This window comes from Mustela nigripes, chromosome 16 (assembly GCF_022355385.1).
Source record: "Mustela nigripes isolate SB6536 chromosome 16, MUSNIG.SB6536, whole genome shotgun sequence".
NCBI classification, from domain to species: domain Eukaryota; kingdom Metazoa; phylum Chordata; class Mammalia; order Carnivora; family Mustelidae; genus Mustela; species Mustela nigripes.
In genome coordinates this window covers 51,494,273-51,566,361 of record NC_081572.1, presented here as the reverse complement: position 1 = coordinate 51,566,361, position 72,089 = coordinate 51,494,273, and the positions used below count along the sequence as shown (strand labels likewise).

General features: G+C 45.6%; 1 protein-coding gene across 3 annotated transcripts; it reads right to left on the bottom strand.

Annotated features, from left to right (window-relative positions):
• Window positions 1–27,119: 27,119 nt before the first annotated feature.
• Window positions 27,120–67,518, bottom strand: CDRT4 (CMT1A duplicated region transcript 4). Of its 3 annotated transcripts, none has more exons than XM_059378456.1 (4): window positions 67,350–67,486; window positions 43,702–43,783; window positions 30,952–31,026; window positions 27,120–29,235 (listed from the first exon to the last, which is right to left on the bottom strand). In XM_059378456.1, the coding sequence occupies exons 2-4, from the start codon at window positions 43,769–43,771 to the stop codon at window positions 28,793–28,795; spliced, it is 588 nt and encodes a 195-aa protein (XP_059234439.1). In that variant the 5' UTR covers window positions 43,772–43,783; window positions 67,350–67,486; the 3' UTR covers window positions 27,120–28,792. The 3 variants fall into 3 exon arrangements, with proteins under 3 accessions (XP_059234439.1, XP_059234440.1, XP_059234441.1); XM_059378457.1 differs by lacking the exon at window positions 67,350–67,486 and adding an exon at window positions 47,932–48,058; XM_059378458.1 differs by lacking the exon at window positions 43,702–43,783 and having other exon boundaries at window positions 67,462–67,518.
• Window positions 67,519–72,089: the final 4,571 nt, after the last annotated feature.

Below are 72,089 nucleotides of genomic sequence, written 5' to 3'. Positions count from 1 at the left end.
TGAGCAAAAAGATGGCACGCGTTCTCCGGCACAAGGATGACCACTTGGTTACCTTGGCTTTAAGGTCTGGACTTGCCCAGAAATGGGTACATTCCTCTAAAAGTGCTGAGCTGGGTTTAGCATGGAGAAGGACACAGGGCTTACAAGGACACAGTCTCCGTTAGCCAGGAGGGACAACGGGCACTCACCTACGTTACTACAGTATCAAGCTGACCGTGATCGGTGCTGCTATGGGCTGAATTGTGTCTCACGGAATTCACATATTGAAGTCCTAACCCCCCAGCACCTAAAAAGGTGAGTCCATTTCAGGATAAGGTTTTTTAAAAGTAATTAAGTCAATAAGATCACGAGGGCAGGCCACGAGTATGACTGGGATCCTTCTAAGAAGAGATTAGGTTACTGACACACACAGAGGGCACAGAAGGAAGACCCCAGGAGGACACAGGGTGAAGACCACCATCTACAACTCAAGGAGAGAGGCCTTGGGAGAAACCAACCCCTTCTGGGACATGCAGCCTCCAGAAATGGGAGACAATAAATCTCTGTTCTTCTAGCCCCCAACTCGGTGGTACTTTCTTAAGGTCACCTGAGCAAACTCCCAGAAGTGCCATAATAGAGGAAAACCAAAAGTGCTACCAGCATGCAAAGGAGACAGAAATCGAGGCTTACAAAGAAGGAAGTCAGTGGAGGAGTTATTTGTGGGGGTTCCAGGATAGACTGGCTGGACTCAGGCACCCCTGACCTGCCAGTCGCCTCAGCGACTGTCCCCACCAGGTGTGGTCACAGAGAGGATCAACTGAGATGAACGGGTCTGTAGAGTAAGCCCACAGGAAAGAGTAGGTATTGCTTTATTAATTATTGTAGAGGAATCGTTCCTCACATAAGCAGAGAACACAAGAAGAGAGCACCCAGGAAGCCAGGGCTTGAGCAGGGGAAAGGGGAGTCACCTGCGAGAGCCAGGAGAAGAAAGATAGGACGGTGGAATGCAGGGCAGGCAGGAAAGCCAGGGAATGCTGGATTCCCCTGCTGGACTTTTTCTCCCGTAGAGAAAAAAGAACTGTTCAGGTTTCCTAAAGCAAGTCGGAAGCAGGGCAGGGAATGCTGACCAGCTAGTGGAAGAGGAATCTGAGAGAAAGGCAAAAACCCAGGCAGACCAGATGCAGGTTTCTCTGATGCAAAGAGGAGCCCAGGGAGTAACTGAGGCCCTTCTATTCATTGGCCTTAAATATTTATTTTAATGTTTGCATGCATAAACAATGCAAAGAGCCCAGATGCAGTCACTCCCTCCAGCTCTTAAAAGATTTCTGCAAAAGTGTTCCTGGAAGAGACAGTTAATGCCTTTGCTCCTTTGCCCTGAAATTGATTTCTGAGCAGCGGGGCCCTGCACTTGCGAGCTGGCTGTAAGTGGGGTTCCTTGAGCCCCTCACACCTTCTGGGTGGGGATGTGATGAAACTTTGGGAGCTTGGGTTTCCAGAGAGAGAACAGTCCCTAGAGAATTCGGCGGGGAGGTGCCTGATGAATAAAGAAGTGGGTGCTCCCAGGGTCCCGTCCATTCACCAATACTCTGCCCTTTAACCCTATATCAGAATGATTCAAGCATGAGCCCTGCCACCTCTTGGCATGAATGGAGCCTGCCTGTGCCCACCATCCCTCCTTTCCTGTCTACCTTGTGTTACTTGGGTAGCAGAGAGGTTGAAAGTTGTAGGTGGCTAGAGTATGATCTAGTTCAATGCTCCCATTTTGCAGATGAAGAAACCGAGGCCCAGAGAAGGGATCTGCTCAGTCTTTCAGTCCATCATTGCCCGCAGATGACACGGGAAATCAGACACCATGACTCCCAGCCCAGGGGGTTGTCCTGTCTGGCGCCCACCTGAGAAGCGTTGACCCACAGAAACATAACGCAAGCCAGAGACGTTGCTTCAGCCTTTCAAGTCGCCACATTTAAAAAGTGAAAAGAAACAGATGAAATTCACCTCCGTCGTGTAACAGCCGATGTGTGCAAAATGCACAAACTCCCTCAGTCCACACCTCTCATGCCACAATCTCGAAGCACGCTGTGCGTCTGCTTGGGCTTGGCAGGGAGGAGGGCAGGGAAGGGGGGTGGGGGTCAGACTCTGAATAGCAGCCTTTCCAAGAAAAGCAATCAATGTGCAAGCCCACTACGCCATACATTTTGCAGAAAGTCTGCACTTCTCTCGGGAGCATTAAACATATAGAGAAATATCCTCATAATGAATGTGTAGGCCGTGGTCGACATTGTCCCAGCCTACAACACACAGAGGACTTTTCATCCAGGCACCCATTTCCAGTGTGCTTTTAGCTGACAAAGGACTCCTGTGGGCTGCTGGCATTCCAGTTATCTCCTGAGGTGGCTGGAAGTGGGTGGCAATGCCAACTTCTGGGAAGAATGTTGGAACAGAAGGGCCTGGGGAGAGAAAGGGACTGCCTCTCATACTAGAGCCCATGTTAGGTCAGCCCAGATGACTAAAGTGGCATTCCCTCACTTTTTGGGTGCAGGGAACTATACCAACTTGCAGAGCTTCCAGAGTTCTATCTGAAACTGTAGCCAATGTCAGAGCTCCACTCATTTCCAACAGTCTGGAATTCCATTTCAATTCCTTTAAAAAGCAGTGGCCAACTGGCTTGGCCTTCACCTTGTCCAAAGGCGTCAATGTGCATCTCAGGACTAAGAGCTTCTCTGCCCCTCTAGATGAGTTCTCTTGTTAGGGCCACTGAACAGATAGACCAACCAGGGCTGATGATAAATAACAGATTCCCAAAGGAACAGAACTCTCAGAGCAAGCCTGGTATACTCTCCACAACCAGCTGGCCCAAGGCATGGCTTACCTGACAGCCATCAAGGCCAATGCTCAGGTCAATGGAATTCACAAGCTCCTCTGACAATTGGTGGTCTCAGAGTGTGGTTGCAGAATTTGCTTCTAGAGTTAATACACACACATGGCCAGTGAGTCCTTGAAATGTGGCTGGTCCAAACTGAGAAGCCCTCTAAGTGCAAAATACATACCAGATAGCAAGGGCTTCAGATGAAAAAAAAAAAAAAAAAAGATGTCAAATATCTCATCAAAAATGTTTATATTGATTCCATGTTGCAATTATTCCATCTTGCATATATTAGATATGTATTATTAAAAATAATTTTTTTAAATGAGACATGTGGCTCACATTGTATTCCTACTGGACAGCAATGTTCTAGTAGAGGCATTTGCTCTGAAAAGCCACTTCCTGGGATTTAATTCCAGTGACACTGTATGGGATTTGACTAGCGGTGTGGGGATTGATGGCGTAAGCTTGGTGGCTGGTGACCAGGACAAGGATGTGAAATGGAAGGGCTGGTTGAAAGCACTAGAGCAACTGGGGCCCCCCTCTGCAAACCCTCCCCTGATTCATGGCCCTGGAGGCCATGGCTTAAATTCAAGTGAGGCACCATCACCTGGAGGCAGGTCTCTCTGTTGGAAACCTGCAGCAGGACATCTCCAGATGAGACCTGAGTTACGTGATTGCTTCTCACCCTTTGGAATTGGAACATGAACTCTAGAGCTGAACCTTGTTGACACAAAGCATCCTTATAATGATGCAACTGATCTGTATCTTGCTTTTGGTGGTAAATGCACAAAGCTATGCAAGGATGGAAAGAGTTCCGTGGACATGTGGTGATGAGGACAGCACAACCATGGGAGTGTACTAAATGTTGCTGCATGGTATACTTAAAAGTGGTGAAGATGGTAAATATAGTTAAGTGTATTTTCCCACAATTTTTTCAAAGTCAGGGACTTTGGCCTAAAGATCTAAAGATCAATGACTTTCCTTCCTGATTTACTCTGTTCAAGAAGGTAGAACCAATAAGCCGTAGAGCTTGTTAGCAAGACCCGGGGTCCCAGCTTCCGGGTGATTGACCTTAAGAGAAGCAGAAGAAGGGTGTGTCCCTGGCACACCTGTTGGGAGAAGGCATGGACCGCCCTGTTGTTCCAGTGCCCAGGTCTCCCCTCAAACATGCTCCATACCCAGATGAGTCCTTTATGCCACCCACAGGTGGACCCCCAACCTATTAGTACGGAGGTAGCCTTGATCAAAAATGCTCATCATTGTGGGTGTCAGAGAGCCAAACGTCTAGGTGGAAGTATCAGTGCCTAGAGCTCCAAAGGCACTGGGAAGTCAAAGATTATTCCTGGTAGAGTAAATCGAATCTACTTTACCATGTGAGAAGGGATTGGCATTTGGAGAGGTATTTCTCAATATCATCTCACTCAACTTGCAAGGTTTTTCTTAAATAAACTCAGGAGGCTTGACTTCATGGGGCCCACCCAACAGTTATAGTCAAAGCAGCCCCGAGTTTCCTCGTTCACAGGAAATATGTAAAAGAGTCCACTGAGGGGCACCTGGGGGGCTCAGTCAGGTAAGAGTCTGCCTTCGGCTCAGGTCATGATCCCGGGGTCCTAGAATTGAGCCCCAAGTGGGCACCTTGCACAGCAGAGAGACTGCTTCTCCCTCTGTCCCTTCCCCACCTCACGTTCTCTCTCTTTCTCTCTCTCTCAAATAAATAATTAAATAAAATCTTTAACAACAACAACAACAACGAAAAGAGAAGGGCAGGGAGTCTATCTGTACCCCAAGAAATAGACCACCCAGAGATCTGCTGCTGAATCACCAGGAGACACCAGTCAGCAGGGAGGAGGGAGCTGCCAGGCTGGGAGTGTCTCTCTTATCCCATCATAAGAGAGCACAAGATAACAAGGGTCCAATTTTGGTAATGGGATCAATCCAGAAAATAATGACTTCTTTCCCCTTAAATTCACGTTAGGCTGGCCAGAGCCCCTAGACTGCCCAGACTGTGTATTAAGAATGCCAGACAGCTCGGCCATAAATTTCAGCCACAAGCGCATGTATTTAGACCCAAAGTTCTTCATCCCCTCTGGTCTTGACCTCCACCATGGCCGTCACCCAGAACCTGTGCCAAAAAGCAGTATCAGTGGTTCTGCATCTGACCTGGACAAAAACATGTGGACATCTATAAGATTCTGCTCCGTTTACGATGTCTCCTTGGCCACTTTACCATGAGCCAAGAGATTCAACTGTTTATGAAAAACAGTATTGTATTCCCTCTTGGTCATCTAAGTCATGGGAAATTTTTGTGCGGTGATGCATAAATCCCAGAAAGTTTGGTTTAAAAAGTCCTCTAAAGTGTGGGTGGTTCCTCAAGTTTGTCCAGATTTACTGAATATCCTGTGTCCATAAAACAGGCCTGAAGGCTTCACCCGAACATCCACCCCCAAGAGGCCCTTTGGAATCATGGGCTCCCCCATTACGGAGTTTGGACAGCTGACTGTTACATGGAGTACTTTCAAAGTGAGCCTACAAAGCCCAAGTCAGCAGAATGGCTGGAGAATATGATGTTTTGATTCCGTTAAGGACGACCCTCCCATGATCCAAAATCCCTCTAATAAAGTCATTGTAGTAAGTCCCACAATGAGTTAACTGTTCTCTTTGAGAAATCCGTCTTTGGGTTTTTTGTTCAGTCTGTTCTTGGTGTCTTATTCAATCCATCAACAAGTATTTCATGAGCACCTGTGTATCGAAGTGTGACAAGGCCCCTGACTTCTCGTCCCTTCTTCCAACCCTCCTCCCCTTCCTCAGGGAGTTTCTCCCCTGGTCTTCTTCCATGACCAAGTGACCGTTGAAAAGCATTCAAATAAAAGCTCCCAAGTACTGAGACGGAAAGAGGGAGAGCTGTACTCAGCAAAATTGGTCTTAATCGGTTTCTGTAAATACACAAACAGTGTGTGTTTAACCCCACCTTTGTAAGTATATATTTAGAGATGGATAAATAGGTAGATAGACAGATATTCATGTATATATTTCAACACAATAAATCTGAAAGCAGGTATACAAAACTGGCCACCGCATTACCCGACAGCATTTATTTTCTTTTCTTGTAGCTTCTTCTCGTATTTTTTCTAGGGTAAACACATATTGCATGTGAAATGAAAAAATACAAGTGGGTTTTCAAGGAAACACTAGCATGAGAGGAGATGGTAAGTCGGTGTGATAACCACTGAAAGAGGTTTATGTGTGTGTATAGTTTGGAGGGGTGTTCTGAGTTCTGGCTGAGATCATAGACACTCCGCACATTTTAGGGAAAAGTAAATTTTGTTGTTTTTCCTGTGTGACTGGGATTAAAATTATATATGTGTACCTGTACATTATATCACTATATTTAGTTATCAAAGAGCCTTGACAACCATTAGCATCATCAATGCCTAGACCAATCTTACCCACTACACTAACTGATCTTGACAATAGGAACTCTATTACCCACACCAGACCCACTAATCAACAAATTTCTGTGTGTTATTTCTATTCACCACGTGAAGCTTAGGTGTTTCTATTCCCTGATCAGGATAGGCTTCCAACGCAAAATGAGTCTTGGCTGGTGCCCTTATGAAGTCTTTTCAGCAATTAGTCTATTATCAATCCTTTTAATAATCCACATAGCAAATGATATCCTTGCAATTATATGGTATCTTTGCAACTTCCTTGGAAAATGAGGAAAGAGTCTTTCTGGCCCTGCCTTTGTTGTTCTGCTTGGGCGGGAGCCCAGAGGAGACTTATGAACAAGCTGTAGGAATTGAAATTGATCTACATAAGAAAGAGCACAACAGGAAGGAAAGGGTGGAAAGGCCCAGAATGAGGAAGGAAGTGGAAGAGTTTGAAGAGGGGAGGGAGGGGAAAGCAGGGAAGATCCAGTGCAGCTGGAATTCTTCTAAAAAAAAAAAAAAAAAAAAAAAGTGGGAGGAGGGAGAGGAGAGGCCAAGAGGGTAGACAGCGTGAGTTATAAGAACGCCACAATGTGACACACATTTGGCTTCCCTCCTCCCACCCAAGAAAACCTTCAGCAAATTTGCATTACTCCTCAAAATTTGTGTCTCTTTGGCATCTATTAGTTGTCAGATCAGGAATCATTTTGTTTTGCTAGATGGGGAAGTGAGTGGGTAAAGAAGGTCGGGGGAGATCCCCTGGGAAGCATCAGGAACAGCCAGGTTCTGCCTTTGCTGAGTGGCCCTGCCCCCATGGTGCCACCACCCCCGGCATGAGCCATGGCATCACCCTTTCCAAGTGGCTGCATGGAGGCCAGCTGGAACCAAGTCCCACAGACTGGGGGGCTCCAACAACAGAGATCTTCTGTCTCACAGTTTGGGAGGCTAGAAGTCCAAGGTCAAAGTGTCACGGCAGTTGGTTTCTGCAGAGAGCTATGAGGCTAGGAGCGGCTCATGCCCCTCTCCTTAGCCTGGAGATGGCCCCAAGGAAGAAACCATGGCCTCCCCATGGTTTCTTCCTCAGTGAGTGTCTCTGTGTCCAAATTTCCCCCTTTTTATAAAGACATAAGTCACACTGGATTAGACCCCACCCTAGGGACCTGATTTTAACTTGCTTACCTCTTCAATGACTCTATTTCCAAATAAGGTCACATTCTGAGGTACCAGGGCTTAGGACTTCAATACATAAATTTAGGGGTGGGAGAGACACAATTCAACCTCCAACACCCACTGGCAAACCCTTGACCTCTTGCTGCAGCTTCTACCTTGGAGGTCACACAGGGGAGTCCCTCCCCTTTTCCTTCACAGGTGCTCATCCCCAAGTCCAGGCCTCCCTGTCCTCATGAGGTATTGCACAAATTCCTCTGAATTCTGGCTTGGTGACCTAGCCCTTCCCCATTTTCAGCCAGGACATGGGGTTTTATCAGATGCTTCCATTTCTCTGGGAAATTCTGTAGGGATTGAGAAGAGAGGAGACTCTCCCAGGTGGGCTCAGATCCCGTTGAAGCTGAAGCTATTCTTTGTTTTGATGCCCCTGACTCCAGCTTCATCCCTGGGGGGTTGGGAGGGCTCCAGTGGAATGGACAGGAGGCTCCCTACTCCTATCCCCTTCGCTGCTCTGGGGTAGACCTGGGCTTTGGCCTCATCTCTCAGGGAACTCCCTGGTCCTTGTGGGGGCTGAGTCCACTCCCCACAGCCCAGCATCTTCACCCTAGATGCCTGGGAGGATCTGCAACTGGAGAGACGGGTGAGCGGAGTGTACATCCAGGCGGGGCAGAGTCCCTGGAGTAAAGGCCAGGATGGGGATGGACAACCCGACAACTGATGGAAGTTGGAGGAGGGGCCAGCTGGTCACCAGGTGTAGCAAAAGGTTTGCATCAAAACCCAAATTTCCTGCATGCAGTACCGGGGAGAACACAGCTCACAAGAGTAAGAATTTACATTTGAAAATGTCTTCAATTGTGTCTTAGGGGATTCGTAATCATAGGGCTTCTTGAGACAAGTGTTTTTCCCATGGGGGTCCCAGGGTGTGATAAGGCTTCCTGTGCAGTCCTGTGGCCTTCTCCAGGGACCAGGGAGAGAGATAGACAAAGGGGTTCCAGTGCCCCTCCCCTGCTGCACCCCAGCCTCCCCCCTGGCTCCTAGCAGATGCCCCCCCCTCACCCGCCTGATACACCCTGCCCCCCCAAAACAAATCATAACAAAAAAAAAAAAAAAAAAAAAGTAAAAACCATATATTATATGCAATATAAATAGATATTATTATATTTTAGATAATATATATTAATTATATGTTATGCCTTTATATATAAAATATACATTGTTCTACATATATATATAAATATACATATATATATGCATCAGTTATTTACCTAATGAGATCTCCATGCATATAAAATCATTCAATATATAACTATTTGGCTTACTTGTGATTTCATCTCAGGATCGCATCTGCTACATGACGTCAGCGTGGAGGGCTGTAATTCATTCCTGATGAGAAAGATCCTCTTCCACATCACAGGGAGCGGACTAATTTGAAAGGACCGCTGTCTCCAGGGGAGATGCTCCAGCCGTCAAAAACAAGAAATATTCGGAGGCAGATCAACCTTGGCCTCGGATGCTTCTTGTGGTTCCTACTGCACCAAATCAGCTTTTCAAAACTAAGCGCACTGATCTGGCTGCCGCCAAGGGACACCCCCTTCCGGGAAAAGAAGATCCGACGTGGCAGGGCTGCTCACCTTCTGCGAAGTTGCAAGCTCCTGCTTCAAAGGCTATGCCTCCTAAGGAAGGAAGAGCATGGCGGTGGCGGGGGTGGGGGGCATTTTCCTGACACCCTGGTCCTGGATCACTATCTGGGGATAGGGCGCTCTAAGCAGAGTGGCTCGAAGGAGAGACACCAGGACCTGGCCTGCTCTACAGCCCATGTTAATTCTGTTCCCCAGCCTTTCGCGGGGTGCCTCCTGTACTCAGCAATGTGCAAAGTATTGAGGTTGAAAGGGGAGAAAGGGGCAGTCCTTGCCCTTAGGGGGCTTCCGGTGTCGTTGGAGGGATGGAGCTTTATGCACAGACGATAAAATCCCGCGCAAGGTACTAGCTGGAAGGTGCGCTCTTCTAGCCCAGGGAGCACCAAGGTGAGGCAGGGCCCAGTCTGGAAGCCCTGGGAGGCTTTCTGGAGCAAGTTCGTGTGCATTGCCTTGCAGGACTTGCTTTATTGAGCCTTGGTTTATAAATATCTCCGCCCAACACAAATGCACTTCCACAAAAGGATAGAATTTCAGCATTAGAAGAAACCTTCATGTTCATTAACCCCACGGCTGGTCTGATGCTCGAAGCCCTTCTAGGATACATGCACGGAATCGTGGGTTGTTCTTTTGTGTGTGTGTGTGTGTGTGTGTGTGTGTGTGTTTACTCTCAAGACAGCATGCTTACTACCACCTGCGGAGGGGTTTGAACCACCCTAGGGCACTCATGCAGAGGCCCCAGTTTGCAGAGCCTGCTTCCAGCTTCGGGGAGTATGAAGGCTGAGGAATGTCCCCCATGTGTCTGGCTTGTTCTGCCTGCCCGGGGCCCCAAGCTCAGGGATTCCGGGCTCTCAGGTTGCATCTCGGGTGTTGGAATGGAGCGGCCAGCTGCCCGCGGTCACTCTGAATGCACGCAGCAACTCAGGGCATGGCATGTGCCCTTCAGGACAAGCAGCACAGCCTGGCACCCGGGGGCCCTCCCCAGGCTGTGCCCCTCCTCTGCCCTGGGGCCCATGGTAACTGCAGCCGTGGAGGGGCCTCGCCTGGTAGCTCGGCTCACCCCAATTAGACCTGCTGTTCACCCTGCTTGCAGCATTCTCATCTCACATCGTTTTATGTCTGCCGTGGCCCCAGAATCCCCGGTCACTCTTCCGAGTGCATCGAATACTCCTGGTCATGAGAGCACAGGGGCTGGGTCCCTACTGAGCTGCTCCCCGTAAAGCCAAATTATCCTCATTAATCCCACCTCCGGTCCCCAGTCAGACCCTCTGTGTCTTTCAGTGCCCTGCCCTCTCTTCCGACCCCTTCCTCTCTTGGCATCCCTCCCTGCCGTCCTCCCCGCACGGACCCCCAGCAGAGAAGAATTTTGTTCCATTGTCTCCGATAACCTATGAAGCACATAGTAGGTTTCAGCACGCGTTTGTCAAATGAAGACGTGAATACAATGTGAACCCGGCCCTCCCCACTAAATCTCACAATTACCCAGGGACCGGGAAATGACAACGCATCGTTGCAAACGAGCAGGAGGAGTATTTGCAAGGGTTGGAGGCTCAGAGCCCATAACCATGAGTCCTCCCGAAACATTTGATTGCTTGATAAACAAGATGTAAACACAAGATGCGTTTCTTCTTCCTCTGTTCCTTAGCCCTGCCATTAAACATGGAGTCAGCTGCCTTTCTTAGAACACGTCTTGGGGGCGCCTGGTTGGCTCAGTGGGTTAAAGCCTCTGCCTTCAGCTCAGGTCATGATCCCAGGGTCCTAGGATCAAACCCAGAGTCGGGCTCTCTGCTCAGCGGGGAGCCCACTTCCCCCTCTCTCTCTGTCTGCCTCTCAGCCTACTTGTAATCTCGGCCTGTCAAATAAATAAATAAATAAATCTTTAAAAAAAAAAAAGAATACACGTCTTGGTTTGTCTGGGCTTAAATCAGTAGAAATGAAAACCGTGACCATTGCATTTGTGCAGCGATGTATAATCTTCAGGGAATTCTGTGAACAAGGCCATTGTGTGTGCCAGTGATAGACTAGATGGCTTCTGGAGCTTTTTCTAGATCAATCCCCTTGTTTTATGGAAAAGAGCAGAGATTCCAAGTGACTTCCCCAAGTTCCTGCAGAGAGATGGACACAGGGCTGGAGCTGCAGGTTACCCCATTATCCCATGTTCAACCTGCTCTGCCCAGCCAGCTGCCTCTCCTCCAGCCTCTCCAGGAAAGACTCCCTCTTTCTACAGCTCCCCTCCAGGGATCTTCTAGACAACATCTTTTCTTTCCGGGGCTTATTCAGAAAAGATACGTGACGATGACAAACCATCTGTGGCTTTCCAACCTGTACCTGGAGTTTCTCCAAACCATTTGCTCCTGATCATAGGCGCCTGGTACAGCTTTCTCCTGCTCCCATGGTGGAAGCCCGCAGAAGTGGAGCTCTTCCCTGGTGGGATTGTCTGATGAAGATCTAGCCTCCATTTAAGAAATTTGGGAGGGTCGGGGTACCTGGGTGGCTCAGTGGGTTAAAGCCTCTGCCTTCAGCTTGGGTCATGATCTCAGGGTCCTGAGATCAAGCCCTGAATCGGGCTCTCTGCTCAGCGGGGAGCCTGCTTCCTCCTCTCTCTCTCTCTCTCCCTGCCTCTTTGCCTACTTGTAGATCTCTGTCTGTCAAATAAATAAATAAAATCTTTAAAAAAAGAAAGAAAGAAATGTGGGAGGGTGCCTTCTTGGAGCATATTAATTTTAGTAAGAACCAATTCTAACATGATTTCTATGCAAATAGAAATATAGTATTAGTGGCCATGGAGGTAAAGTGGGTTTCTTTTTTTTTTTTTTTTTTAAGATTTTATTTATTTATTAGTCAGAAAGAGAGAGAGAGAAAGCACACAAGCAGGCAGAGAGGCAGGATCCCCACCGAGCAAGGAAACTTGATGCAGGGCTCAATCCCAGGACCCTGAGATCCTGACCTGAGCCAAAGGCAGCGGCTTAACCCACTGAGCCACCCAGGCGTCCCGTCAAGTGGGTTTCTTAATGAAAAAAAAGGAAGAAAAAAAAACCACCCTGATTTATAGTGTTTGCTTATTTCTGGGTCTTATCTCTGCTTGCTCTAGCCACCACGTTTCCTGAGATTTTTTTTTTTTCTATGAGCCAGTGCCTTTTTAAGCTCACCTCACTGTAATCTATCTCTTAAAAACACTGGAGTAAGGAAAAGACCTTCCTGACGGGTTTTGGGAGGACTGAATGAATACACACAAAGTTGACTCACAGCAGTACCTGGCCCACAGGAAGCACTCGAGAGACAAACACAACCATAATGACCACCATTGCAGCACACGTGATCTCCTGTAATCTCTTCAACAGCACAGGAAGCAGATGCCCATCAGACAGCTGGCAGGAGCCTCTCCTTGGTGAGCAGGTGTGTAGGTAGAGCTAAGAATATTGGGTAGTGTCTACTGCTCCCCTGGGGAAAGCAAGGCGACACAGTCATCTCTTGACACCAGCAACCCAACTTCCCAGACCTCCTGAGGATGGGTGTGATGGTTCCTCTCTTGTGTCAATTTCACTAGGCAAAAGGATGCCTGAATAGCTTACAACATGTGATTTCTGAGTGTGTCAGAATGGGTGGACGGAGGGAAGGTCCATCCTCACCAATGCAGGTGGACCTCCTCAATGTACTGGGGGCCTGAAGAGAACACAACAGTGAAGGGAGGGGGAGTTCTCACCCTCTGCTTGAGCTGAGACCGATTGGCGCCCTTGGTTCTCTGGCTTTCAGACTCAGACCAGGACTTACATCATCGATCTCCCCAAGAGAATTAATCAGTGTTCTTGAGAGGAGCAGAACCAGTAGGATATATAGAGAGATGTACAAGAGGACATTTATTATAGGGATTGGCTTATGTGCTTATGAAGCCTGAGAAATCCCATCATCTTCCCCCTGCAAGCTGAAAAATCAGGTATAATTCAGCCTGAGAAGTGAAGGTTCGAGAATGGGGAGACCCCCGAGAATCAAGTAGGTGGTCAGTTGGAGCCCTGGGGCATTTCAGCATCAGCACCCAGGAGGAGGTCCCACAGGCCTGCCCACTTACAGGTGCATCGGACCCCTCTTGCCACTCCCCCAACCCAACACCTATTGGTTGAGCTTGACACTGAGTTGCTGGGGAGGGCTCTGAGGTTTCCCTGGGCTGAACACAGGCAACTTCCTTATCCTGCCCACCCCCAGCAGTATTCACAGCCCAATCACTCCTCACCTGCCTTTGTCCATTTCAAACACATCTCAACGTGGTCTTTGAAAAAGAGAGGTAAGAGTGCCCGGGGCTGAATAGTGTTCACTGGCATGTGTGTGTAAATGAGGTGGGCTCATCTTGACTTATTAGTGTCAGCTCTGGGCACCTTTATTCCCTGATCATGAGGTTTGGATGGTTCTGTGGCACTAGATGCTTGGGGGAGGGGGGCAGAAGGCAGCCAGCTGCTGACTCGTGACTGCTCAGAGTGGGACTGGTTGAGGGTGAGTCTGAGGATGTCTTGTGGCTGCTTCTCCGAGGAGCTGAGTTCTGCTCCCCAAGGTCCTCACACACTCTCAAAGACGGTCTCTCCTGAAGGCTGCAGACAGCACCTTTGCCAAGTTGCCCAGGGCAGGGGTGCACAATGGAGGCCTGTTCCTGTGGAAGCCAGGAATATTCTATGAGAAGAAAGCAAAAGGAAAAAAATGTCTAAATATCTGTTTGTGCGTCCTACACCTCACCCACTCCAAACATTAACTTCATACCAAGCTCCCACTGAATCGGTGTCCAGGGACTTCAGGCAGCCCTCGGGCAGGTCAGGAAGGAGCCGAGGAAAGTCAGCCATTTCTATACTAGTTCTGGTGAATGTCAGCCCCACAGCAGCCCATGCTTCATGCTTCAGGGGTTTTTTTTTTGGGGGGGGGGGCAGTGGGGGGCTTGTGGGGGAGGTTCCTTTCTCTGTTTTGTTTTTTGTTTTTTTGTCTTAGTTTTTGATGAAATTATTTGCCACCGCTATATTCCAAGGGTAACAAGGGTGGAATTATTTTTTTTTTTCTGATTTGCATTCTTCTCCTATTTTTGATATTATTTTTTTTTCCTAGGTGAAAAGGGCATAACTTCAGCCAGCTCCATGAACTGGTAAATTTACATTTTGACCCTCCCTATCACACCTGTTAAGGATCACCTAAGCCATGGCCTGACTTCAACAAGTTTGGTTGCAAGCAGGGTTATGGCTTCAAGGGAGGTGAAGGAATACAGCTTTTATCTTACAATCACCTTGTTATGAGATTTAACCTTTGAGAAGGAAGATAGGCTGTCAGCTGACAGGATCAAGAAGCCCACATTCCACGCACCATTCTGGTCACCCAAGAGAAAAGAGGGCAGTTTCACAATCTAAAAATCACTTTCAGACTTACCCAAAGGCTCAGTGACCATCGGGAAAAAATTACAGAAAGGTCCTCAGAGCTTACTCTTATCAGAAGGAAAGACGGATTTTAAAGCTGCATTAGTGAAAATAATTTGATTCTGGTGCATAGACAGGCAGACAGATCAATGAGCCAAAATGAAGAGTCCCAAAAGATACTGGAAAACAGGTTAATTTAATGTGTAAAAAAAGGGCAAACATCCCATCATTGAGGGGAAAATGGATTATTCCACAAATGGTCTTCTTTCATGTCCTTAAAAAAAATGTCCTCATACTGTGTGCTTAAAAAAGAGCAAAGTCACGAAAATACCAGAAAAGAACACAAGATCATTTTTTATGTCATCTTGGAAGAGGAGACAGTCTTTATCTTAAGACAAACTCAGAAGCCGTAAGTACAAATATCGATGAGGTAGATTGTATACATATTTAAAGTTTCGTTCATACCAAAAACACTAAAATGACGTCAAAATACAAATGAAAAGATGAAAGAAATATTTGGAAGATAGCTCATGGTTAAAGGACAGATATATCAAGAGCTTAATATGAAAACAGGACTCCTGAACCAAGCCAAAGGCCAACAACTCAAGTTTTTGTTTTTGTTTTTTTTAATGTATTTATTTGACAGAGAGAAATCACAAGTAGATGGAGAGGCAGGCAGAGAGAGAGAGGGAAGCAGGCTCCCTGCCGAGCAGAGAGCCGGATGCGGGACTCAATCCCAGGACCCTGAGATCATGACCTGAGCCGAAGGCAGCGGCTTAACCCACTGAGCCACCCAGGCGCCCCAACAACTCGTTTTTGAATAAGCAAAATATATAAACAAGAACTTCACACACAGAGGGAAAGAGAAATCGCATATTTAAAAAGGCAGATTATAATCTATAAAATTTGTTACTACACTGTCAAAAACTTTTTTTTTGTTAGTAATTAGGGTGACAAAGATCAGAACTTTGATAATACGCAGTGTTGCCTAAGATGTGCGGAAACCAGTATTCTCCTGGACTGTGGAGGGAAACATAGACAGGTGCGACCTTTTCCGAATATCTGTCCAAGTAAAAATGCACACACCCAGCATCCGACTTGCAGGAACTCATCCTGGAGGTCTTTGCCTACACTCCTCACCTTTGTCAGAGCCAGAGAACTGAGCCCACCTAGACATTCACCGAGATATTAAATTGGTTAAATGTTGGTTGCATGCACTATGAACATTCACACAACAGTAAACTCTGCAGCCGTGTAAATGAAGGTGGTGGCTCTGTGTGTTAGAAGAGAAACAAGCTCCAAGGTTGCCACGTGAAAACCAGGGGGCGGAACATGTGTGCCTGCGCATGCGCGTTTGGGTACGCGGTTGCGCATTTGCGCAACAAAGCTTTACTGAGCCTCCTCCACATGCAAGAAGCTTTTCTACACAGTGAACAAAATAGAGGAAATCCTCTTTTCACATATATAACGTTTGTGGAATTCACAGCCTTACTATATTATATTTTAGCTTTTTAAATCAACGGGGAGAAGAAAAGGTGGACAGGGTGGAAAGTCATGTAGACAATCAAGAGATGAGGGGTCCAGGGACAGAGATGTCACCGTAAGTCAGGTTCTCAGAGGAAAGCTGAGAAAAGCCAAGGTTTGGGGATGGTGAGGGAGAGGCTTCACACCTGGATGAGGAAGAGCTGTCCTCCCAGAAGAGACAGCGAGTGCAAAGGCCCCAGAAGCAAGCCTGGTGGTAGGATAGAGGAAGAGCCAGGAGCCAGGGAGGCTGAAGCAGTGGGTGCCAAAGAGAGCAGGAGGGAGGCATTCCAGAAGAGAGAGGGCATTGAAGAGCATCGGATATTTGAGGGACTCTGGCTTAACACCCAGAGATGTGACATGATCTGACCCCGGGCTTTAAGAAAATACAGAGAAAATTTCCAAACAGATACACACCAACCCGTAATGGTGGTGGCTTCCAGGAAGGGGAAGAAGAGTATGGGGCAGGCAGGGAAGTGTGTGAGAGAATTAGTTTGCCTTATATTCTGCGACCTGTTTCGTTTCTTAGTTTTACTACACACAAACTGCTTTTTCCAGTAAGAGCTCCTTTGCCCTGTGTAAAATGCAAAATAGAAGAACATCCCTCAGAAAGGGGCCCCTTTATTCCTGGATGGCTCAATAATCTAGAGGTTGCCTGGGTGATAGCTCAGGTTAGGTTCCACTCCCTCACATGGGGAAAAAGCTTCAAGAGTTGCAGGTGCCTGGGGTGGGATGCCAGGAATTGGAGGAGATATGAGTTGTCCTTCAAAGCACTGTGCACAAAAATAGAATAAATAGATGGGAACAGGTTGGGCTAAGAGATGAGCTCAGGAAGTTGCACAAAACCCAAGTCTGACCTCTCTTGGTGTCCACACAAAACCAAGAACATCCTGGCAGGAGGACATAGATGCAAACACCGTCTACCTAGTGTGTTCTGTGGGGAGGAGGGAAAAATTTTATTTTTAATTAAAAAAATTTTTTTTTTAGGAAAATCTATGGCTCACCAATTTGTTTCTTGTTTTTTGTTTAGGAAAGAAATTGTAAAGGGGCACCTGAGTGGTTCAGTTCATTAAGCATCCAACTCTTGATTTTGGCTCAGGTCATGATCTTGAGATTGTGAGATCAAGCCCTGAGTTGGGGGCGGGGGTGTGTCCCTGCTCAGCAGAGGGTCTGCTTGAGATTCTCTCTCTCCCTCTCCCCCTGCTTATGCTCACTCTAAAATAAGTAAACAAATCAAAGAAAAGAAAGAAAGAGAGAGAGAGAGAGAGAGAAGGAAGGAAAAAAGGAAAGGAGTTGTAAACAGCAATCCACTTTTGAATATACCTGGGATGCCCCCACCTTGTCCTCCACACCCATTCATATCATTCTCTCTCTTTAAGCCTGGCTCTAAAATCTTCACCTCTTCCAGAAAGCTCTCTCCAAGGAATTCCACCTACCTCATCCAGTCTACCAGGAGCTCTTCAGCACTCAAGCCACCAGGCCCCCACTTACCTGGTCCATGGCAAATGTCAGCAGCAGACCTGGAAGACTTGAATGTACTGAAGTCAGATACTTGACCAAATCAATGGGCCTCTCTGACCCTCTGTCTCATCTTCAGAATAATCGCATGAGATTAAAGGATCTCTATAAAATGATCTCGAACAAATCTACTCAATCATTCATTCTATGGTTCTAAAGCAACTGTTTGTTGGGATAGCCCATGACCCAACTCAGAGAATGAGTTGCTGAAAATGGAGCTCAAAGTCTCTGAGCAAGCCCAGCTTTCTTGTTAATAAGGACACAGCCTTTCACATCAATGACTTCGAAGGTGACAGTTCTGATTTGGTATGAAAGTTCTCATATGTACTTTTTAAAATTATTTATGAGTTCCTCAAAGGCAAGCCTCATATCCTACTTTCCCTCATCTGCTCCATCTTCAAGGTTCAGCACTGAGTTATTGATGAGCCAGGTCAGTGAGAGAGGAAAGCCAAACTGGTTTTGGCCTCTGCTTATAGATTGAGCTGTTGCTTTGCCTCAAACCCTGCTATGGCTGTCCATTGCTCTTAGGGAACAGGTTTGTCTTCTGGTTCTCATTTTTCAAGGTGACCCACCTTCACCCTCTACCTATGCCCCAGCCTCAATATGGGTCACTCAGTCACCACCCTTCCCAACTGGAACACCTCAAAGTGATCAGGAAGGGCTGATAGATGCCTATGTGGAGTGGCCATGCTGTCTGGTGAGGAAAACAGTTCTGGGAGTCAGATATAATTTCTCTGCTTGTGTGAGCCTAGGACCTTCTCTTAACCTGGGTCTTCCCCATCTTAGGGTGGTTGAAGCATTAAGTAAGGTGCAAGAACACCCTGAAAATCTGTCTGTTTCATACAAACATAAGGCATTACTCCACCAAGCCAAATCTGAGGGCAGACTGGGGAGAAAGGAACCCTAGAGCTCTAAGATTTTGTGGAAATCAAACAAGCAAATCAAATCAGGAGGCACTGATTACAACGAAGTGTCATTCAGCTATTGAGAACAGTGAGTTAAATCTCTACCTGTTGACTTCAAGGACATCCATGAGGTATTGTTAAGTGAGAAAAGCTGAAGAAATGCTTTCGCAGGACACATGGCTGGCTTGGTTGGTAGAGCATGGACTCGATCTCAGGGTTATAAATTCAAACCCCACCTTGGGTGTAGAGATTACTTAAAAATAACATCTTGGGGGAAAAAAGAAATGTATTTTGTAAAATCCCATCTTTGTAAAAACAGCGATTTTTTTTTTTAAAGAAACATTAATTTAGCCATTTCTACCAATAAGGCCAGCATTGTCATGTTATGCTACTCAGGGAGTTTCATTCTCATGAGAGTCTATGTGAAAATGTGTCCCTACCCCCATCATTTGTGCCATTCTCAGCCTATGCAACTGTGCAAGGAATCCTGAATGAGACACTATGCAGGGACCTAGAGGACATTAAAAGAAGGATAAAGTGGTCACTACCCCTGCTCTGCTTCACAGTTATCCTGCTTTGAGATCACTTGAACACCAGGATCTCTGATCATCCTGTTCGAGCATTTCAGAGGCCAGAACTCTTCCGCCCATAGGCAAGTAAGTATCTTGAAAGCCTACTGGAAAAGAAGTTCAAATATGGGGCTCCCATACATGATAGCCCACTCACCCCAATTTCCTCAGGAACAGGTCCTCAAAAGTGACTGATACACTCAAGGACATAGACATGAGAAGATGAGGGGAGGGGGTTCCCTCAGGAAAGACATCAAGACCAACTGCACCAATACTAGGTTTCCGGAATAGTGGAAAACCTGGAATCAACCTTCGTATCCATCAGGAATGGATAAAGAACGCTGGCACCTCAAAGTGATCCAAAAGGATGGGGGCAATTTATGCACCACAACAAGGAGAGATGTCAAGTGAAAAAAGCAGGATATGTATAGTGATTGCATTAAAAATAGCTTATGAATTATGATACGCATATATTATGTATATGCATATACTAATTGTATCTGCTTTGAAAAAGAGTCTTCATGGTTATATGCCAGCTGTAAATAATGGTTACTTGCTGGAGTAGACAAGGAGGGAGACAGACTTCTACTATTTACATTAGATGCTCAATAAAAGCAAACTCTGAACTTATGTCAGGGGTTCTTAACATCTTTTAAATAAAATGTATAGGATGAAAAAAGGAAAATAATTATTTTAAAACTAAATAAAGTATTTTTAAAAAACAGATCTTTTGGGGCCTCCTGGGTGGCTCAGTGGGTTAAGCCTCTGCCTTCTGCTCAGGTCATAATCTCAGGGTCCTGGGATCGAGCCTTGCATCAGGCTCTCTGTTCAGCAGAGAGCATTCTTCCCCCTCCCTCTTTCTCTCTGCCTGTCTCTCTGCCTACTTGTGATCTCTGTCAAATAAATAAAATCTTTAAAAAACATATCTTTTTTAATTAGACTGTGGATTTTATTAATGCACTACATAATGTAATGTAATGCATTAATTGATGTAGCAGCAAGATGTAGCAGCAAGTCTAATGCCTACTACCATTTCAAAAAGGCAAGGACCATACATAATACCTCAAGATGTCTATGACCATCATGTGGCATGAAAATGTCTGTGCTTCCTACTGGTGACAAAGTCACAGGTACTATGAACCCCAATGTGCCAAAACTCACTGAGAGGTCAGTGAAAATAAAAATACAATTTTTTTGCTGTTCAAGTTCATGGACTCCTGAATTCTATTTGCGAACCTCAACTGAAGAACTCTGATTGTTTCTGCCATCTAGAACATCAGCACTTCTATCTTGGTCAATTCTTCCTTCTCTTCTCAAGGGACCACCTTGGAGAATTTGATCCATGCAGATATAGGGGATGTTCTTGAGGTGTCCAGTGTCAGTGAAATAACTCAAATTCAGATACTTCTCATGGTCTTCCCCTCCCCCCCACTTTCTTGAGATATAATTGATATTTAAGGTACACAGTGTATTGATTTGATACATTTATGTATTGCAAAATTATTACTACCATAGCATTAGTTAACACCTCCCTCTGTCACGTAATTACTTTTTTATTGTATTGAGAAAATTTTAAATCTTCTCTCTTAGTAACTTTAAATAATAATACAATACCATTAGTTATAATCACCATGCTGTACATTAGATCCCTAGAACTCATTACCTTATAACTGGCAATTTGTACCCTTTGATCAACATCTCTCCACTTCCCACCCCTGGACCCCTGGTGACCACCCTACTTCTATTTCTCAGAGTTCAGCTTTTTTAGATTCCATATAAGTGATATCCTACACTATTTGTCTCTCTCTGATTTATAAAATAGGTCTTTGAGACTGTGCCTTCCCTGGTTAGTGATGGTGGTGGGGATGATGGTGTAGGTGGTAACTGTGGTGATGGTGGTAAAGGTGATGGTCATGGTGGTGATAGTATTAGTGATGGTAATGGTCATAGTGGTGATAGTGGTGCTGTTGATGACAATAGTGGTGGTGGTGAAGGTGATGGTCATTGTGGTGATGGTGGTGATAGTAATGGTCATGATGGTGATGGTTGTGGTGATGGCAAAGGTGATGGTCATGATGGTGGTGGTGATGATGGGATGGTGGTGGTGGTGAAGGTGATGGTCATGGTGGTGATGATTGTGATGGTAATGGTCAAGGTGGTGGTGGTAGTGGTAGTGGTAGTGATGGTGATGGTTGCGGTGGTGATGCTGGTAGTGGTAGTAATGGTGGTGAAGGTGATGGTCATGGGAGTGGAGTGGCTGCTATTGTATGTGTTCTGTCCAAGAGCTATTCACTCATGGACATCAAAGTGTATAATTTCCCCACACTCTGGAAGCAGGAACATAAAGAGGGTGAGATAAAAGCCTTCTGTTCTGCTGAAGAGTTCTGAAGCTCCAAATGCACTATGTTCTGTTGAATATTGTGATTGTCTTTTCCAGGCCAGGGAAACTAAACTGAATCTTATGAATGAGGCAGTTGGTATTCCCCGTGACAATTTTGTTTGCTATCAAAAACAGGGATGTTATCGACAGGAGGGATGTAGGGTAGAGGTGGCTCTTATATCTCCAGGGATAAGGTGGAATTGACCTGGATTGTGAGTTAATGAAGATGCACTGAAATCCATATTGGAGGCCAAACTGGCCCTCACCAGGGAACAGAAATCAGACTGAGACTGGTAGGCCTTCCAAAATAGATGCTTCTGGTAGCAATTGCTATTTACTCTGTCATGCTTCTATGATCCCGAGTCTTCAGAGAAGATTTGTTGACTGTTACCATCTGGGCAGAGCTGTGCTTCAGCCGGCTTCAGGGACCCCCCCACCCCAAGGCTAGGTTGGGAAGAAGCCAGATGGTACTGACCTAGAACCTTGAGGCAATGCTTCAGGGTGAGATGGGTGGCCAGACTGACAGGTGGCCATGGTGCATGGAATATCCAAGCACTCATCAGAGCCCCCCACAAAGTACCTGGAGACTTCCTGTTGTCCTCAGGTTGGAGGCTCAGACTTCCAGTATCTGAACATTAGGGGTCATGCTTCTCCCAAAGTTTGTGAATTCAAGGTCATCCTAGTCACTTATGCTTTGTGGAGACTGAGTCACTTAAAACAAGTATCATTTAACTTCAAAATGACTAAATAGGGGCGCCTGGGTGGCTCAGAGGACTAAGCCTCTGCCTTCAGCTCAGGTCCTGGGATTGAGCCCTGCATCAGGCTCTCTGCTCAGCAGGGAGCCTGCTTCCCCATCTCTCTCTGACTGCCTCTCTGCCTACTTGTGATCTCTGTGTGTGTGTTAAATAAATAAAAATCTTTTAAAAAATAAAAATTTTTTTTTAATTTTTTAGGACTAAATAAATAAATATGAAGATGACATGGAAGGGAAGAAAGGGGGTTGAGGAAGAGATGGGAGCAGGACAGGAGCTCCATTGGTACAACCAGAGAGAGGAAGGAGTTGGAACAAGAGCAAAGACAAGCAGGGGGAGCCATGAAACAGCACATTGCTTTCTCCCTGGGTCAAAACACACCCCTTGTCCCAAGTCCACAGAGGGGCCTACAAAAACCTGGAAAAGCTGGTAGGAAGCAGGGCTGTCTGTCTTAGAGAAGAGGAAAGGTCGACTTGATCCTTTAGCTGTGGAGACCTGGGGAAGTTGCATTCAAGGCCAGTAGGCTAAGGGTCAATGCTGGAGGCCTGGGCTTGGCCCCTGGCCCGGGGTCTTATGGGGACAGTAAGGGAGCCCTGAGGTCTCCTTCGAAGCTGCCCAGCCCAATCCTCTAGGACAGAAAGGCAGGCAGGAAGTGAGTGTGTTGGGACAAGCGGTGTGCAAATGTGTGTTTGCAGTGTGCACTGCCTCTGGGCTGCTGCAAGGGCTCCAAAGGGAGACACCTGACCCCGAAACACACGTGAGCTGGAAAAAAGAGTTCCACAGTGCGACAGAAACAAACATGAAAGTTAGGGGCCAAGCAATCAGCTGGAGGCAGCTTTGCATAGTTTGAAAAACTCACCAGGCCACTAAAAAACAATCCAACTTGGCCAAAATTTTGCCATGACTTTTTTTTTTTTTTTAATGAGCAGCTGTCCTGATACTAATCCTGCCTCTTTCCTTAATCTCTTTTTCATGAGACTGGAGGGAACCAGTCAGGAGCCTAAAGCAAATATACTGTCACTGAAGCCCAGGCTTCTATCGTGATTGTCCTCTGTCTCCACGGCTAGATGTAAGCCTGAGTGTGCCATGTTCACAACTGGGCCCCCAGCACGGCACCTGGCACAAGCAAGCCCTTGGTGCCCATCAGCGTGGCTGCAAGCCTGAGAATGGGAAGGGGGGAGTAGATCTGTGAAATTGCGTCCCTTCTAACAAAGGTTAGAGAAAAAATATGGCCAACTTGGAATTCCATCTTATAGACATGGGCTAGTCATTAAACAGAACCACCAGACATTCAGTTTTAAGAAATTGCCTCTTGACCCTCCAGTATCCTATCAGGAAGGGCACATGAGAGGTACGTGCTGCATTCTTTTCCTGAATCGTAGAACCAAGACTAGAAGGAACTTTAGAGCAAAGCTGCCTACTCAATGCAAGCTTTGTACAAAACCAGGTCAAGTAGTTTTTCCAGCCTCTGGACATTATGAAACAAACCACTTCTTCTCAGGGCCTTTTTGTTCCGGGTGTTCGGATTTGCTGTTATAAATCATCTGCTCAAGAGATAGTTGAGCACCTACTACGTGCCAGGCTCCAGGAGTACGGCAGTGGGACTGACCTTGTCCAGATCTCATGGCACTCTCAGACTCTCCACCCAGGCTCTGCTGCTCCAGCAGCACACAGTGAATGGGCTCTGAAGAAGTGTGCCCCATGTGGAGGCGATTCCAGTAAAGACTGCTTCACAGGAGAGGGTGACATAGCTGAATCTGTGGGTCAGCAACCAACAGCCAAACACATCTGCCCAGCTTGAGGGTACAGCAGCAGGACAGCCTCAAGGAAATCTGGGTGGGGGGGGGGGGGATGTGAGGACAGGGGAGCAACCCCGACTTGGAGTTGGGAGCCCAGGTTCCCATCCCAAAGGATTTCACTTACCCGAGGGTACGCTAGCTAGCTAGGCAAGCAAGGATGTAATCCTATGGAGAATAAAATGGACAAGGACAAGCTGTAGCACCCAAAAGTGTGAGCACACTCAGGGCACACTCGGGGCCAACTTCTTTCCAGCTGTCTGTCTGGTACTATGTTCACCCTCCACAAGAGTCCTCCCAGCCGACAGGCACACAGAAATTATTCCACCGAGGTGGGTTGCCTGAAATGTATCTTCTCACAACTCTTGTCTACCCCAAATAATGCAACATTCTGGGTGGCTGAACAACTGAATCTAGACAGGAAGCAAGTTGATTCCTGGAGTCTTGAAGGCCCCCAGATACACTTCCTAGAAGGGCTTCTGGTGGGGAGGGAATTTTTATTGGCCCTGGAACAGAAAGCCTAGGAGAAGAGATGGGGGTCTCGACCTGAAGTCCAGTATCTTTTTCATGGCACTGTTTATTCTACCCCGTCCCATATGGAAATCGGGTCTTGGTTGGGTCATGCCATATGGGGGTGGCAGTGGATTCCACTTAAAACTGAGGTGTTCCTGCATTCCTGCTGGCTTTGACGGCACCCCACCCCCAAAGCCCCAGAGAAATTACACATGCCTGCTCACTCCGGGAACATGCCCAGCCCAGCAATGCCTGACAGTTTGGGGACACAGTAAGGAGCTGGCTGAGGCTCTAGGTCCCAAGTAAAAGATTGGGATGGGGGAGGGGCTGGTGAGGGAGGAAGAGGAAGGATTTCTGGATTACTTGACAAGCATAAACCCAGGCCTGAGCTTCCGTCCCTGTTCTGAGGATGCAGGATCACAGCAGATCTCAGGTGCCTGTTTACTCCCACCATCTCCCCCATGCCTCTCTCTGCCCTCTCTTATCTGGCACCGATAAAGTGCGGGCTCTAAAAATGTGTGGTCAGTTGTGAAGGCTGGGGCTACTAAAAAGCTTCTAGGAATGAATGACTCAGCCAAGGCTGAAAAGAGCCACATTGTCTAGATGCGTCCCTTTGCTCACACACATCTCACAAAGAAAGCACTTTTATGACCATTTTACCACCTCTGTTGACCCATGGAGCGAGGCTGCAGTCTTGGGATTCCTGCTGCTTCTGGTTTTCTGTCTCCACACACACGCTGTCCATCCCTGGTTGAGATTCCTCTGCTGTGTCTCCTCCTCCATGAGACTTCTCGGCTATCTCCGAGGACCCTCATCAAAGCCCAAGGGTCAAAATCCCTACCTCAGGGTCCCTGTGTTTTGTTCTCCATGTCCTGACGAAATGACTTCAGGGGGACCAACGTGAGGTCTTTGTGGGTCCTACACGAGGACCTTGGGTCAGGAAGCTTCTCATGCTGTGCTGGTCACATGGGCTGTTAATAAAGTCCACCACTCGAAGCCCCCTCCATCTTGGTCCCACCAGGCATCGCATTCCAGTCAGAGAGCTCCCAGGCCACCCTCAAATATCTGGCTCGGACACACCTGGGCCGGCAGGTTTATGTAGTTAAGCTCCTGGAGAGCTTTCCGGAGGCATCCTATTTGCCAAGCAGCCTAATCTTCAAGACGTGCTCCTGGGCCACAGCTGAGACATTGCAGCATGTGAGACGATCTGATGTCCTTACAGGCCCACCAGAGTGAAAACGGCCAGCGGCCGAGGTCAAGCATTACTGTTTAAACACCAACGGTGGAATTTGCAAATGGGTAAATACCATTTTGTGCGCAGGAGCCAAAGAATTTGTTCAAAAACAGCTCCTCGGTATGTGTCAGGAGGCGGCCTTGGTTACAGAGCAACGGAGAAAGGGCAACAAAATACGGATTCCGGTGTTTCGTAAACCGACCATGGCAGGGAGACTAAGTGAAACGGCTCTCCTGCCAAATAGAATAATTCCAGATGCCAAGGGGATAAATTAGAGGCTGCAGTCTGTGGAACATCAGAGAGAGCTAGCCTCTAGTCTCTAGCTCTCTCGTCCCCTCTTAGAGATGGAAGTTTAATATGTTCAGAGAAACTGGAGATGGCCCAGACCCCTCCAGCTTGGACAGGCCCATGAGCTTCCGTGAGGAAGAATCCCCATTCCGTTCCATGCCCCACCTGCTCTGGTCAGATTTCAGCCCCCGGAAGGGCTGCACACCTGTTCTGGGAGCACCGGGAATCTATCTCAGGTTCTCATGAACAAAGCTGGTGCCGCCGAGCATCCACTGGCCTCTGGCAGGCCCAGGGCAGTGGGATCCTGCGTGCTGGGGTGTTGTGAAATCAAGAAACTCTCCCCCCCACCCTTTCTGTGCATACTCAGGGCTTTCTAGGGTTTTAGCAAAAGAGCCTTTTAGGAGGATTTTGACTCACTGCTCCCCACCTCCATCACACTCAGGGAGGTCTGGAGCAGAAGACAATCTAAGCAACAGGGATTACTGAGGATAACCCTCCCTCCCCCAATGTGGAGGCTTCATGACTGGGTCCAGCTGGTCTTGTTGAACTGGGTCTTTCCTGCAGTGCTCATGCAAATATAGTCACAGCTGGTCAAATCCCCGTGTGGTGGCTGGGCCTGTGAACCCCAGCTTGGGCTCGAACAGAGTCCCCCATTTCAAAAGGAATTAGGCTTTTTCTTTCTTAAAACTAACTTAGGAGGCAGTGTGTCTGGACTAGAGTCCCAGATACAAGCAATTTCATCACAACGTAAGGTGTTAATAATGTCCTTCCACTCGTGTTTCTGTTGTTATAATAGGTTGGGAATTAATTCAATCTAAACAGTTACCTGTAAAACCATCATTTTAATTTAGAGAATATACAGATACTTCTGTAAAAACTATTAAACACCTAAAAAAAAAAAAAAAAAAACTTAAAAAATAAAAAGGAGTAACTGCTTTGCCCGCAAAGAGGGACTGGAAGAAATAATCCCAAATCTCGATAAACTCTAACACTCAATGCTGGACATTTGCTGAGACTAGCTTTGCTCATGAGAACCTGAGAGACATCCCTGTGCTCCCAGAACAGGCAAATCTACTCACAAATCTACCCAAAATATACTCTGGCTTTAAAATCCCATGAAAGGAGAGGAGAGAGAAAAATTCTTATTGGGAGAAATTTACCACCTGCTTCCATGTCTATAAATGATCCACGGACACGAAATACAGTCATTCACATTCACTGGAAACCACCTATATTTTTGCAAGAATTCATTCTGGCCAAGACCTGGCAACCCAGGAATGGGTCCAGGGCTTCTAATTTGTGAAGCTGTCCCAACGCTACTCACAGCAGCCAGAGGTGAGTGCTAAAATTTCTGCAAGATTCCTGTATGGAGAGAATGCATGTGTAGGGCAAACTTGACTTCTTCAAATGGCATTTATAGCAACTTGCCTCTACATGTCTGTTAGGGAAGCAAGATGGGTATCAACTGCTTCACGAATGTAAATACAGAAATTCAGAAGAAGCTACCAATGGAGGCATGCTATAGTCAATAGATAAACCCCAGTCGTGAGATCAGCTAGGTCTCCCTATCATAACCAGATTCCCCTTGCATCTAAAGACAAAGCCTGTCCGCTTTGAGACTGTTTTTTAACATCACTTGCTTTGGGGCCAATTGGGAACTGCCCAGAGCACGGATGGACCAATGCTAAGTGTGGTCTGACAAATTACAGCTGGGGTTCAGCCAGGAACTTCTCCCCTGCCAACTCGACTCCACAAGGCAAACCTTAAAGTAGTACAGGGGAGGAAATCCTCCGTTTCTCAGCAGGGGACACTCACGCCCCCACTGCCGCTTTGTAAACCCACCACGGAGTAAACATCTCAATTCCAAGTTCAGGTGCCTGGTGGAACAAGGTAGGCTCACTCAGAACACCAGAGTGCCGGTTTTGAAGCTAATGTATTCCTGGCTTCAAGCTTATCCTTTCATCCAACGCTGAGATGTTGGCATTCAGGATTCCGCAAACCACATTCCTGCTTTCCTCCCTGATAGGTTCTGCCCATAGGGGGTATGGGGCAGTGAGGGGGAGCTTTGAGGCTGGAAGGGGAGGAAGGAATTCTCTCCTGGTTTGCTTCCTGTGTACCCCTCTGCTGGCTTCCTGTCCCTGTCTGTTTCCACTGGCAACGCTTCTTGTTCTCTCGGGCAGGGTCAATTCCTTCCAGAAGCATTTGAGTCCAGTTTTTTGGTTTTCTCCACCATCACAGAATCAACTTCAGCCAAAGAGCTTCCCCTACACAGAGACTGAGATACCCTCCCTGCTGGAAATTTCCTCCAAGCTCAAGGACACCAGAAGCCACTGAGGAGTATCCCCCATCCTGCCCAGTCTCAAAAATCTGAAATTGAGCCCACATGCCCACTCTCCAAGTGCCTAACTTTTAATAAGTCCAATATCTTGCCTTTGCTCCCCCAGCCTTGGGAAACCTGCTTTCTTGCAGGTGGCTACCTGCACTAATACCATTGGGTTCTCGTCCCACCTTTCCAGTTACCTGGTTAGTAATTCTTTCTATTGGATTACCTCTGGTATAGTAACCGGTGTGGTTTCTGTGTCCTGCCTGGACTGGAACTCATTCAACCTCAGTTACGTTCTAAGCATATATGGCAGGAACTGGGGTGTGGGGTTTCCCAACCCCATCAGACTGTGATGCTGGAGGGGGTATACCTGCCCATCCACGGCCCACATTCAGATCTGGTTTATCTCAGCCAACCTCTGCACAAGCAGGGACAAGTTCACATTTAAAGGACATAGGGAAATTTACAGCACATGGAGCTTAATTACTGTACGATCTTGGTGGAGGGGTGGAGGGATGACTGCAGGAGCTCCCTGCTAAACACTTGAATGTTTCTCTTTGCTGACTAGCAGGGAGCTGTATGGAAGCAGCCTCATCATGGGTTTTCGAGAGAAGATGATCTTGTTATAGTTTGCAGTGGGATTTTCTCTGGAATCCGTGTGGAAGTGCCTTGGCTCTGGCATAGCGGTGGGACCAGTGGCTGGAACAGAGTAAGAGCTCCACACTGATAACATGTCCTTCAACATCAAGTTTCCAGGGCCCTTAGATGACTTTTTCCTTTTCAGCTGTGTGATGCTGGCCAGCTTGTTCTGCCTCGATGACGGTTGGCTTTCCTCGAGTGCCTGCGCATATTCCAGATCTCTAGCTTTGCTTTTCTCAATGAGTCTCTTCACCATCGGGGACATATATGTCACATAGGCTGGCCAAGGATTGTGTTTCTCAAGCACACACAGGGGAAGCCCAATGTTCTCTGTGAGTCCTACCAGCAAAGAGAAAGACAGGTGATTTACAGGAGCTTGTCTACAATAATCTTCAAAGAACTAGGGGGTATTAGGACCACATTTTGAACTTTTCCCCATCATGCATAATTTGGTCTTATACCCCTTGTATTCAGTGAGAATAAAATCAAAGCCAAAGATGGGAGATTGAATGACATTCCATAGGGTATATCAATTAAAAAACAGCATGGTGGTAAAGGGTGGGAAACTTGGGAGTCCAGCAGGCTGGGCTTCCGACCTTTGTATAATATTAAACTGTTTACACTCTGGACTTCTATTTCTTTTCCACCAACAAAAGTGGTTACCAAGAGGCCACTGTAAGGATTAAATAAAGCAATATATTTTAAGGGCTTGGAATGGTTCAGCTTAGGGCCTAAAAACATGGGCTCTGTGATGAGATTGGTTGAGCCCAAATTCCTTCTATACCCATGCAATCCCTGTGAACCTGAGGAACCCCTTAGCCTTTTTAAACCTTAGTTGCTTTCGGTGCAAAATCGTGGTTAGAATATAATCAATTTCATAGAGCCTTTTGTGGGTTAAAGGAAATGTAAAGCTTTTTGCACCGTACCTGGCACATAATAATCAGTAAATGGTAACTATGAACATTTTGGCTATGTCTCCTCTCCTGTACTATTTTGTTTAGTCCCCCAGTTAACTGAGGATGAGCTCGAGGCCAACCAGCTTGCATAACTAGTGAACAGTGGGTTTGAACTCAAATCTAACGGGCTCAGAAATCTATAAGCTTTTCACTATAGTTCTGGCCAGAAGTTTTGAGTATTTGGGGTAGGGAGGCTTTCTTAGAAAATTCTATTTATGAGTTTAACAAGCTTCTTCCTTTGTAGATACCAAATCATGGGAAGGTCATTCCCTCCCTCTTCCCTCCACAACTTCACTCTGTCTAGCAGAAATGCCTCGTGATTTCTCTCCTGACGGTGCTACATTCCTTGTTTTCTCAGATGGTGCATACTTTGGTCATACTTTTTCAATAGGGATTTGGGAGGCAAGGAAGTTAAAAGGTTGATCTTGCCATCTTCAATGTAAATTCTGTGAAAAACACTATCATTGGGCATAATCAGAGAAAATACAGATCATACAGTTATTCCCAGGCTGCCTTGTGGACATTCAGGAGCCAGAGCTCACCTAGGGACAGATCTGTCAGTAAAGAATGTGTTTTGAAAGGCTTCATTTCCCTGCAAAAGTTGCATATTATTCTGCCTAAGGCAAGATGTGTGACATCACCTCTCACGAAAAGAAAAAAAAATGCACATCGAAGCTTCCAAATGCAGACTCGATGGTTCATCTTCGTCTCCTCCAAGCAAAGGCAAAATGCCAAGATCTCAGGGCGCCTGGATAGCTCAGTCACTAGAGTATGCACAAGACTCTTGGTCTAGGAGTTGTGAGTTCAAGCCCCAGGTTGTGTCCATGGAGATTACTTAAAAATAAAGTTTAAAAAAAAATACAAAGTATCTTGCAGGTTGAGGCATTTGCTCATGTGTGGCAGAGGTGAAACTATATTTGTCTGGAACAAAATTATCAACAACTCCTCCTTCATCTCCCAGACATGCTGTATACTTTCTACCTGCATAACAAAAGTGGCCACCTTGAGCCCCACCTCTATGTCTCCCCACCCCCAGATCTCTCAGCTTTAGCCCTCAGCTCGCAGCAGGAGCTCCCATTGCTAAGGTCCCAAGCCCTACCTTCTTCTGTCTTTATCTTTCGTGCATCGATCACCTCCATCACTAAAGAGTTCTTCACATCGAAGGCCCAAAGACCTTGGGGAAAATAGCACTTGTTAGCCAGAGTGAACTGAGAGAAGAGCACGCACTTTCCACGGAGCTGGGGAGGGGCTACATGGGCTCAACACAAGAGGTCAAAATAAACATCATTTTCTCTACCAGCATCCATGCATGGTCATGTTACTGGGCCAAGCTTCTGTCTCCTGGATGCACTTCTCAGCCAGCATTTCAGGGGAGGTGGTCATACCCGTGGGCAGTTTGATGGGAAGTGTGGTCTAGTGGTCCTCAAACTGTAGGATGCACCTGTCTAGAGGGCTTGTTAAGACCCTGAGTGCAGAGCCCCAACTCCAGAGTTCCTGATTCGACAATCAACGTTCCAAATCGTTAGTGGGGAGGAAAATGTTGACCATCTGTGAGGTTTTATTATTAACCCCTAGTCACAGGAAACAGATCCAGGAGGTCTCTGTAGGTCCTTTCCAGTTTAAGACTAGAAAATGTGCATCTCGGAATTTTTAGCCAAGCATTCGTTATTTTGTAAGTTCTGTCTGGCCATCTCTGTGGACCTTGAATATTTGAAATGCCATGGAACATTTCTACCAACACCTGTGAATGTCCAGTGAAAAAAGTCTCAGACGGTTTTTCCCAAGTTCCCAGGTGATGCTGGTGCTATGGGTCAGGAGATCACACTTGAAGAACCTCCAGTGTAGAGCAGGGCTTCTCAAACTTCAGTGAAGACTAACATTGCCTGGAGAGCTTGTTCAAGCAGACACCTTGGCCTGCCCACCCCGCGACTCCGACTCAGCATGCCAGGGGAGGTTGCTGGTCTGATTCTGACTCAGTAGATCTGCTTGGGATACCTGGGAATGTGCATTTCTAAGAAGCTCTCAGGGGAGGCTGCTGGTCTGAGAACCACACACTGAGTAAATGCTGCTTTAACTGAATAATGATCCCAGGCGTTTCTTTCTGCAGCAGCATCTGCAGGGGTTGACTTGCTGGTGTGTGAAACATTCCCCTGAGATAAGCAAATTCCCAGGTTTCCCACCTATTTTTTCCCACCTATTTTTTCCCTCCCTACTGACATGGCCAACCTTAAATCCCACTATATTTCTAAAGTAAGTTATTCCCAATGTCAACATTTTATTATAACACACTTAACAAAGGATAGTGCATCCGAAATATTTATTCATACTCTTTTTTTAAAAAAAGTTACTTTTTGTCAAACCTGCTCAGATCCAGGCCTTATGAAGTCCCTACTGTTCTGTCTTAGTGGCAATCTTTCATGACAACACATTTTTAGGAGAATGCACAGTATCATTTTTCTGAGGTTAGAGAAGAATAATGTTCACATGGACCTCTAGCCTACAGCTTCAGGTAATAATGAACAACAAAAAAAGAAAGTTCTGTATCTCCTTCGAAGGCCGACCATGGATCTCAGGATTGCAGACCACTCATCCCAAGTCCCCAGTAATGAAGAGATTGTCACCCAGGGCTCACCCAGCACACCTGTTCACCTCCAAAGGAAGAGATTTCTTGACTTATCTGCCATGTGGCAGAACTTTTGGAAATGTATGATAGGATTCATCCATCCTACCAGATGATGGGGAAATGTTTTGAATTCATTATATTTGGAGGGGGGTTGGATAAGGCTTTTTATCCTTGCATCTAAGTTTCTAGCTAATAAACCCCAAAGCCTCAAAGAGGCTCAGTTCTTAGCAAACCGTTTGTTTCAATGCCCACGTGCATTCACATAACCCAACATCGTGCCCAAAGCCTCTCACCATATCTCACGGGACCCCCTACACGAGTCTTCTGTGGCTCTTAAACAATTCTACAGAGTGGTAGGTTTTTGCTATACCTGCTGATGCAGGAACCAGGAAACTACAAACCCAAGGCAGGGAATGTTTGAGACGGCCTCAGAACTCATGGGGAGGACTTGTTTGTTTGTTTGAAAATAAAGGAGAAAAATAGTTGACATTAAGTCTGAAGACAAGCTGTGGGCTTTTATAATTTCCTTCAACTCTGGCACAAAGGTTCCATTTTTGTCTCCCTATAAATGAAATGCAAACCAGCAGTCTACAGACAGAAACAGCATTGATGGGAGGGGCAGGAGGCATAACATTGAAGTGGGTTTCTTGTTTCTCCTACAGGCACAAAGGCTTATGTTCAATCCACTGGGTTTTCAAGCCCAGCCCTTCCCACCCCAACCCATCTCTTGTCCCACCATTTCCAGAACCTCATCTGATATGCTGCCCTTGCCTTAAATAAATTCAAAGGAGTGACACTTACCTAGAATCTGTCACAGATTTGTGACTCTGATCGTGTTCCTTAATGTCTTAGGACCTCCGTTATCTCTCTGCTCTGTTCTTCTCACAGAGGTTATGGTTGTTATAATAAACTGTCCAGAAACTAAAGTGCTTCTAAACCAGCAGTCCTCCAACTTTACTGCGTATTGGAATTACCAGGGATCTTTTAAAAATTCATATGTCTGGTTCCTACCTGCAGCACTGTGATTTAGTTGGAATGGAATGGAATGGAATGCAGCCATCAGAATTTAAAAGTTTGGTTCTAGTATGCAGCAAAGTTGGGAACCACTGTTCTAGGAACCAAATCAAGAAACACTGACTATTTGTAGGGTATTCATTACTTAGAAATAGGAAACAGGTTTGGGGGATCATTTAGTCCTTTTGCAATTTTAAGAGATACTTTCATTGAAGGATCCTTGGATATATATGTATAAATATACATGGTACTAAAAGTCAGTGGCCTTTAAATATTTAAAAGTGCATTTCCACTACTACCTGCCAATACCAGAATTTACTTGGATCAAAGGACAGCCAGAGCCTTTAAGTACTGAGCTAAGAAAACTGGCTGTGAATAGCATTCTCATCCAAAGCTAAATCTCACCCTCTGTCTGTGGCCACAAGCTGCATCCTTATCACAGGAAACCATCTTGCAAAGGGATTTTGTGGATTCCAGGCAGGACTGATGGATGAGTGCATTGACACAAGTCAACCCCACTCAGACTTTCTAGCCCACTAATGCTGTGGAAGTAGTGCTCTTTGCACGCTCATGAAGGGCAAAACATTATCTTAATCCAGTGCTTCCTAAACCATGTCCCATAGAATGCAAGAATCTCTCAAGACATTAATTGGTGTTACACTTAAAGAGTGGGGAAATAGAGCCACCCTGTAAGGCTACGTAGATTGTTTAATCCAGGGGACAAAGCAGGCATGCCTCAGTCAGGGAAGTTTCAAGAATGACCTGTTCAATAAATTCCTTTAGTGCAGGAACTTCTCAAGAGCCTGTAATATGCTACCTTGCCCTTTTACCTTCCAAAAGGGACATCGCTATGTAATACCCCCTCATCTCATTTGACCAGGACTTCATCCATCCACCCATCCATCCAAACACTGGATAGAGCATATCATGGAACTCGTAACCAGTAAACATTTGCGTGGATTCTAAAGCAATCTTTGTGGATTCTAAAGCATCCTTGTTGTGGAACTCTGAGCATCAGACACAGCGATAACATAAGAGGACGGAAGGATGAACTTGCTCAAGGTAGAGCCAGATCTTCAATGACGCCCTTCCACTGAAACCAGCCTCAGAAACTCAGTCCTGCAAAGGAGTCCGCACCAAGAACAAGCCAACATGAGGGCCTTGTGCTCCATTGGAAGCTAGATCTATTTTCCTCTTTTCAGCCTATCTCCTCTCTCCCCTGCTCCACACTGCAGGCATCTCATCTTGCTTACCTCTCATCTCCCACTCCTCTCCTTGAGCCACACCCAAGAGTCGTGTCTGGCCCCAGAAGGAGAACAATTTCCCAAACAGGAAACTGATGTGGGGTGTTGTTTCACCTCTGCCTGCTCTCTACCCCCACACCTCGCATATCCTCCCCTGCCCTCTGTTTCCTTTTCTGCCCTCTGGCTACTCTTCATTTATTTTGGCTGAAGAGGAAGCGGCTACTTAGGTTATTAGCATCTTGGAAGGTTTATCTCTAATATCAGCAGAAATGTTCCTGGGCAGAAATCAACTTGGTACAGTGTGCGGTTGATGTGTTGGTGTCCATCCTAAGTGGCCTGCCCAAGAGACACAGACAGCCCCCCTCTTATAAGCCAAATGCCTGCTCTGACCTCCTGCATTCCAGGGACATACAGTGCACATCCAACAAGCTTCCCATTAACCCTGCCTCATCATGACTGTCTCCATCTCACTACTCTACCCCATCCCATGGATGTTATGGAAACCCTTGTCATAGTCTTATCTCTACCTGTTCAGCTCTAGGGGGATACACACATTATAATGGTTTGATGTGTCTTTAAGGACACTGATATGGGGTACATAGGGAAACCTAGAACTGTTAAGAGAGAGTGAGAGTGGGGAAAGGCAAGCTAGTCTCCCCCTCTCTATATGCAGCAATATGCTGGCCCACTTGCTATCCTCCCCGAACACATACACTCCAGACTCCAAGGAGAGGAGAAACAAGCCCATTACTGCACTCTGTTAAGTTGTACCTGATGGACAGCTTAATTGGTAGCTGTCAGCATGTTCTGATATAGACCATGCCTCTCTCTGGGGGAATCAACTGTCTCTAACTACATCTAGGGTGGGGAGGTGGGAGTTTATTCAGAATTGCCCAACATCTAAAACACAGACCTGGCGTTACTGAATCACCATTTATGGTGGGTGGGAGGGGGATACACTGCTTCTGGAAAATGCATCTGTTCTCTACACATTTTCTCTAACGGTTATGCATGTGCCTTGAGAGAGACGGAGTGGAAATAAAGTCCAAGTACCTATGGCCAAGCGATATCAATTCATTCACACAGGCATGCATTCAACACCGAGTTCCAAGCACTACACCTTTAATGTGTGTGGGTTGTGCTCACCCAAAACACCTTGTGAATTCTCCACGTTCACCCTTTGCTGTGGGGTCATTTCTCCTCAATGTCAAAGGCCTACAAGGCAGATCTGTTTTCTCTGCCAATAACAAATCAAACAAGAATAATCCTTCATCAGTCTTATTCATCCTCAAGGAAAAAAAAAAAAAAAAAACACAGAAAAGTCTCTGTGCAGAGGTCAAGGCAAGCCCCAGGAGGCACTCTGCAGAGGGTCACTGAGCAGCCCCATATTCCAGGTACCGCAGTGAGGGCTGGAGACACAAAGCAGAACTGGGCATAGCCTTGGTTCAAGGAATTCGCAGCCCCTTGAAGAGGGCAGATCACAAGCTTCCTAGCTCAGCCTGGGTGAGGAGAGATGTCAAACAACAGATTGGAGAAGAGAAGATGTGTTTGTGCTGAGCCTTGGAAGGCAAGGGAAATAATGGCCGGCAGGCATGGTTTAAATGCCAGCCTCAGTGTTGTCAAATGTTGAGTGGTGTGCTCAGGGTCCACATTGTTCTTCCAATTTGCAGATCATAGAGGCTATTTCCAAATGGTATCCTTTCTGCGTATGAACCACAGTGCTGAGCTGGCTGAAGGAACACTTTACAAATTCACTACAGGAAGAATCACAGGCCATTGTATACCTATCCAGCAGAGCCACGGATCTGAATTTTATATCTAACCCAAGGTCTACTCAGTCATAAATATTAAAATATCCATCTTAAGATGTAATATGAAGACCCATTAGGCATAAAGCACATGCGGACATGTTATCTGTAGCTCAAGTTCCTAATCTTAACATCAAATTTCCAGAACAAGCCAAACAGGCATAATCCGAGGAGAAGAGCTTTTCAACATTTCCTTTCATGGACATTCTGGGGACACCTGTGCCTGGATAAGCTAGACAGGTAGGACAGATGTGGAAAAACAGGCAGCGAGAAATAGTCTTATAATTTCCTCTTCAGGAAACCAAATATGGAAGGCTGTCAGCAGTTTGTGCACAGAGACCCTCCCTCTGCCTGGAAGCTGGCTCATGAGCCGTGGGACTATGAAAATGTGGGCCCCGCGATGTTTAATCAATCAGAGAAAGGAAGTCCTGCTTCACGGGAACAATGGAGCATTGTGAACCTATGTAACACATGGGGGAAACAGGCAGGCATTTCCCAGGACTGGCCTCCCTCAATGGGCCAGGCCACCCCCTTTGGAAATGCTCAGAGCACTAGAAACCCAGGCCAGCGTTTGTTTTGAAGAAGGTGAGTTGCATTTGAGACATGGCCTTGAAGCAAAACACTAAAGTAGCTGCCTTCTATAGGATTCAATTGTTCCATCAGCCTATTGACAGTACGTCCATAGCATCACATAATCACCCCAGTTCGTGCCAGCATGTGAGAAAATCCACTCATCGCCCGTGGCTTGCACCCAGCCCTTGGGTCACAGACAACTCTGAATTATAATTAAATCAAAATTTTCAAACGCCTGGGGATTTTGTTGTCCCTACCTAAACCACAATCCCAACAAATTGTCCTCCTGAAAACTGAGAGATTGACTGTGCTTTGTCCCAGATCCCCTTGCTCATACTCAGCGACAACCTCGGTCCTAACACAACTCACAAAATGGAAATGAAGCAAAAGGAAGAGGTGATGTTTGGGACCGAGGCCAAGGATGGAGAGCTTTGAAGATGGGTACTCAGTGCTATTACTGGTGGACTGTTGGGTTAAGGAGGCTAATTTCAGTACTGTGCTAAGATAGTTCTATCTGATTAGCATAGTCCCATACTCCTTCCTGAATGCGGCCAGCCCCCTCGTGCACTGGCAGACTGTGGGGAGGAATCAGAACAAATCATCACCTTTCTTAAAAAAGCAATTCAAGGCGTGTGTCCTGTCAGTGTTGGCCAGTTGCATCTTGCTGTTTTTATTTACATGTGATCTCGTAACAGAGATCATACACCAGCACTATAGAAAGTTTGGAAAATATTCTTTTTTTAATTTCACAATCCTGTTTGCCAATACACAACATTTATTTGAGCACTCGTGTTCTTGGCTTACATGGTGATGGCCACAGGATGTACACATCCTTCTAAATCCATCCTTTTTGTCCTAACATGAAGTTTGTATTTTTTCAAATGAGGCAAGATGGAATTGGGAGGGAGACAAACCATGACTTTTTTTTTTTAATTTTTTTTATCTTTTTTATTTTACTTTTTTTAATTAACATATAATGTATTATTAGCCCCAGGGGTACAGGTCTGTGAATCACCAGGTTTACACCCTTCACAGCACTCACCATAGCACATTACCTTCCCCAGTGTCCGTTAAACCCAACACCCTCTCCCTCCCCCCCTCCCCCCAGCAACCCTCAGTTTGTTTTGCGAGATTAAGAGTCTCTTATGGTCTGTCTCCCTCCTGATCCCATCTTGTTTCAGTTCTTTTCTTTTCTTATCTCCCAAACCCCCCACGTTGCCTCTCAACTTCCTCATATCAGGGAGAGCATATGGTAGTTGTCTTTCTCTGATTGACCATAAGACACTCTTAATCTCACAAAACAAACTGAGGGTTGCGGTGGGAGGGGGTAGGGAGAGGGTGGTGGGGTTACGGACACTGGGGAAGGTAATGTGCTATCGTGAGTGCTGTGAAGGGTGTAAACCTGGCGATTCACAGACCCTGGGGCTACTAATAAATTATATGTTAATAAAAAATTTTAAACAAAATTTTAAAGATTGTATTTTCTCATGTTCTTAAAGTCCTCATGGTTATTTTAGAGGCTGCTTCGTAATCCATCAAGTGAATGACCTATTATGAATCATGCCTGCATTTGGGGATTTTAAGGTGTTCCAATTTTAGCTGCTGTAAGTGATGGCAGTGTCTTTTATTTTTTTTTTTTTTTAAAGATTTTATTTATTTATCAGAGAGAGAGAGGGGGAGAGAGCAAGCACAGGCAGACAGAATGGCAGGCAGAGGGAGAAGCAGGCTCCCTGCTGAGCAAGGAGCCCGATGTGGGACTCGATCCCAGGACGATGGGATCATGACCTGAGCCGAAGGCAGCCGCTTAACCAACTGAGCCACCCAGGCGTCCCAGATGGCAGTGTCTTTTAAATGGAGAATTCATTGGTGCCCTTCTATAGCAAGGTGCTCAGGAAATGTTGGCTGCTGGGTTTTAGTCTCCCAAAGATCTTAGTACTGCCAAAACCACTCTCCTCTCAATGCTGAGAGGTGATTTGTGTCCTCCCTGCTCCCCTGTCTTCATGGACAAAGAGCAATTGGGATATTTGTAGCTATAGTCTCTAGGGGTCCTACCATCTCCTAGGTCTGTCGTTCACTGGAGCACAACCCATGATGACAAGGTCAGAAAGTAATACAAAATCTGGGAGTGACTGCTCCCAGTGCCAAAATGAGGCCGACTTCAGGCAGAACTGTAGCTAAACTCTTCCCTCTGCCCCACCACCCCATCTGGAAGGGTCAGGAGAGAAGTCAAAAAGAATCAGCTCCCTTGGGGACAAGAAGTTGTTCCCCAAAAGCCGCCCACAAGCTGCAATGCTTTAAGACTATATGTGTTATCAAGGAGCTAGCAATGAGATCAATGAAAAATACTCTAAATTTTCCAGGTATGGTGCCTAGAGCTCAAAGTGTAGGAGCCAACTGAAAGCCAGTCAACAACTGTCTCCAAACAAAGAAGGTACAAAATATCCCAGCCAACTGTCAAGACACTGGGTGACCGTGGAAGGAACCAAAGAACCTCAAAAAGCAAACCAATTCCCCAGAAAAGGACAAAGAGCATGAACCTTTTAGTGAAGGGCCACCAATTCCAACTCCCCATTCCACCCTCCAGCGGTAATGAGACCATCCCAGCAATATTGCTCCCAACTGAGATCATATATATTCTTGATAAGGTCCCTGAGTCATCAAGAAATTGTCAAATTGTGTGCCATATTTTCTAGTGAGAAAGCAAGGAAGTATGAAAAAGATCCTTCCAAAGTTCTCAAGTTTCTTCCAGCAACGTGCAAAAGGGGAGGGTGCCAGGAACCCTTTGTTCTCCAAAAAGTGACTAAATAGAAAGGGGGGAGGGGGTTTCGCTGGTTATATGGGTTGATGAAAGTGGTCCCTTTTGCTCTTGTTGACTCAGCCATCTTCTGAAAACTGACATACCAAATTACTCAGGTATATGTCCCATTATAAATTATTATTGGCATCCTGAATTATTAATCATTTTCCATTGAGTGTGGTCAAAATCACTTCCCCAAAACCGTATCACTCTACCACTTTGGTACCACTAGGACCTTGATAGTTAACCAAAACATGTTCCTAGAACCCATCTCTCTTCTGAGAATAGATTCTTATTTCTAACAGCATATTAAACAAGTTTCTCTAAGTGTTTTGTCTTTCATCTGTTTGAAACTAAGTCAGTATCTGCTATTACATCTATACTTCCACAAACATCTCCTCCATCTCCATGCTGGGTATCTGTCAATGACATCACCATCCTTCCTGAGACTCAATGTAGAAACTCAATTCCGCCTACCCTCTCGTACCCTGAATTCAGGCTCTGTTCTCTAAATGTCTTCCCTATTCTTTTTCCCTCTTGCTTATCCTCCATATGGTGGCCACAAGAATTATCACTTATAAATATATTCACTCATCCATTCCACAAATATTTACTGAGGGCTTATTCGAGCACTACTCCAGGCATGACATTCTAATGAGAGAAAAACAACTGAGGAGGTTCCAATGGTGTCACACTTCTGTTCAAAAAATATTTACTACCTATTTCCAAGAATGCCCCTTTCTTAAAATTCGGTCCCAGAAAAGCCTCCAATCCAGGTTCCTATCACTATGATTCTCCCCTGCACACAAACTTATAGACACATGTGCACTCAACTCCTCCCTATTCCCCTACACTGGCCAAGTCCTAGACATGTATCACTGCCTTTGTCCTGAGCCTTCTTCTCACTCTCCACTTTGGGGAGCTGCATGTCCCCCAAAAACCAGAGCATAACTCAACCACTCAGAGAAATCTTTCCTAACCCTCCCAGGGAGCACATCTGTCCTTCCCCTGTGTTCTTGGCAGAAGGCAAACATGACCCTGTTACAAATAGCATTTACAACGTTTACATGAAGAAAATTGTCAGGGATCAAAAGGTGTTGGATTCATTTGTAGCCTTAAGTAAACTGATAAAACTGTGCTCAAAATCTGAAAAGCTGAGGATAAGAAGCTGAAATGTGGAGATACCCCCACCCCTATACATCCCTGGGACTTTTCTGCAACAGATGCTTTGTTGGATCATCACCAAAGGACATGCCCTCTCTTATCTCAAGGGAGGGCTGTTTTTCCCCTGAGGACCCAAAAGTTTCTGGACATGGAGAATGGTATTCATCTTCCTTACTCCCCACTGCCATTCTCAAACCATTTTCTTCCCTTCTCCTTTGAAGCTCATCCTATCAGACCATACCACTCCATACCACCTGGTTGTTGCCAGCCTCTGCCCTTCAGCTGCTGGCAACTTCAGTTTCTGGCATACTGGCTTCTTTGTACCACCATCACCCCATTATCAATAGTGGTCTCCTCATCATCTCACGAATGAGACATGAACACTGCCTTCCCTCCAACTACGATGGATAAAGTATTCACATTCTTATCAAAAAACATCTCTCCACTGCACTCCAGACTCCTCCCCCTCTTATTTTCCAAAAATGGGTAATAGTTGACCACCCTCTAGTGTCCTTGTGTCCTTGAAACATCTTCCTACTTGGCTTCCGTGACATCATACAGACCTGATTTCCTCCCATTTCACTTGTCACCCTCATTTTCAGATTCCACTGATGTTTTCTGGGCTCATTTATCTTTTTGTAACTCCACTTGTTCCCAGGATGACATCAATGAGTTCTGTGGCCTCAAAGCTCATTGCCAAATCTTACCACTAACCTGACCCCTTCCTCAAAGACCAAACATATATATCTAACTGCCAACTCTACGTTGTCATTTGTATGTCTAATAGGACCTCAAACTCGTCGTGATTCAGATACAACTCTCCACCTTATTCCCTAAAATGCTCCTCTCTAGTCTTTTTTATCGATCGCCAAATCACTCAATTCAAAAATGTCAAGGTTGTCTTTGATTCCTCTTGCTTCTTCACTTAGTACGTCCAATTCGTTATCTTCTCCCCGTTCACTCTGCCATTATGTAACTTCTTTACATCTCCACCCTAGTCCAAGACATCAACATCTATTCACTGGACCACTGGAGACCTGCTCACTGGTCTCCCTGTTTCCACTCTTATGCCCTTAAAATTCCTTCTTCAAAGAAGACCCAGAGTGATCATTTTTAAATATAAGTCAGATTAAATCATTCCACTTCCAATACCCCAATGGCTCCCCCTGCCATCTGAGATATAATGCTAATACCTTACCTTGGTGTACAAATCTCTCCTTGATCTAGCCCCCACCTACACTTCTGGCCTTAGCCAGCTTCACTCCCCTACCACTCCCTGCAGAGCCACACTGGCCCTTCCCCCTCTTCTCAAGCCCACCAAGCTTGTTCCCGTGTTAGCGTCCTTCTCCAGCCTCTGCCTGAGATACACTTTTTTCTGAGTTCCTCATGGGTTTTTCCTTCTTACGAGTCAGGATCCAGCCTAAGTGTGAATTCTTCAAGGCCTTCTGTGACAACCTAGAGTAGCCACCAATCACTACCAAATCTCCTATTTTAATTCTGTGAATGACACCATCCCTAACTTAAATCCTATGATTTATTCATCTGTTTACTTTCTCTTAACCAGCTAGCCGATTGGTTCCATAAGAGTAGGGATCTCATTCATCACATTTCTCTGTCCCCAAGCACTTGGATCAAAATTGTTAGATAAATGAATGTTCCTGCAATTGCCACAAAAATTGCCCCTGCAATTTCTAAGAATTTTTGGAAATCCAAATATCAGGCAGCTACCCACCCATGCAGGGGGACACAAAGGGAACCATGGACTAAATAACCTGACAAGAGCTACTACTATAGAAGGTTGATTGGCAAAGGTGGAACATCACCCTGATAAATATGACAAACAGATAATGGTTCATGGGAAGAACTGGGTTCAAGTCCTAGCACCATCACTTACTGCTTCCAAGTGGGCAACCATGTCGCCTCTCTCTGAGCCTTAGGGTTTCCCCATCTATAAAATAGGAATGATACACTTCCCTCGCAGGATTTTGATAAAGATTAAATGAGAAACTGTATGGGAAGCGCCCAGAAGGAGCAACGCTTGGAGCCATAACCATCCAGGATTCCGGTCTCCTGAAGAAGCTAAGTGAAACCTTACTAATATAAAAAGTTCACAGGACCTAAATGTACCCAATTCCAACTCAAGCCCTACTCTGTTTTCTCTCTCAACGTACCTATGCATTCCTATCCGGTCCAGCATGTGCTCCGTCCCCTCTGCTCCCACCAGACATGGTCAGGTCTCACCTGTACCCAATGCCATACCTGGGGTATCTTCCATCTGTGATGCTGGATGTAACTGCCTTTTCATGGACATGTTTTCTTTCCTCAGAATGATTATAAATTAGATGCATGCTCCTCCCAATACCTCCCCCACCCCACTGGTCTCCCTTCCAGGGGCTGGTCCAGCGACATTTCCCTTGGGAAGCTGGTCAGCCCGGCACCCTCTTGTATATCAACTACCAGGGCCATTTGTTTCACTGTCTGTTACTTAGCTGAATCTTTCTCCCTTCCTACATTGTGTTTCTTAAAGCACAGAAGTAAGATCTTTAATTTCCAGTCAACTGCCAGACCACACGTCGCCTGCTTTGAAGACTAACTATGGTCAAGTTCTAAGGCCAAACTTGCCTACCTTTTTCTAATCTCTTCTTGTCCTTCCTTCTCCCACCTGGAAGTTCTTGCAAGTCTCTGGTGCAGTTCATTTAACTAGGTTTCTGAGAAAAATAGAGAAAGGTAAACCTGTAAAACATAATATATTATAACTATAACTAATATGCACAGTTTTGGGGGAAGTGGGCAGTTGAATGTATAGAACACTGTTACCTACAGTTGAAAGAGAAAATAGCAACTGCCAATCCCCCAGAGGTCGAGGAGGGAAGGTTTTCCTGAAATTGGGGAGAAATATTTAGTTACTAGTCTCCAATGAATCTTTCTAGGCACAAATATACACAAGTAGTATACAATGACACATCATTGCTGTCCACGTCGAAAATATGTGTGGGTAACGTGCCAGGAAATTTTGAAGTTCTGACAAAAGGAGTTTCTGTTGAGTCAGAAACTTAATTAAACAACGGGGGCTGTAATGTATCTCCTTGGCATGGAGGAGGGATGTGTCGAATGCTTTTAAGATCCAGGAACAGGCCCCTCATGGAGGGTGTTGTGTGGACATCCTCTGCCCAACAAAGGCCTGGCCTTTGAGGTCCACCCACATGCAGCACCACAGGACATGCTCTCTCCTTGTTGTTCTTGTTGTGTTTCTGTGATATCATTGTGTACGTCAACATCTCAAGAGGGCAACTGATAAGAGAATTAGCCATAATTCCTAAAAAGGCAAAGCTGTGTATTAAACAATAGTTCCCAGTGAAGTATGACATAGAATGAAGAACATGAGCTCAGGGCAGTCCACACAGCTGCTTAGCTGTGTGACCAGAAATAAGATACTTCAACCTCCTGATCTCTGCATGCTCATCTCTATAAAAGGGGCAGTAACAAGAACTACACTTGGATGGCCATGAGGCGTTTTGTCATAAGATAATTCAGAGAAATCCCTGGGCACAGGACCTAGTCCCATTGGTAAGATCCCACTGGTTGGGTTGGGTTGTGGTCATCATCATGATGGCAGGACTGAGATATTTTCCGTAATGCCAAAGCAATGTGGTTCAATTTTCAGGCTGGAGAAATTAACCAAATGTGTCTCCTTCAAAATGGACAACCAAGCTGAAGATCAGGGAAGAGACTGGAGCAGTGAGAGGTCAGAGGATGGACTCAGGGCACCCACCAATACAACTGTAGCCATCTTGCTGTCCCCGCATGTGACCCATCCCATCCCAACTTTCAGGTCCCGACAACCCTTGTTACACCTTCTTCTCCCCAAAATGACACCCTCTAGAGATCATCTATGAGCCCAGGCAGGTCTGAGACATCTGTGTTCACATGCACTCATACACACATAACCCCGAGTAGAACACCCATAGAGTACACACACACATACACATACACATACACACACGTACACACATGCATATACAAACACTGTGTTAACTCTCCAAAATCACCAGCCATGTCTACAGTGCAAACTTCAGCTTTGACATCCCCTGTCCCAGATGGGTTCTATTTATCTTCTCAGGTCACTGCAGCCCTGGTCTAGAATGACTTAATGAGCAAACTGGGCCAAGAAGTCTCGCCAGATTCTCAGTAGGAATAATCTGGAGACTCAGGTATGCAAACAGCTTTAAAAGGGACACAGGGTGGAGCACAGAATTGGAGTCGGGAGAACTGGTTTGAAAAACCAGCTTCATTTCTGTATGTCCAGTCTTGAGCAAGTTACTTAATCTTTCTGAACCTCAGTTTTCCTGCATCCAGGATGAGAAATGTCCTGTCCCATTCATGTTTAGGGTGATGCAATTAATTCAGGCAAAAGCATTTCATGACCCAAAAAGATCTTTCTGAGTCTGCTTTCCTGTTGGAGACAATGAATCTGGAACTAATGGTATAAATTTCATTCTCTGGTTTATGACCAGGGCTCATTTTGGTAACAAGAATAACAAGTAACACTGGCATCCAAGGTGAGCACTAGATGAACTCCAGAGAAAGCTGCTGGGTTGTGGAGCTCTATTCATAAGTGACCAAGACCACCGAGAGAGGGTTGTCTTGGACTTGTCTGCTTTCCTTGGAGAGAAGGTGGGATCAAATGGAAGAATGGAGTTTAAGTGTATCTGGTTTGGGAGTTTAGAATCATTTGCCCCTGAGAAGTCTTCAATAAGGCGATTACGAGAGGGTACCAGCCTCTCAGGAGCAGTAAGAATGAACACAAAGCTCTTTGCCCCTAACCCCTCATAGCCACTGACTTATCAGAACTAGTGGGGTGACAAAGCCCAGAGGCTGAACAGACTCAGCAGCAACAGGACCCAAAGGCCTGTGGTAGGCAGCCTCCAAGATGGCCCCCAATGAGCCCCTCCTGGCATTCACATCCTAATGAAATCCCCTCTCCTTGAGTATGGGCTACATCTAGAGACTCCCTTCCAACAAATAGAATATGGAAAAATGGCAGGATGTCACTTCAGAGGTTAACTTACAAAAAACCACGGCTTCTATCTCGAGCATGCTCTCTCTCTTGTGCTCTCTCTTGTTCATTCTGAGAGAAGCCAGCTGCCATATGTTGAGCTGCCCTATGGAGAAGCCTCGTAGCCAATAGCCAATAACCATGTGAGTGAGACTGGAAGGAGATCCTCCCCCAGTTAAGCTTTCAGATGGGACCACAGCCCCACCAAAGCCATGACTGCACCCTCATGGAGAGACCATGACATAGTTACATTACACTTGGATTCTTGACCAGCAGAAGTTGCGAGATAATAGATGTTTGTTACAACTGAGCTGTGGGGTAATTTGTTGCACAGCAAGAGATATAAGGCCCCTACCAGATGAAGCCCCTGAAACTAAGAGGGAAGAGAGCTTCCTACACTGCCAGCAGTGGGAGTGATATGACTATATCACCCCACTCCCTTCTCTAGGGAACTAGGCAATTTCTACTGGAAGGAGACAATGTATCTAAGTAAGAATATATAGTTATAAAGTACTGCAGAAATAAAGCCATCCTGTAAAAGGCAATTTTGACCAGGCCATTTATGACACAGCAGACATACTAATGTGGCCAGGGGGTCAGGGATGGAGGAAGGTGTTGAAGGGGGGCTCAGAGATGGTACTGGGGCACTTGCCTTGCATAGTATTTGAGAGATATAGGAAGTTGAAATTGTAGAGTGTTCTTTTTAAGATCAGGTAAAAGGGTCTTTGGCATAAAAATGGTTTTGTAAGAGCAGCCAGATCAAAATGTCAGGCTCTATCATGGAACGATTTTATCCAACCCCAACACATACTCTTTGGGATTCTCCTCTGTCCTAAAGACAGGAGGATTGCTACCAATCTTTCTTTCCTGCTTGTGCGTGCACAGGCACACACATGCACACACACACACACACACACACACAAAATAACCAGGAGCAGGTTTCCTGGGCCCCAAAACACAAGGTCTAAAATGATGTGAATTTCAAGGTCACCGTTTGCCTCACGCCTTACTTGGATTTGAGCTGTTCCAGTTCAACAGGATGAAAGGCACCTGCCCAGAGGCCGAAGCTTCACCAAGAACTCTACAGAGAGCAAGTCCTTGTGGGATCCCATGAGGGTTCCCCCTGCATTGCTCATCAGCTCAGAACACAAGAATGAAGACATTGTTTATTGTGGCTGGTGGAAATGAAGAGCACCTTTATCCTGAAATGAATCCAGTTAGATTCCTGAAGTGCTCTATCTTTAAAACTATTGACTTATCAACACTTAATGACGAATGTCTCCCACGGCCACATATGGTCCTGTGGTCATCTTCCTAAGCAATAAGTAATACCAGTAGTTACAAGTTGCCACAATCCCCAACCCCTGTGGTTCTGAAAGATCCATTCAGCTCTGTTGGGGACAGTTCCTTCCAGTCCAACTTTGTAGCCCTCATGTCTCTAGGTGTCTCTCTGCCTCAGTTTCCCTGTGTAAAATTAAGGATTTGGGTCTCCCGTCTCCCGTCCAGCTCTGTCCTCCTGAGTATCTCTGAAACCTCATACCACAGGCCCCAGAAACTGGAATGCGCTCCGGTTTCCCAATATCCCACCAAATGAATTCCTTATGAGCACAACTTCTGGGTTTATACTAACAGAGAAAACACTGCAAGGCCTGACCTTCAAAACTCAGCTTGTTCTCACTCCCTGCTGTGTTTTGAGAAAGAAAAGCTAACTTTTGCCCTCTAGGGTGGGAAATGTGAAAGGCACAAGCCCGGCTCCAAGTTGGGACCACAACAAACCCTCCAGGCCCAAAGCCCACAGACCTGGCGCTGACAAGTCTTTCCATCCACCGAGTGGAAATTCTAGACGCAGAAGGTGCCCAGACGGACCCTGCTTTTGCTCCCCTGCCAACCGCCGTAAACCTGTTTCTGTCCCGTTGGAGTTGCAACATGGAGCCAGAAATCTGGAAGAATTTAACACCCAGTCGGTTCAGACACAGGAAAACATTGTTCAAAGCAAACACTGGAATCCCTCCCTCATCATCCAGGAATGTAGAGACTGGGTTGAGATCAGCAGCTTCTCAGAAAAGCCATCGCTATGCTGCTCTGTTTGGGGCTACGGCCCAGGAGGGCCAGGAGGGGCTCCGGAGCCCTGTTCTGATTGAGACGTGGTCAAGCCTGGGAGGTCAGCACGTGGGGCCTCTCCCCTCTGGGGCAAACATGGGCAATGCCGCCCACCACCTCCAGCTACAGAACTCACCGCTTCCCTGTCAGACCCCAGCCTGCTTACAAAGGCCCTGTCCTGTCCCTGAACTTGGGAGAGGCTCAGGAGGCAAAGCGCCCTTGAAAACAAGAGGGGCTTGGGATGCTCCGGGATTTTCCATTTCCTTTGCCTGTGGCAGGCTGTGAAAGGGGCACTTTTCCTCGAGGAAGAAAGAAGGCTCTGTTGCCCGGCGAGGGTGCAGTGCCACTAACCAGAAGACGTGTGTGCTCCATGGGATGTGGCCACCAGTGTTCAACCCACTTGGACTAAGACTTAACTAATTCCATCTCCCCAAAGCCCTGTGCCAAGTCCCCACCCCATCTCCCCTGGCTCTGGAGAGTGGAGAGGAAGGACTGGCTTCACCCAGGGGCTGCATAATGGATCCAAGAAAGATGTTACACGTTAAATCACTTGTGTCACTGTGTCCCTCTGCCTCAAATTCTGCCTAAACTCCACCCACATAGATCCAGTTTTGAAACGAGTTGCTAAAACTTTTCTGACAATGTGTAGGACAGAAACTGCAAGTTAGGAACAGCTCAAGGAGAACAACGCAGAGAGCCCTAGATGGCAACTTTGCCCCCAGAAGGTCTGAGGAGAGACATCATGGCGGGACTGCTGGGGAATTTAGGGGAGCAGCAAATCACACGACAGCTTGTGTCCTTGATCCTGACCATGACACTCACCCTGCTCCTCAGCTCCAAGGGATCCACAGAAAGGGTATTTAATGCCCTCACTTAATATGGATTGAGCGCCTCCTACTGAACTGGGTGAACAAGAGGGACGCCATATAAGCCAGGGAGCATATGTGTAGGACAGATGTGCTGTCCTACACATATGGGAAGGGTGCTCCTGGGACCAGAGCAGCTGCGATGATGGCGGTATCACCTAGGAGCTTGTCAGCAATGCAATTTCTCTGGCCCTACCCCAGTCAGCTGCATCAGAAACTGTGGCATGATGTCCAGTCACCTGAACCCTAATGAGACCTCAGCCAATGCTGATGGGCACCAAGGTATGAGAATCACTGATCTGACAGCCAACATTTCACTGGATAATAGGGAAAAGATTAATTTAAAAGGTTAATGGTCTGCTTTGGGAAAGGCTTAGACAAAGTGTCTTAACGTGCTCCTAGATTCAGAAAAGTTGTGCCAAACTGTGGTGTCCCTGGACATTTTTGATTCCAGTGTCAGAAACACTTTTTCATGTCAGTTGGGTCCCTGGTAGCTTCCAAAAAATTTATTTTGAAGAAGAGGTGAGAGCCGCTTCTCTACTCATGAGCAATGAAACAGGTGGGATCTTTTACGAGGCAACAACCACCCGGCTTTGTGGAAGGCTGTCTGCTCTGTTGTCTTTTGAGTTCCCCCCTCCGTTAATCCTTGTTGGCCATCAAGGAGGGGATACAACCAGACTTCCTAATTCAGTTGATTTTTAAATAAACTGGCCAATTGATGAAGTTAAATTTCGTTTGTCCATTCAGCAAATCGCCTCCATGTTGCCAGATTCAGTTATCTACTTGGCATTTAGTACAAGCTTGTCTGACTTGTTGGCAGCAATAGATCCCAATGGCTGCTCTCAGACTTCTTCTCTCTCCTAGTTTTGCCGCCTCACAGCCCACCGTTCCAAGAATCCTTGCCAGATCCTGCTTCTCTGCTTAGCTTTAATGCGAGAGAGCTCCATGCTCTGTCCTGGGTGCCCTTCTCTTCATCTATCTGCACACCCTCCTAGTCTAACACCATCGCTGTGCCACAACTCCCACATGTGTGTCTCCAGGCTTCCCTGAGCTCTTCTCAGAGCCTCTATGAACACTCAACTCCAGGTTCATATATCAAACACCCTTCCAGACATCAATTCTTGGATGTTTTATGGATGGGTCAGAACTACCCTGTTCATCACTGAGGTTGAACACACACACACACCAAGACCTGCTCCTCCCCGGCCTTCCCCATTTTACTAAACAGCACTCGAAACAAACCTTTTGCCAAAAAAACTAAGGAGTCTTTTTCCTCTCCCCTTCATCCTTAAGATCCAATGTATCATCAAGTCATGTCAATGCAGCCTGTAGAAATATCCTGAATCCATTGTTTTGTCTCCATGTTATCATGATGACTAATAACAATAATAATAATAACTCATAGCATGGTTCCATGTTTTAAATATATTAACTCATTGAGCCTTCAAAACTAGGAGTTAAGTGCTACTATTATGGCCTCTTACAGAGGATAAAATGGCGGCACAGAGAGACTCAGTGACTTGCTCAAAGCCCTCCCTCTTGTGGAGGATCCAGGATTTGGACGTGGGCACCAGGATCCACGTGATTAAATATTTACAGTGCTGCCTCCATAACCACTAGTACACTCACACAGCCTCCAAACTGGACTCCCTGCTTCTATTCCTAATGCCATACTGTTTATTTTATACACACAGCAGCCAGAGTGGTCTTTCTAATCATGCACATTCACATCCATCCTGGAGGGCTTCCACATAACCCTGGAATGAAATCCAAACCCTTATGAAAGTTGCCCCTCTCTCTCTCTCTCTCTCTCCCTTCCCGCTCCAACCACATTGCCCTTCTGTCCTTGAACTCACCAAATTGCAGCCATTCTCTCCACCTGCAACGGTCCCCCCTGCACATACAGATTTGGTAAAAAGATGAGGTCAAAGATTGAATGAAGAACAGGAATGAGAACTGAACCATGGCGGGGGGGGGGGGGGGATCAATATTTAAGGAATGGGAAGAAAGAAGAGCCCATGAGAAAACTGGGAAGAGACCCAGAGAGGAGGAAGAACCACCAAGGGAGTAGACTCAAAAAGCCACGAGAAGGTATCTGCAAGGAGACTATGGTATAATTTTTTTTTTTTTTAATTGGTCTTTCTCCCTTACTCCCGGCTCAAAACTCCTAAAACCTTTGGAAATTATTGTCTCTTGTGTGCTCATGAGATGGCTCAGGGGGGAGTTTTAGATAGCTTCAGGATGGTGGCTGATGGCCAGAAAGACCAAGCAGGTAATTAGATGGTTAGAACTTTCAGCTCCACCCCAACCTCCATGAACGGGAGAAGGGCTGGCCATTGACTTCAATCACCAATGGTGATTGACTTAACCAATTGTGGCTATGAAATGAAATCTCTATGAAAATCCCTAAGTTATGGGGTTCAGGGAGCTTCCAGGATTGTGAATACATCAACTTTCTGGGAAGGTGGGGGACCTGGAAAAAGCATGGAAGCTCTGTGCCACTCCCACCCCATCTCTTCCATGTGGCTGTTCCTGACTACATCCTACTTAATAAGGGAAACATAAGAAAGCATTTTCTTGAGTTTCATGAATCATCCTGGCAAATTATCCAACCCGATGAAGGAGTTGTAGGAAATCCCAAATGTATGGCCAGTTAGCCCGACGTCCAGGTGATCTCTGGAACTTGAAACTGGCATCTGCAATGAGACCGTGCATTAAAGTCAGCACTAAGAACACACCTATGAGAGCGACTCTGTAAAATGACAGGGTAAAAGCCAGAATTTGTAGAGCTTTGGAATTAAGTGGGAAAGAGGAAATCGAGGATAAGGAAAGTAATGACAAATCAGAAATGGAAACTCATGTAGGCTAGCACTGCCTCAGGGTGACATATCCTTCGTTTCACTTATTCCTTATGGTAAACCTTCGAGAAAGCATCACCACTTTGTACAGAGAAACAGCCTCAGAAAAATCAAGCCATTTTCTCAAAGTCCTACATAGAGTGCATAATGAGGTTAGAATTTAAAACCAATGGAGCCCCTGGCTGGCTGAGTTGGTAAAGCATAAGACTCTTGAACTCAGGGTCATGGGTTCAAGCCCAGCATTGGATATAGAGCCTACTTAAATAAAATAGTTAATTAAAAAAAAAAGAATTCAAAACCAAGTCAGTCAGATTCTAAAACTAGTGTTCCCAACTAGTATGCCATGATTGCCTATCTAGAAACCCAAACAAATCTACAAATAAATGGTTAGCATTAGTGAGTTTAGCGAGGTTTTTGGATACAAAGAGAGCGTATCAAAGTCATTTGCATAAAATAAAATGTCTAGCAAGATACTGTGTACAATTGTTTCGAAGGCCTCAAAGTTAGGACTAAATCTAACAAAAGATGTGCAAGTCCTCTTTACGGAAAACTATACCTTACTGAAAAGACATGTTTAAACATCTCTATAAATCAAAGGAGGTACTGTGTTCATTGTCAAGAATACCAATTCTCCTAAAATCGGGCCATAGATCTAATGTGATCTCAAAGAGAATCCCAACAGGAATGTTTATAGAAACTGACAAGCTGATTTCTAAAGTTTATTTAGATATAAAAGGAGCTAAGAATAGAGATGGTAATCTTGAAGACTAATAAACTTGAGGAACGCGCTATGCTGGATTTCAAAAGCCCGAATAATTAAGACACTGTAGAAGGGCATTGTCTACAAGGTGCAATGTGGGATCAATAGACAATTGCTTGGAATAGAAAGCTCAGACAAGGGACGCCAGGGTGGCTCAGTGGGTTAAAGCCTCTGCCTTCGGCTCAGGTCATGATCCCAGGGTCCTGGGATCGAGCCCCACATCGGGCTCTCTGCTCAGCAGAAAGCCTGCTTCCCCCTCTCTCTCTCTCTGCCTGTCTGTGATCTCTGTCTGTCAAATAAATAAATAAAATCTTAAAAAAAAAAAAAAAGAAAGAAAGAAAGAAAGCAAGCTCAGAAAAGACCTACCCAATTGGCTCTCTGCAGCAGCAAGTGAAGGACGGTATTTTCATTAAATGGTGCTAGATCACTTGATGTGCATCTGGGAAAATAATTACCTTCTCGTAATACTCCAAAACTCAAGTCCAGGTGGGTTGTACTTGTTAGAACTAGAACAGTGAAGCTTCTAGAAGATAACAGAGGAAAATATTTTCATGCCCTTAGGGTAGAAAAAAGAGTTCTTAGAGTTAAGAATTTCTGTTCAACTGGAAGATGCCATGAAGAGAATGAAAAGTCTGAGAAGATTGTGGTCTTCCATACAACCAAAATGGGCTTATATTTGGAATATATTTTTTTAAAATGTTTAGGGGCACCTGGCTGGCTCAGTCGGTGGGGCATGCGACTTTTGGTCTCAGGGTTGTGAGTTTGAGCACCACAGCAGGTGGAGAGATTACTTAAAAATAAAATCTTAAAAAGATAAATATAAAAATAAATTTTAAATCCTACTTATCAATAAGAAAAAAACAGGAAAAAAAACTCAGAAAATTAGCAGAGAAACTTGAATAGTTTCATCACAAAAGACAATATGCAAATGGCACCATAAACAAATGAAAAGGTACTCAACCCACGGGGAATGTGTATTAAAAACCTCTCCGTGAGATACCACTATACACCCTAAGAATGTCTACAATTTTTTAAACTGACAATGCCAAGTGGAAAAGAGGAAAGTAATGAGACCACCCATAACGCTGACAGGCGGAATGTAAACTGAGCACAATTGACATCATCTGCTAAAGACAGACATATGATCACTCTTAGACTTAACAATTGCACGCCCAGTTTCAGAAATGCATACCAGGAAAATGCATGGTCGAAAAGGTTTCTAACTGTGATGCTTGTGATATCCAAAAATTGAAAAGAACCCAAATAGCCACCTAGAATAAAAAGGATTTTAAAAAGTGGTATATCCATTGAATGTAACGGCAGGTAGCAACAGAAAGAAACAGGGGACTCCTGAGTGCATTTATCCTGAATGAATCTCACAAACATAATACCGCACGAAAGAAGTCTAGCAAAATGCAGTGTCTAGAAATATTTTTACTCAGTGTAAAGGACGGGTGTGATGAGCACAAATTCAGGGTAATAGTTACCTCTGAGGATTAGAGAAGAGATAAGTAACAGGAGTGGATGGGCTTGGGGTCGAGGGGAGGTCCTGGGGCCTGGCAGCATCCTACCTCCTGACAAGGGTGCTGTTACCAAGTGTCCACTTCTGGTAAGTCACAAAGAGGTAGGCTGGATGTCTTTGGGCACTTGATGTATATTTCAAAGTTTCTTAATAATTAAGGTATCAGGACGGCAGGGGAAGGGAGTGGAAGGGACAGGTAGAAATGGGGCAAAAGTTCCTAAAAGGAGGGGTGAGGTGGAGGAGGGTATGGGGGGCTGTGTGTGCACACCTGTGAACGATTCTCTTCGGCATCAGTGGGGAGACTTATCCTGGAAGATGGGGACAGGAGAGGATACAGAAGCTCGGGTGTAATGGAGGAACAAGGGGGCAGAACGTGGGGGAGGGTTGGGTCTTCCTGACTATGAGTAAAATAATGGATCATTAGGCCAGAAACCCATTAACAAAAGAGCACAGGGCCTGGAAAAGCAGCGCAGGTGGCTTGCACCGATCAAAGGAGGCCTGGCCATCAGCCAGTGACTTCAAGGCTATAATTAGCAAATCGGCCCTTGTCTCCTTAAGACCCAAAGTAAGCATCTAAAACCAAAACCAAAATCATTCTTTCCCGTGTTCCTAAAAACCTTAAAAAATATAAAGGTAAAATAAATATTTATTTTAGAGATAAACAATGAAAATTGAAAATCAAAGCAGGCTGAGTATTTCTCAGGGAGCAGGCCTGACCTGCTGCACATTCCTGGCGGCTGGCCCCCGCTGGGCTCTCACTGTCACTTGGATGGCGGATTCCTCAAGCCCCGCCCCCTGTGGAGCCCCATCTTCTCTCTCTGCAGTGGAGTCCCCGTTTGCTGTAGGCCATGGACATGGAGGTGGGCCATTCCAACTTAAAATACCTCCTCCTAGACACCCTCCTCGAAGCCTGTCCCACCTGCCTGTCTGTCCTGTCATCAGCGATATGGTGGCCTGGGGGAAACTAGGACTGGGGAAGTCCCATGCGGTCCTGGGAAGAAACAGGGCTAGGAGCCAGGACAAGGGTCAGTAGCTCGTAGAGAAGTCTGAGCTGAGATGCACAGACTGGCTGAAGTTTGAACAGCAAAGGACCATGTCAGGAGCCAGAAAAGGGATATTAGGAGGTCAAGCAGGCAATAGGATCGGAGGTCATATAGGGTCCAGAGACCAGGGACTCAAAGTCATGTGGGAGTATGGCATGGAAGCTCAGAGCTTGAAGCACTGGTGTCACGTGGTGTTAGGTTCCAGTGCTGGACCTGGCTAGCCAGCAGTATAAATCTGGGCTGGTTACTGACCTCTTTTGCCCTCCTATTTCTCTGGTAAAGTGGGCATTGCATACACATAAGGATGGGGATAGGGATGGACATGGGTTTGGGGTTAGGGATGGAGATGGGGGGAGCATGGAGATGGGCTTGGGGAGCGTGAAGAGACAGGGATGGGCACAGAGTTGGAGATGGTTGGCCCTGGCAGGAATGAGATGGGGAAGAGAGCTTGCATGTGTACATGAGCAAAATGTCAACCTCACTGGGTGTTTGCTGCCATTTCAAAGCTTGCTTCTGTCCACCTCTTTGCAGGTTGGAGCTCATTCCTGGCAGTGACAGCGCCCTGCCATCTCCAAGCGCGGTAACAAGTCCTGGGAGCAGAGCATGCTCCTGCCTCTGGTCCCATTCTCCTCAGCCTCTCCCATCCAGCCTCGCTCCCTGCCCTGCCTCCCCACCAGCTTGTTCCAAGCGTCCCTCTCCTCTGCTCCTCCCCGTCTGCGTTCAAACGTCGCCACAAGTCCCCGCCTCTAGAAAATTCTTCTCTTGACCCCAAGTTTCCCTGACTTCTATTTTTCTCCTTTTCTCAGTCAAAATTCCCCAGGGAAAGGCCCGTACCCGCTGCCGCTCTTTCCTCACTCCCCAAGGCCCTGCAGCCTGGCGTTCATCCTCAGAGCTCCATGACAGCCACTGGGCAGGAAGGAGCTAGTGGGGGTGACTCGTGAGGCACAGCGATCGGGGACTCCAAAAAGTGGGGGTCGGGCAGACATTCACGAAGACACACACACATGTGCACACGCAAGCACACACATACACACACAGAGACATACACACAGGCACACGCCTACATATACACACACATGCACACAGAGGCACACATATGCTGGAACTGTATTTCCTGTCCCCCTTAGTGAAATGCCTACTATGTGCTGGGCATGATCTCATTCGGGATCTCTTCTGGCTGGAGAGCCAATGAGACATGGATTTTCTTCATATGCAGATGCACACAGGGACACAAATACACAAACACATGCTTACACACATACTGAGACACACACACACCTACACACACACACATACGCCAGCATACAGTCATACAGACACACAGGGACACACACAGAGATGCACACACACGCTGACAAACTGATTCCAATATCCAAGGGGCTCTCAGTCTGACTAAAGGAATGAGGAGGGAAGCCCAGGGCCAATCGTGGCTCAGCCTTCGGACTCAAGAGTGCAAAAGCTAGAATCCAGAGCACCTGGGTGGCTCAGTGGCTTAAAGCCTCTGCCTTCAGCTCAGGTCATGATCCCAGGGTCCTGGGATTAAGCCTCACATCACATCGGGCTCTCTGCTCAGCGGGGAGCCTACTTCCTCCTCTCTCTCTACCAGCTTCTCTGTCTACTTGTGATCTCTGTCTGTCAAATAAATAAATGAAATTTTAAAATATATATTAAAAAAAAATCTAGTTTCTAAAAAGAAAGAAAGAAAAGCTGCTAGAATCCTACATCCAGAGCAGACCAGGGCTTTGCAGGGCTGGAACACTGCACAGCCTGGGGAGGAAGCCACCGTGTACCCTGCACGAGTCCCAGCTGCAAGCCCTTGGAAGACATCCCTGAAATAATGTCCACTAAAGTGGAGGGAAGGAGTGCTCTGAAGTCTGAATTTGAACCCAAGAACTCTGGCTTCCCATAGTCTTGCCTCTCTGCAGCTCTCATACTGACTCAGTGTAGTTCAAGCAGGTTCAAAACCCGAGCGGCCAACACAGAGTGGTCTCTGTGGCTGTGGGTACCAGAACCACCACCACAGGGCCCCCGAAGAGACACCTGTTCTTGCTACCCCGTCTACACCGCAGTACCTGTATGGATCCTAACTAAGGTCTACTGATTTTTTTTTTAAGATTTATTTGAGTGAGAGAGTGAGAGAGCACACGAGAGGGGCAGAGAGAAAGGGAGAAACAGGCTCCCCGCTGAGCAGGGAGCCTGATGTGGGGGCTCGATCCCAGGACCCCAGGATCATGACCTGAGCTGAAGGCAGACGCTCAACGACTGAGCCACCCAGGTACCCCCTGAGTGTTATTTTTACTTAATGTCACCTTTTATACCCTGTTCTTATTTTTAAATAAGCCACTTGAATATTCAATTTTTTTTTTTTTTAAGAAGGCTGTTTATCTTTTTCTGTATAGGTTCCTCTAGGTTTTTAACAGTGAAGGCATTTACCAGTCCTAGCTTAGTATTCTCTTGGTGCTGAGCTCTGTCCAGAGGCCGAGCATCTCTGGGGACATGACACGTGATCCCTTGCTGCCCACCGCCCAGGAGAAAACATGGGTGTGGGGTGTGTGTGTGTGTGTGTGTGTGTGTGTGTGTGTGTGTGTTTTGTTTTCCTGTTTAAGTAGAATTGTCACCCTGACGACGGAGTAGAATCACCTGACGGGCTTTTTTAAACATACCCACGCAGGAGCCCTCAGCAAACAAAGTTAATCAGGATCTGGGTGGTGGAGTTTGGACATCAGTATGTGTGACAGAGTCCCAGAGGGGTGTACTACCAGAATTGGCAGCCACTCAGGGAAAAGACTGCCTGACATCCTGGGAATCCTCAAACAAACCGAAGGCTCCCGTGAAGGACCTGTCTTTTCGTTGGTAGCTGGGTGTGTGCGTTTTCACTGTCACCCTGGACTGTCCCCATCAGAGACACCTGCTGCTCTACCCAGACGCCTACCTGAGAGGTCTCGGTGATTCCCCATGCTTCCTCCAGTCCCCTGGTGGTTCTCTTGCCTGGTGCTTATATTTTGTCTGCAAATAGTCTAGTCCTCGATCCCACCTCCCTGTTGTTCTTCTCACTGCAGCCAGCCATCCTCTCTCTGCCACCCTCTCAGGTGGTCCTGACGTCAGGGTAAACGGGCATTGTGACATCAGCAGTCACCATGCTCCCCACCCATGAATCTTCTGTCCTTGTTCTCTTCCTCCTCGGTGAGCCACACAGTCCTCAAACCCTGGTGCTGGAACTGTATTTCCTGTCCCCCTTAGTGAAATGCCTACTATGTGCTGGGCATGATCTCATTCGGGATCTCTTCTGGCTGGAGAGCCAATGAGACATGGATTTTCTTCATTTTATCACACATTTATTCTGCACAGTACCTGGCCACGTACAGAGATGGATGAGACTGGTGGTCAAGTTCCTTGGTGCCAGAATCATCTAGAGAGCTTATGAAGACACAGATTATCAGTCCCAGCCTGGAGTTTCTGATTCAGTATCTGAAGGGTGGAGGCCAAGAATTTACCTTTCCAGCAAGCTCCTTACGACATTCCTCTGAAACAAAATGCTCTTTGGATGAACAGAAGAGAGAACTGCTGTCACCAGGAAGCTGTTTGGAATCAGCCCCCTCCCCTTCACTCCAGTGACCTGTCCATATTTGCAATGGGGTGTGCAGTTTCTAATCCCACCTGTGACCCCAAATCTGAAATATCCTCCAAGATTCAAGGAGGACAGGCACAGAGCCGGCTGGGAAACATGGAGGTGTCATTGCACATATCAACTTGGGATGGAGGTCCAGAGCCAGGCTGGACTTGTCTGTTACAGAGCTATCTGGCCCTTCTGGTAATACCTCTGACATGTTTTCTCCCTACACATTACATAAACCTACCCTCCCTGACTGCCCATGACCCAAACCCCCACTCAGACCCTTGTCACCTTGCTCTGTCCTGACATCAGATCTTTGCGTCCATTCCCACCCCGTAATTCCAATGCCAGTGGGACCACGGCTCCAACCTCTCCTCAGACATGATGGAGGATACTCCAAATAAGGATGCAGAATCCCTGGCCTGGCTGTTTGGAGATGCTCTAGGGCATGCATGAGCAAGAAAGGAAATGAGGTCTAAGAATGTTTCATTCTCTCTCCTGGCAAATCTAGGGAAGATTTGGACATCATTGCATCCAAAGATCAAGGGCAGGGCTAGTTTAGAGTTGGGGGGATGGGAATGGCAGGTGATCTACCATATCCCATGGTTTCACAAGAACCTCCAAAGATGAAACTTTTAAAGTCTTAGGCAGCTTGAAGGAGTTGTTTGAGACACTTATAGGTCTAGTACTGCAGGTAACAGGAGCTGGGTCCCAGCCTGGAAGTGAACCAATCAGTTAAAAACCAGAGTGACATTGAGAAGTGACATCAGTCCTGCCACCTGACAGCACACAGACGGTGCTTCACGAGGCCATGATGCTAATCACATCCGTGTCTATGTTGTTCATGGCGAAACTCCAAGTCTTGGAAAGAAAATCTATAGCCTGAGCTATTTTCCTCCCACAGGGCTGGCCTGGCCTTTGTTGGCTTTAGGGAGGTGCATTTTTCCCTCCTCTGTGGGCAGCAAATTCCCCACGAGTCAGCACGATGTGCATCTGGGCTCACCCACTGGCTTCTATTGGCTGTGAGAGGGACAAGCCAAGCAAGTGTGCAATGTAAGCCCTGGTGCTCACCAGTCTGGAGATACTCGTAGGCTGCCAAAGTCCCTCAGTGTACCTCGCCAGGCTCATCACTGGCCCTCCTTGACAACCTCCCAACAGGCAAATGCTGAGTATGGTTCCTTCCCTTCATTCAGTGCAAAATGAGTTAAGGTACACAGAGGGCCCAAGAGCTAGCTCTCAGTCACCCGTGCCTGCACCCTGTGCCAAGTACTGTTCTCAACTTTTCATGCACTAACTGATCCAGTGTTCAAAATCTGCATGGACCTAACACATAGGTTCTACTCTTTTAATCCCCATTTCACAAATGAAGAAACTGAGACACAGAGAAGTCAAGTGAGCAGCCCATAGATACACAGTTCCTCAATAGGAGAATCAGATGTGCCAACTCCACAGTACATGCCATTAAGAAGGGGAAATTGGGGGCACCCAGGTGTCTCAGTCAGTTCAGTGTCTGACTCTCGGTTTTGCCTCAGGTCATGATCTCAGGGTTTGGAGATTGAGTCCCACATTGGACTGCATACTCAATGCAGTGAGAACATGCCTGTCCTCAACTTGGGATTCTCTCCCTCTCCCTCTGCCTCTCCCCCTGCCCTCACTCATGCTCTCTTGCTCTCTTAAAAAAAAAAAAAAAATACAGAAGGGGAAACCAACTAGCTCTCTGCATCAGCTCAATGTAAGAACCCACTCAGATTCCATAGTGGGCTTGCTCAGACCCCCAGCTCCCACCTCTCCTACATGCTCTTACATTCTCTTACTCTTTCCCCTCACTACTCCCCAAATCACTAAGTGGATTCAGATGTACCTCTTTAGCCCACACGCTTGGATTTTCTGTGAAAACTGAAAAGAAAATCTCAGAGAAAACAGTACTTTCAGTCAGAAGTTTATCAGTTCTCCCTGTGGGTCCCCACCTTGCATCCAGAGTGTTAAACACTAGTACACATCAACCTGTCCTAGTAAGGTTCCCTACAGCCCTGTTTCTCAAGTTGAATAAGCCAAAAGTGGACAAATCAAACCAGGCAATCCACTGCCTGGCCTCTGGCCTATGATATGGCCTGGAACAAGCTAGTTTTCTCCAGAATACACATAGCATGTTAAAAAAAGAACTGGTACTTGGCAACAGTGCTAAAACTTAAAGTACGTCCTGAACGGCATAATGGCCAAGAGGGGTTGTGGAATCACAATTGCATTTCAATCAGCTGATATCCCTTTTATTACACAGGTTCCCCTTTCCTCCCTCCTGTTGTGTCTTTACTTGCTAAATAAAGAGTTTCCTACAGTCTAGAGTATGTGGATGACATCTCTATGGTGTCCTTTAACTGGTTCCTCTGTCCCCTATGAGTTGGCCATAAGATCTAAAGCCTGGACTGGGTCCAGTTTCACTTTTCAATAGACAGTATGGTAAATAGGAGTGACATAATGCCAAGTTGTGTCTGATTTGTGATGTTAGCAGCTGCTAATGATTGCTGATAAGAAAAGTTATTTCATCAGGAGTTTCAAATTGATATCTTAATTTTACCATTCCTTCTCTGTTTTTTATGCAGACTAAATCTATAAGAAGACATTTCTCATCAACACTGCTTACACTGAGGCTCAGTACATGGGAAAAGTGGAACAAATAAGTCATGGGTTTCTTTTCTTTTATTTATCAGTCTTCAAAATAATAAACTGGATATTTGCATGCTCAAAAAGTGACTGAAGTTTTTAGGTTTTGTGATGTACTTACACTTGAAGTGTTTCAATCCATTGCAGTCCTTATTCTTACAAATCCTCAAACTGTCCCTTCTCTAACCAGCCAGAACCTTTTCAAGCTGTTTCCTGAGTCCTTTTGACATGAGTCTAGATGTACTTGATAGCTCCCTTCCTGCTTCTATGACAGGCTGTTCTGGGTGCATCTAAAATGTAAGACAATTTCTTTTTTTTTTTTTTTTTAAGATTTTTATTTATTTATTTGACAGACAGAGATCATGAGCAGGCAGAGAGGCCGGAAGAGAGAGGAGGAGGAAGGCTCCCTGCTGAGCAGAGAGCCTGATGTGGGGCTCAATCCTAGAACCTTGAGGTCATGACCCGAGCCGAAGGCAGAGGCTTAAGCCACTGAGCCACCCAGGTGCCCCTAAGACAATTTCTGAAAGGAGTCCTCTTCCTTTTGGTGCAGAAGGTTGTTGGATGCCACATGAAATTCACTCATAGCTATGTTTGGCCACATCTGAAGCCCTCCCCAGATGTTCTCCACAGGCCCTTCCTGCAGGACCCTGCCAGGAACAACTCAACATACATCATAACATTGTGTCTCAAGGCAGATTTCCAGAGATCTATGGTTGCACTACAAGCTACACTTATTTCACTTAAACACCTGTGGGTCCAGAATTCAAGAAGGGCTCAGCTGAATAGTTCTCCAGTCCACATGGCATCAGCCAGGACAGCAGAGCTAGAAGGTCTATTTCCAAGATGACTTCTTTATAACTTGTCTGGCACCGTGATGCTCCCTAATCTCTCCCTTCCTTTCTCTCTCCCCATGGTGTCTCATCCTCCAGACTTGTGCACATGGCTTGGGCTCCTCTCCAGCATGGTAGTCACAAGAGATAGAAACCATAAGGCCAGTTAAGGACTTCCCTAGAGCTAGCACAGCTTCACTTCTGCCCTGTTCTATTGGACAGAGGAATCACATCATTTGCCCAGATTCACAAGGGTGGTGCAATAGATCACACCTTCTGGAGCAATGACAAAGACAAACTGCAGAAGAGCATGTGATTGTCATGGCTATCTTCAGAAAATAAAGTCTCCCACAGTAACTACGCCTAGTCTCAGCCTCGGGAGTCCATTCCCAACAGCACTTTCCCTTGATTCTTTCATTCATCCACTCATCAAACGATTCCTGAATTGGGCTAGTAACTCTTGCTGAAGACTGAAGGCAGAATTTCTTAGAAAATGAGAAAGGTTTGGAAACAACTTCAATTTTTTAAGTTGTATTTCTCATTAATTCCCAGCTTATTTTTATCTAATCTTATAAAAAGCAAACTTTGCCTGTCTTAGGCAAGCTCCAGTATCATCTCCTCTAGGAAGCCTTTCCTGATCTCCCTTTGGGCATATTGATAGATCCCACAGCACTTTGTTCACACACTAGCTGTGCAATGCTTATATCTGATTTGTAGTTGAATTCCCATGCACCCCCAAATAAAGACTGTATTTACCAACTAGATGGCCATGAGACTAAGTTCTGGCCCATGAAATGTAAGTGGAAGTGGTATGTGCAACTTTCAGGAAAGGTCCCAAAGAAGGAGTGTACCTTTGTCCTTTCCTTTCGTCTTTCTTGCTGCCAGGAATACAGACATGATAGCTGGATCTAAAGCAGCCATTTTGTATCATACGATGACTTTGGGAATGGAAGCCACTTACAGCAGAACAATGAGTTAAAGAGCTCAAGTCCTTGACACTGTGGAGGGCCCCTCCCACTCTGGACCCAGTACAAGGTTTTCACGTGAGACAGAAATGAACTTCTATAATGAACTTCTATGTGGCTTAAGCCACTGTTTAGGATTTCCTGCCACTCCCAGTTGAACTTAATCCTAGCTGATAAAACTCACATCAAGAGAGTGGGGTGGCAAAATGCAATGCAATGTCTTTTCTACTGAACTATGTACAGAACTTGCAGCTCTTAATGGGGAATACTAATTATACAATGTAATTCTATTTCCTAGGCAGGAGAATGGGTAAGGTCAAATAATAACACAATGGCCTAAACTAAATGCATCTGGTGACACTGTTTACGATGTCAAGAGCCTACAAATGAACTCAATGCTGCTCAAAGAGGGGGAGGTGGGCTGATTAAAATATGGAATATCTGTGTGATGGAAATTTTATGGCTCTGTTTAAGTGAATGAGGCAAATCTCTATCTACAATGATCACAATAAATACTTGGGTAAAAATGCAAGGTCTTTAATATACTATAACCCCAAGGGAAAGCAAGCAAAATCAAAGGAAGCATGTTATACATGAAAAATATGGGCAAAAGTAGGTAACTGCAGAAGCTGGTCAATGGGTATGAGAGGGTTCATTGTACTTGTGTCTCTGTTCATGTGTACCCTAGAGAAAATTCTGTAATAAAAGTGAAAACAAAAAACAAAACCACAGGGTTCTGGGCTCTGTTTTCATTTTTTGTGGGTTTTCTTCGCTTTTTATTTTAAAAATATTTTCAAAGTGCTGCCCTTGTGGGGAAGAAAAAAACCAAAAGGATGAGAGGGGATAGATGCATGTTTAGACATTTGGACATGTATCGGTGATTGGCCTCTGGAGAGCTGCAAAATTCTAAAATTCCAACAGCAACCAAGGGGGGAAAGGAAGACCACAGGCCAAAGACGAGAGATGTGCTTTTCATTCCCTAGTTTGTTGTATCACGTGCCTGCATGAATTGTTCATTATAGAAAAACTAAACTAAAACTAAAAGAATGTATGAAAGAGAGTGTCACTAATCATATGGTAGAATTGCATACTTTCCAATAGGTCCATAAGAAATACCCACCCCCTCATCCTGCCCCCTTCTGCTTCCTGTCTAGCTAATTCAGAGCCAGCCTTTAAGTTTCAGGTCAAAGGTCATCTTCCACAATGGGACACAGAACTCTAGGGCCTCGAAGAGCAGGCTAGGAACATAAATATCCCAAACAAATGAGCCTACTTCATTAAGGAGTGGTAGGGGTGAATGGCAAATGCCTGCTCAAAAGCCATTGAATTTGAAAATCTTTAAAATACAACAGTAGGTCTGGACCTTGGCTGCAGTCCTGAAAAAAAAAAAATCCTCCCCTATCTCTGGTTCCCACCTTGCACAAAATTGATTGTCCCCTTCACTGTGCCCCAGGGCTCTTTGATCATAGGTCTTTCGATTAACTTATATTGCAGTATAGTTGTCATGTGCCTAATGGGCTGTCGCTCATTGAAAAATTAATGACAATGGTTGTCAGCCTTTCTTGAAGGTATATCAGGAGCCAGGCAAAATATGCCAAGAACTTCACATTGATTATCTCACTTGGTCCTCATAGTCACCCTAGAAATTAGGTACAATTTTTAATCCCCATTTTTCAGAGGAGGAAACTGAGTTTCAGGAAGGTTGTGACCTGCTCAAGGTCACACAAGTAGCAATGAGGTGGGTGGGCAGAGCTTGAATTTGAATCCAGGCAATTTGGCTCCAGAACGTACCTACTTTACCAGTACTTCATTTTGGAAGACGGGACTTGTGTCCCAATCCTACTGGCTGATTCAGTGCTAAGACCTTAGCTTAAATAAGACAAAATTAATTCAATAATACTTCATTGGGCAATAGGGCATGCAGAGTTTGCTTCCCCATAAACACAACAACAGGGAGAACATTTTACTATGTCTCACCTGACTCATGGCTTCTTAAGAAAAATAGCTACTATTATGGATAAACCTTGAAAATATTAGGCTAAGTGAAAGAAGCCCGTCACAAAAGACACCATCTCATATGAATGTCCAGAATAGGCAAATCCACAGAGAGAGAAGGTGGAGTAGAAGTTGCCCAGGATGGGAACAGGGTGGGTGGAGGAGAATGGAACAATCGAGGAGGTGACAGCTAAAGGGTATTGAGCTTCTTGTTGGCGTGATGACAATTCCCTAAAAGTTGACTGTGGGGATGTTTTCACAATTCTGTTAATACACAAAACAACCATTGAGTTGTACAATTTAGGTTGGTGAACTGTATAGAATGTGAGTTACAGCTCAATAAAGCTGTTTTTTTTTTCTTTTTTATTTTTTTATTAACTATTTTTATTAACATACAATGTCTTATTAGCCCCAGGGGTACAGGTCAGTGAATCATCAGGCTTACACACTTCACAGCACTCACCAAGGCACATACCCTCCCCAATGTCTATAACCCAACCACCCTCTCCCTACCCCCCTACCCCCAGCAACCCTCAGTTTCTTTTGTGAGATTAAGAATCTCTTATAATTTGTCTCCCTCCCAATCCTAACTTGTTTCATTCTTTCCTTCCCTATCCCCCAAACCCCCGACCCTGCCTCTCAAATTCCTCATATCAGAGAGATCATATGATAATTGTCTTTCTCTGACTGACTTATTTCGCTCAGCATAATACCCTCTAGTTCCATCCCCGTTGTCACAAATGCAGAAAATTCATTTCTTTTGATGGCTGCATAGTATTCCATTGTGTATATATACCACATCTTCTTTATCCATTCATCTGTTGATGGACATCTAGGTTCTTTCCATAGTTTGGCTATTGTGGACATTGCTGCTATAAACATTCAGGTTCACGTGCCCCTTTGGATCACTACATTTGTATCTTTAGGGTAAATATCCAGTATTTAGGCAAGACAGTAAATACCCAGTATTTAGTGTGATTGCTGGGTCATAGGGTAAAAACTGTTTTTTCTTAAAAGGTAACCTGCTGAATTATCCTTCCAAATATATCCCAAAGATTAGATGAGAAGAAGAGATGAACCATACACATAAAAATAACCAATAATGATAGATCAGACAACTGGCCAAGTAGAGAGAGATCTAGATAGACAGAAGACAAATAGGTAGATAGATTGAGATATGCTTCCTCTTTTATTTTCCTCCATGTTCTCCCTTCTGAGGCCAGCAACTCAAGAGAGCAGATCTCTCAACAAATCATGGCAGTTGCTAGGTTATTAAAAGAAATGCCAAACAGCAAAGACAGTAATACACACCAAGCCACATAGACTCAAATCTTCTTCCACCAGTTCCTCCAGCACTTTCTTACCAGTTCTGTCATTCCCAGTTGTCCAGGCTGCCTGGTTACTTCCCTTAGATATGCATCAAAACCCCCAGCTCTGGACCATGTTATCAAATTGGAGCCCGAGGCACATTTCACCTAGTCAACCTTCAGCTTTCAACTCAAGAAAGAATCTTATAATAATATAGTTATCCAGAATAGCAGGCAAGCCCATCTGAATTTCTTTAATCTTTGGAACATTTTACGTAATTTATTTTGCAAGAAATCCACATGTTTAATTCCATTTTTCACTGGCAAGTGTTGATATAAGTTCTCATTCTCAGAAGAAGCTCGGGAGTTACTCAGGGTGCTGGCAGAGGGAACGGGAGGCTAGACAGGAGAAAGAACAGATTCTTCGAACCAAGAGTCCTAGAGTGCCAAGAGGAAGAGAACCTGCTTCAAGATGGCCTCCACTGGGGACCCTCACTGACCCATCAACTCGGAACATCTACCATTTCATGCATCACTCCCCAGAAACAAGCAGGAGGAGGAAGGATTCAAGTGCCTCACAAGGGGTTGGAGGCATGAAAGTAAAAGTAAAATCTTGCCCCATGGGAACTAAAACTGCATCACAGGATTTCCCTATGACCCAATTAGGCAGTATCAGTGTGATGATCCACAATGCTCACCATTTACAGCTACATCAGGGACATGCATGCTGCTCCCTCCATCTGGAATGCTGTCTCCTCCTCTACTTTGCAAAGCTCTACCCAAGTTTCCAAACTCGTGCTAGCTTCTCACCTCTGGGAGGCCTTCTCTGATTCCACCAGGCAAAGCTCACCACTCCGTCTTTGGACCTCCACTAACGTACCATTCATACTTATCTCATTGTAATATTGTTGGCTCTTCACGTCTGTATACTCTAGTGGTTCAACGGCTTCTTGAGGATAGCAACTGTGTTTTAGTTACTGCTCTATCCAAGACATAAAGTGTTGACAATGTGCCGGCCCCACTTCCTGCTCTGCATTATTGAGCAATTATTTTTTAGAAACCCCATAGTTAATTAAAATAGTGCAGTTATATTGCACAACACTCTTAGTAAATTGAAAAGCATTACTTTTAATTAAGGCATTTTTAAGAGCAGCTTCCAGTTTAAACAAAATTGAGAAGGGTGGTAAAGAGATTTCCCATATAAGTGCCTGCCCCCCACATCTACATCCCCCCAGCAGGGTGGTACATTTGCTACCATTGATGAGCCTGCACTGACACATCAGCAGCAGACAAAGTCCATCATTTATCTTAGGGCTCACTCCTGGTATTGTATATTCTATGGGTTGGGACAAATGTATGACATATTTCTGTCATTATAATATCATCCAGATTGCTTCTCAGCCTTTTGGCTAAGATCAAGCATAATATTATCCAGAATGTTTTCCTTGCCTTACAAATCCATTATGCTCCACACAGCTATCTCCCTTCCCCATCCCCTGTCAACCACTGATTCTTTTATTGTCTCCATAGTTTTACTTTTTCCATAATATCATAAAGTTGGAATCACACAGTATGCAGCTTTTTCAGATTATTTCACTCATAATTAATACGCATTGATGGTCCCTACATGTCTTTTCCTGGCTTGATAGCTCGTTCCTTTTTAATGCTAATAATATTCCATTGTCTGGATGCACCACAATTTATCTATTCATCTACTGAAGGACATCTTGGTTGCTTCCAAGTTTTGGTAATAATAAATAAAGCTGTTAGAAACATCTGTGTGCAGCTCTTTGTGTGGACACAGGTTTCAGTTCATCTGGATCAATACCAAGGAATACAATTGCTGGGTCAAATAGGAAGAGTGTGTTCCATTTTCTAAGAAACCACCAAACGGTCTTCCAAAGTGGCTGTACCATTTTGCACTCCCACCAGCAATACATGAGCGTTCCTCTTGCTCTATATTCTCACCAACATTTGGTGTCATCATTCTTCCAGGGTTTGGCCTTCCAATAGGTCTGCAGTGATAGGTATCTCATTGTTTGAATTTGCAGTTCCCCTGATGACCCATAATGTGGAGATCAAAAGCGTTGCACTTTCATTGTGAACATCAAAGACATCACAGCAAGTTTGGAAACTTGTCATTTCTACATTTTACTCTTCTAGGAACCCTGCAGTGGTCTGTGGCTCTCTTGACCTCCAACAGCTCCCGTGCATACATCAAAGTCCTACAGAAAAAGCATTCGGGAAATGACTGCTGATAAATTCCTACTTTGTTGCCAAATTCCTTTAAGATGGATAAATGCCAGAAGATGGTGGCTTTTCTGTAGGAGACAAAACGATATCTTTCCATTTCCTTTCCCACCCTAGATTATAGGATGGTGTACCTATAATAATTCTATAAGGCATGTTTCTGCCTCCTGACCCAGTCCAACAGCGGTCTCGTCCTAGCATATTCCTTCCCTGGCCACTGGTCCCCTGGAAGCCCCAAGGAGAAAGTATTTCTGTTCCAGGTGCTTCCTACTAACCTAGCAGCCTTAGGGATGTTCCTCTCTCCTTCTCAGAGGGCACAATCTCTGCATTATAAAAGAAAGATTGCAGTAATACCTGCCCTCTTCATTTTGCAAGGATGCTCTGAGTCTTTAACTAAGGCATAGATTTGGAAATGTTCATAAACTGTTCAAGGACCATGCAAATGTAAAAGTTTTGCTCTCAGCTCCTTCTTCGCGAGTGGATTAGCCAGGTTTGATATGGAGAATAGTTTCATTTACATGCAGAAAACATCTGACGTAGAATTTACTCTCTATCATATGGAGCAAGAGCTGAATATTGCACATGGTGATAGTCAAGCCTAATCTTATTATGTAGCAGGGCAACCTTTCGTTAATCTAATGTTTCTTTTGAAAAATGAAAAGAGAAATCCTTCATGTTTCAAATAAATAAATACCAGAAATTAAATATCATGATTCCAGTATGACCCCCTACCCACTCTCTCTGGCTGAAAGCCACTCTTGGGGTTATGAGCTCTTTCCAAATTGGGGATTTATAATAATAGCTAAAATTTATTAAAAGCTTATTATGTGCCAGGCCCTGATATAAACATTTTACAAAAGCTAACTCAGCAACTAACAGCAACTTTATAAGGCCTGTGCTCCATTTTAAAGAGTAGACTGAGGCACAGAAAGGGTAGACAGTTTGCTTCCAGACACCCAACTAGAGACTAACAGGGCCAGACTTTGAGTCGCTAAATTCTGATAGGTCTAATCAATGCCTTAACACAGCACCAATCATTTGATCAAGTTCAGTGTGGTTTTCATTCAACAATGGATTAATCTTTCAGAGCATATGTAGATCGAAGTTCTGAAATAGGAAGCCGACCCCAGGCACTGGATAAGGCAGCAAGTCCCCATAGAATACCCACTCTGGGGGCATTGCTTCTCAGACTCCCCCTGCTGGTACCCACTCTAAACCCCATAGAGTCCTGTGTTGCCTCTAAACAATCCCATGAAACTGTGTGGGTTTGGGTTTTTTTTTTTTTTTTTTCAGTCTTCTTAGATGGGAAACTGAATCCAATGGGCTTGATCCTGAACAATACAGCTGTGAAGCAGCAAGACTGAGACCCATACCCAGCTGTCCCACCGTCTTTCCTGCCTTACTCTCCACATCCCGGAGAGCACCTTTGAGATTCCCGGGGCCATCCATGCACTTGTTCAACCCTCCGTGAGAAGACACTCTGAACTCTGATTTCTTGGGACAGAGCAGAGGTCATTTCCATTTTCCTGACAGCCCAGCCTAAAAGCTTGAAAGACTTTTCCAAAAAAAAAAATTCAAAGCACCCCATGTGTGACACGTCTGATGTAGTACGTTTAATTATTGAAATTTTTCCTTCACAATGGAGCTTAAAGCTGCTAAACATAGAAGGATAGAGGCTCTTGTGGTATATACTGGTGCAAGGTGCAGAAAGTGCTGCAGATATATTACAGTTACAACAGCAGCCAAAAACTACAACTAAAAATCAGACTCATTGCCAGACCTTTTGGTAGAGGGAATAAGTGACCTAAAATCCTGAGGAAGCCTGGGGAGAGGTGCCAGGCACGTGGGCACAGTCTGCAAGTGTAACATGAAAATAAGACCTTTCTCCGCCTTGTGTGCTCAATAAAATGTGGACCAAGGCCTTAGGGTATGGGGCCAGCTTCCCAGAATGGAGACTCCCCTAACCCCACCAGAATGTAAGCTCCTTAACATCCAAGTCCGTGTTTCTCTTGTTTACTTTTGCATCCTTGGCACCTAGAACAGTGCCTGACATGAAAGAGAGTCTTGCTATTCTGCTGTGGGCTTGCCTAAGAAACCAGCCTAAGAGAGAAATGTACCCATCATGCATTGGTTCAGCCCCTGGTGCATCTGCTACAAAGGAGATCCAATCTGTGACATCAACTCTTCCATGCTGGGGTAGCCCCCAACTCCAGCTTCTGCCCCTCTCTTCCCAGATCTCAAGCTGCTGGCCCTGGTGACCAGCAGTCTCAGAGGGAGACTTTAGTAGCATTCAGGGAAATAAGGAGAATCCCTTTGGGGGGGGGGGGGTGTGGAAATACAAGTTAGGTTAGATGTCATTCTGTTCTTTTTTTCTTGGGATTAACACATGAGAAAGAAAACATAGGCACTCCAAAACATTCTGTACCATAAGCATGATTGATTGATGATAGACACATAGATACATAGATACGAAGATAGATAGATAGATAGATGGTAGAATTACATAAAATTCATATAAATATACATATATGCATGTTTCTATGTCTCTGTGTGTATATACATGGATTTATCAAGAAATATACAATGCTGCCTTCTTCCCCCCAAATCCAGTTTGGTTGTTTTGTCTCCAGCCTCCTTCCTCCCAACTACACCAAAAAATTACATGAAAATAAATGGAAATATCTGTTCTTTATTTGGATGGCTTCCTGCAAAATACAGGATTTGCTTTATGGAACTGAAACATGGAACTGTCTCAGCTATAAGAGATGGGGTATGGGCTGAACTGTCCTCCAGATAAAGAAGAAATGTTGGAACCCCTAAGCCCCAGTACCTGTGTATGTGACCTGAAAGTACATAGAGGCGATCATGGGGTTCCCAAATGCTATGCAGGACAGGACTTCAGTAGAGAAACAGGCGGGTGGATCTCCAAACCCCAGGAAGGGGAAAATAAACAACCTCATCCACACTGAAAACCCTAATGCCTGAGGATGTGACATTCTCTCACAGACACATGGAAATTTCATTACAAATGGACATGTAAAACCCCCTATTACAATGGTCCTTTTATGAAGCTAAAACTGGATGTCTCTTAAATGCTGTTTTTCTGTTCCTTCAGAGAACTTCTCACCAGGCTGGCCCAGTGTAAAGAAAACGGTGCTTCTTCTAAGGGGGGGTGGGATGAGCATGAG

Coding starts and splice junctions, on each gene's coding strand:
- CDRT4 (XM_059378456.1), bottom strand. CDS start 43,771: ATGAACTGCACCAGAGACTTGCAAGAACTTCCAGGTGGGAGAAGGAAG. Junction 31,027..43,701: donor CAAGAAGAGATTAGAAAAAG/GTAGGCAAGTTT, acceptor ATTTTCCCCAAG/GTCTTTGGGCCTTCGATGTG. Junction 29,236..30,951: donor AAAGATAAAGACAGAAGAAG/GTAGGGCTTGGG, acceptor CTTTGCTGGTAG/GACTCACAGAGAACATTGGG.